Below are 72,089 nucleotides of genomic sequence, written 5' to 3'. Positions count from 1 at the left end.
GCGTTTTAGAGCCCATGTTTACGTGGAATTTTTTTTCTTGCTTTGGTCCTTACTAAATCCTTTCAAACTATGTTACACTTCCTTAACACACAGTATAAAGGACAGCAAGAATGATTACAGATATCTGTCACTGAAGGGAGGCCGTCACAGTGTTTGGCGCTGAAAAACCTCAACTGGCATACGCTTGAAGACAGGCACCTGCTATCCTATAAGAGTCTTCTTATATAATTTTAAAAAACAGTGTTGTGTGATGAATATAAGAGTATCGGTCAACCAGCCACCCCTCACACTTTCTACGTATTCTTCTGTGAAAACCTGGAAGAGAGGATTATGGTGAGTGCAACGTGTACCGTCATTTAAGTATTCATTCTTTTCACTGACATGCAACAATGGAACAGGAAGAAATTCCAGCCGGCCGGAGTGGCCGAACGGTTAAAGGCGCTACAGTCTGGAACCGCACGACCGCTACGGTCGCAGGTTCGAATCCTGCCTCGGGCATGGATGTGTGTGATGTCCTTAGGTTAGTTAGGTTTAAGTAGTTCTAAGTTCTAGGGGACTTATGACCACAGCAGTTGAGTCCCATAGTGCTCAGAGCCATTTTTGAAGAAATTCTAATACGTGGTCTTCAGACTGTATCACGCGTTCACATCGTGATATGTAATTAAAATCTCTGTTTACACAGTTCAGAGTGTATCACACATTGTGGTATATAATTAAAATCTCTGTTTATTAAATGACTAACCTTTTTCTCATGCTTTGCCCATGTATGTGTTTGACACTTATATTGAACATACTTTCTCCCTCCCCTCCCTGTGTCCACTTCCTTCTACACCTGTCTACCACGTCATTCTCCCACCTCTTTATGAATATTTTCTCCTCCCCACTCTGTCTGTCTATTCATCTCCTAGTCCCCAGATCTTATTCCATCTGCTCCACCCCCTCTGTCTGATCATATCTCCCCCCCCCCCCCTCCCTCTGACCATGTCCTCCTCCCCCTGTATTTTTCTGTCTACCACTCCCCCTTTTCCTTTTTCACCTGCCCACTGCCCCTCTACAGCTTTCACCTACCTCATAGATTTTCTTCTCCACCCCTCTCTCTGTCCATTTCCCCCTTCCCATCACCTTGTCCATCCCCTCCTCTATTCATCTCAACCTGTCCGCAGCCAAGCTTATTGGCACATGTAGCCCTTACAGTACAGTTCAGTAAACCAGTGGCAGTGCAATACTGCTCCCACAATGCCGGACTGGCTACACATCGGGGGCCTGAAAAGCATTTCTTTATCCCCAATGTACAGGCTGCCATGCAAAGCAGGTCAATAAAGCAGGCACCGTTTCTTGCCTTTGGTATGCACGCTAACCTGCAAAGCAGATTGATTTGGCAGGCTGATACTGTTCCCTCAGAACATACCTGCTATGCAGGACAGCCTACACAAGAGGGGCTGGAAAAAACACGTTTTTGCCTAATCTCCACTCCTATTGGAGCTAGGAGGTTATAAAACCCCCAGTGCTGAGACTCACAAGGCCTGCTGGTTCTGTGCTAAATTTGGTTGAAATCGGTCAATGGGTTTGGGAGAAGACCCCAGACATATATACTTTCACATATACACTCTGGTTTACATATGTAACAGATTAATTTACGTGCCTTCCATCAGAAACAGGGGAGAACGGTGCTCATACCACCTGGCGCTACTTCTCAGCAATCTGCCTCCTGCAGCTATCTTTTACTCAGTCAGTCAACAATGTACATGAGAGACCCTGTAAACAAATTATGCCCACACTAATACTTACTTTGTACATTAGTCTACAGCCCAAGTGTATGTATTGTATGTGGCTGCCAGTCAATAGTTTTGTTTGCCAACCAACTGCACTGAGCAAGAATACTGGAACGAACATTGAAGAAAAGATTTCAGTTTGCTAAACACTTTGATGCAACTGGAAATTAAACATTTATTTTAATTATAACATGAACTGAAGTGATACACTCGTAATGCAGTATTAAACCCAAGATGTAATTAGTTTTGTTTTCCTTAACTTTTGCTAATTACGCCTCATGAAACTTCTTGTGTGTGAAGTATTTACTGTCCGCATATCAAAGCTGCGTTTTGTCGGCAAGTATTGCAACTGTCGACCTATTTCATAATTATCAGAGTTCACAGATCTTGCTCCATGTCAGGTTGCCCGTATTAGTGAAAAAAATATTTTTACAGCTGCACACTGGCATACATCCGTCACTTCTTTCCAGAGCAAAAGGAAAGGAAACGAAAATTTTTATGTGGTTGTTACGTACGTCAGGACAAGGTATGACCTGACATGTGGTTTGTAGATTATAGATGAAGATGTAGATGAATGCATTGCAATTTTCATGTACATTTGTGCTTCCGTAATTCTGTTTTTACCGCACCTTGCAGATGAGATACCGCGACCTGAACTTCTCCTAGCGCGCGTACTGCGGCCTGCGGTTCCTCGTTAAGTAAGTGTGACGTGTGTTCGGCGTCGGCCGCCTCCTCCCACGGCAGGCTGCAGCCCGTGGCGCTGGCTTTCTTGTGTGAGCCAGGTCAGGATCTCGCCGCACGCCACTGCGCTGTGGCCGTGGGACCGCCGCTGCTCTCTTCTCTTCTCTGCCCCTGGGCTGTTGTGAGCCTAACTCACCACATCTGTCACGTGGTTTCTCGTACTGATTTCTTTGATTTGGTTGCAGCCGGAAAGTAAGTTCCGGTCGCCTCCAGAGACAGCATGAGCAGTCGGAAAGGAATGCGCGTGCCCAAAAGTACAGAGGTGGTAACTGGGAATAATGCAGTGCAGTTTCAGTCGCTTGACGTCAGTGGTTACCGCACCGTGCTGTCATTAAAGGTTTGCTGTCATATCGTCTGAGGCGTGTTATCACGGTTCGCGCGACTCCTCCCGTCGGAGGCTCGAGTCTCCCTCGGGCATGGGTGTGTGTGTCGTCCTTAGCGTAAGTTAGTTTAAGTTAGGTTAAGTAGTGTCTATGCTTAGAGACCGATGATCTCAAAAGTTTGGTGCCATAAGATCTTACCACAAATTTCCATATTTCATATCGTCTCCCGTCAACTGCGAGCTTCGTGCAGTTATCAGATTCTTGCACGCTCAGAAGTAATCTCCAGCAGAGATCCATCGCCAGTTGTACCACGTGTGTGGACACTAAATTATGAGCGGCGGTATGGTCGGACGGTGGTGCTGGCAATTTTTTCAAGGACGAACCAATATTCACGACGAATACCGCAGTTGGCCGACAATCCTTGGATGCACCAGAACTGTTGCACGAAACTGTCTAGTGTGGCTTGGTTTTCCCAAAGTGTATTCTAGGTGGGTGCCAAGGCAGTTGACAGAGGAACGCAGAAGTAAACGTCTGGCCGCAGCATTGACATTCCTATAGCAGTACGCAGAGAAAGGTGACGAGTTTCTTAACCATGTTGTCACTGGAGATGTAACGTGGGTGTCGCATGCCACACCAGAAACAACAGTCCATGAAATGGCAGTAGCAGTCTATCTGTCAAGATCAAATTCAAGCAGACATTCTGTTACAAAAAATCATGTGCACTATCTTCTGGGATCGACTTTATGTCCTTCTACGGAGTTTTGACTGTGAGGATAGACGATAAGTGCTCATTGCTATTGTCAGACAATGAAAAATCTGGAAAGGGAGATCAAGACCGAAAGGCATTACGCTGGTTCATGACAATTCAAACCTCATGCTGCCATCGCCACCAAATGTGTTGAATCAGTTTGGACGGAAGATCTTCGACTATCCATCCTACAGTCTTGACCTTGCCACAAGTGGCTTCCACCACTTTTGTCTCATGTAGCGGCTCTGGACTTTGGTAGCATACTCTTACGACATGATTACGATAAATGCCTGAACGAAGATGGTTCCTAAGCTGAGAAGTAGCCTGTGAATCTATCAAATATTGCAATAAATATTTCTTACTTAATGATGTTTCTGTTCTTTTTTTTATCGTTCAGAGAAAAATATTTCTTGGATACCATTATATTGTGACTTGCAGGATTGGCTGGTTGGACAAATTACCGTACATGGTCCAGTATTCTGACTTCTTTATGACGTAAATCATGTAAGAAGTTCAGTGAGTAATTGATCTGTATGTATCAAAAACCCACTTAAGAACAACACTTACGTACTGATTTATTGCAATACGTGATCACACTGAGTTTTCATTAACTTTTAAGATCACTCGCTACAAACAGCGCCTAAGCGACATAACGAAACTGCGATAAAACGTCTTTAAAATACCTGTAATACAAACAGATTCTAAATACACTGCTGAGGCAACATGACGACTGCTTTCCACCCCGAGATCGAATGTCGACTGGTGGATGCGGGCACGTCACGCGCCGAGGAAAGTACAAAAACGGAGCAGACAACCATCCTAGTGACGATACGGGACGCAGTTGGGGAATCCGCTGACATAGGCGACTGTGACGAAGGTGAGATAGTTCTGCTCCGGCACCTGGGAACGAGCATTTCGGCCACGGCGAAGCTCGTTGGCTGTATGGATGCTACTGTCGTAAGCATCAGTGGGCACTGACTGAAGTACTGTGAAAGCACGACTGTCGACATGGTGTTGGACGTCCATGCCTCACGATAGCACGTGGAGGTCGGAGGCTTGCCCTGTCTGTAAAGCAGGACAGGCGACCATCTGTGACACGTCTGACGACGGAGTACAGTGCCGGTGGAGGCCAAGTGTTTCGGAGTACACCGTTAAGACGACATTGTTGAGCACGAGGCACCACAGAACAGGAACTACATTCATGCTCATAAATTAAGGATAATGTTGACACGTGGTGAAACAGCGCTCTGCTGGGCGGTTTTCGGGTTTAAATTACCTCGGGTTATGACCGTGCGGTGCATTTGACCTGTGGTCGTCGCACGGTTGCGCTGGCAGCAATTCACATACGCAGAGGTATGTTGGTGCCTGTCAGAGTACGGTGGAACGAGTAAGTGTGCAGACGTTTTCAGACGTACTAATGGTGACTGAGAGTTGAAAACGGCCCAAAGGACACATATTGATGACGTAATGATGGGTAGAATACTAGGACTTCTGGAGGCTGGTCAAACAATGCAGCTGGCCCTCCGTGTGCCATGAAGTGCGATCTCAAGATTATGGGAACGATTCCAGCAGACAGGAAACGTTTCCAGGCGCTACTGTACGGGACGTCCACAATGTACAATACCACAAGAAACCGATATCTCACCATCACTGCCCGCAGACGGCCACAGAGTACTGAAGGTAGCCTTGCTCGGGACCTTACCGCAGCCACTGGAAAAGTTGTCTCTAGACACACAGTCTACAGACTACTGAACAGACATGGTTTATTCGCCCGGAGACCTGCAAAGTTTATTCCACTGACCCCGGCCACAGGAGAGCCCGTAAAGCCTGGTGTCAAGAACACAGTACATGGTCATTGGAAAAGTGGTCCCAGGTTATGTTCACGGACAGGTCCAGGTATAGTCTGAACCGTGATTCTCGCCGGGTTTTCATCTGGCGTGAACCAGGAACCAGATACCAACCCCTTAATGTCCTTGAAAGGGACCTGTATGGAGGTCGTGGTTTGATGGTGTGGGGTGGGATTATGATTGGTCTTGCATGTCTTTGGGAGTGGAACTGTAACAGGTCAGGTGTATCGGGACGTCATTTTGCACCAGGATGTCCGCTTTTTCAGGAGCGCAATGGGTCCTACCTTCCTCCTGATGGATGATAACGCACGGCCCCACCGAGCTGCCATCGTGGAGGAGTACCTTGAAACAGAAGATATCAGGCGAATGTAGTGGCCTGCCTGTTCTCCAAACCTAAACCCCATCGAGCACGTCTGGGATGCTCTCGATCGACGTATCGCTGAACGTCTTCAAACCCCTACGACACTTCAGGAACTCCGACAGGCGCTGGTGCAAGAATGGGAGGCTATACCCCAGCAGGTGCTCAACCACCTGATCCAGAGTATGCCAACCCGTTGTGTGGCCTGTGTACGTGTGCATGGTGATCATATCCCATATTGATGTCGGGGTACATGCGCAGGAAACAGTGACGTTTTGTAGTACATGTGTTTCGGGACGGTTTTCTCAACTTATCACCAATACCGTGGACTTACAGATCTGTGTCGTGTGTGTTCTCTATGTGCCTATGCTATTAGCGCCAGTTTTGTGTAGTGCCACGTTGTGTGGCACCACTTTCTACAGTTATCCTTAATTTTTCAGCATGAGTGTATATCTGTTCGCAGGTGGACCCAAAGATACTAACGATTGCCAATGCAATGGCAAAGGAATCAAGGAGACTGGAGCCGTTGATTATTGGATGCGTGTTGCCTGAACAGATGAATCGCGTTTCTTGTTACATCACGTCGATGGCCGTGTCCGAATACGCTGTCTTCAAGGCGTACGACTGCTCGAAACAGGCCGGGCACGGATGCAGGTCGGCTCGGAAGTAGTATCATATGAGGGACGTTCACCTGGCCTTCCGTGATATCTGTAGCAGTAATCGAAACACCGTGACAGCTGTGGACTGCGTTAACGTTTTTGCAAACCGCCGGCTTCCCTTCATGCTTGACATCTTCCCTGACAACCGCACTACAGTGGTTTGATAAGCGTCATAGTGGTCCGACGCTGAGGTCTTGGTTATCTAATCTGCGTGATCTGAGCGCGATGGGACGCGTCTGGAACTCTATGGGCCAATAGGTCCTAACTCACAAACGAACGGCCGTAATTCTTGGGAACTGCGCTACCTGTCCGTAGATATCTGGTGCCACGTATCACAGGAAACCTATCAAGGACTTGAAACTTCCTGACACATTAAAACAGTTTTAATCTGTCAGGAAGTTTCATATCAGCACATACTCCGCTGCAGAGCGAAAATCTCATTCTGGAAACATCCCCTAGGTTGTGGCTAAGCCGTGTCTCCGCAATATCCTTTCCTCCAGGAGTGCTAGTTCTGCAAGGTTCGCAGAAGAGCTTCTGTGAAGTTTGTAAGGTAGGAGACGAGGTACTGGCAGAATTGGAGCTGTGAGGACTGGTCGTGAGTCATGCTTGGGTAGTTCAGTTGGTAGCGCACTTCCCACGAAAGGCAAAGGTCCCTAGTTCGAGTCTAGGTCCGGCACACAGTTTCAATCTGTCAGAAAGTTTCATATCAGCGCACACTCCACTGCAGAGTGAAAATCTCATTCTGGTGTCAAGGACTTGCCGAGTCCATTCCACGCAAAATCGCTTGTGTGTTGCGGTCCAAAGGTGGACCAACATGCTTTCTTGTCCAGTCAGTGTATTCGAAGGTGTGCTAATTAGTAATGTCTCCGAATTTTTTATGTGAAAACTCTTAAAATTTTTAAAATAAAACAATATCTAATAACATTCTACAACTTTATTCTTCATGCGTACATATTTATTCTTCATGCTTACATATTTATTTCTGAACATAGTCACCTGTCGACGAACTCTTTCTCCCAACGAGATATGACTTTGTTGTTACGGTCATGTAGAAAATTTGACTTTGTTGACGGAGCCACGACCTCACCTCTAGTTACACGGCTTCATCACTGTCATAGTGAAGTCCTCGAAGGTGTTCTTCCTGTTTTGGAAACAGCTGAAAATCGGAATGTGCCAAGTCGGGACTGTATGGAGTATGATCGATGACAGTGAACCAAAGCCGTCGGATTGTTGCATATGTCGCAGCGCCCTTGTGTGGTTCAAAAATGGCTCTGAGCACTATGGGACTCAACATCTTAGGTCATAAGTCCCCTAGAACTTAGAACTACTTCAACCTAACTAACCTAAGGACATCACACACACCCATGCCCGAGGCAGGATTCGAACCTGCGACCGTAGCAGTCCCGCGGTTCCGGACTGCAGCGCCCAAACCGCTAGACCACCGCGGCCGGCCCTTGTGTGGTCCTGTATTGTCATGCTGAAACTGTGGGTGCTCCACGTGTAAATGAACTCTTCGAATTCGTGCTTTGAGTTTTCTGAGGATCTCGCAGTACCTTGCAGAGTTTATGATGGTGCCTTTATGCATGAATTCCAAATACACAACACCTTGAGCATCGCAGAACACCGTGAGCATGACTTTGCCTGCTGATGGCATGGTCTTGTACTTTTTAGGAGTAGGTGATCCTTTTTGGCAGAACTCCATTGATGCCCCTTGTTTTTGGGGTCAAAATGGTGAACCAGCTCTCATCGCCTGTCGCCTACTGATGTCGATACAGTCTCCACTGTACGCACATTTTATACTTCTATGGATTTCGATTGGAAGCATGTTTTTCTGCAGTTCAAAAATGGTTCAAATGGCTCTGAGCACTATGGGACTTAACATCTATGGTCATCAGTCCCCTAGAACTTAGAACTACTTAAACCTAACTAACCTAAGGACAGCACACAACACCCAGTCATCACGAGGCAGAGAAAATCCCTGACCCCGCCGGGAATCGAACCCGGGAACCCGGGCGCGGGAAGCGAGAACGCTACCGCACGACCACGAGCAGCGGACATTTCTGCAGTTAGAAACTCGATTACAGCACAGTGTTTCTTACACACCAACACAGTTTCGTTACACACGACCATGTTGCACGCTACAATTCGGAGCTCTCTTGCGGCAGAAGATTACAACTTGCGTCAGTGAAGCGGGAAAGTCGACCTAGTAATATGCATGACATGTAGTACCTCAATCCATATTGAGAACAGAATTAAAAATTTAGAGGCATTACTTTTTAGCACGCCCTGGTATGTAGGTGCACTAGTAGCTATCCGAAAAACCTATACTGCGTTAATTAGATCAAACATTACAAATGTATTTTAATGACGTATTCGATTTTCCACTGATTAAATATGGCCTTCACTTACTACACCCATTTTAACGATGTAAGCCTATATCCGGTTTTGTTACACTGATAATTCGTAACATGGTCTCTGTGTAGCACAAGTTCCCTTCTGTTTTTCTAAATTTAGATGTTCTACCACGGGGCACATCGGTGTACAATACGTTTATATTAGCATTATAAAAGGTTATGCCCACGAATGACACTTCTTTGTAGGCGTATAGACTACCATCTTTGCATCTACATCCTATTGTCTGACCACGATATTATTACACTTGGCTTCCCGTGGCCGTTATCACAAACACATAGTGACGTTATAGGAAACAAGTACAGTTTTGACTGAAAAAGCGCATCGCAATGTGAATGATTTCCAGTAGTATCAAGTGGTTCAGCGTATCCTCGTGAAGTAACACAATAAAAACTCACGAAGAGCCGACCGATGTGCCCTCACTCCCTGGTGTAATAATATTGTGGTCGTCTTATACGTCATAGCGCTTTGGAGTCAGAGAGCAGTTGTTTTAAGCGCCACTGTGGTTTACGAATGTGACTTTGACTTCAACCGAGAGATTCGACGGATTTAGCATCGTAAGCTATTATATACCTTTGTGGCATGTTCAGAAGAATTTCGCGAATATTTCATTTATTCTTCTGGTAGATAAGATAACCTGTTTTGAGACATATGCCACAGACAGAGAGTTACGCGTCAAGTAAAGGGCCGGCACGGCAGTCGGGAACGACAGGGAAGAGAAGGCTGTGAGAAGAAGTGAGCCAATCGCACGCTGACCTGACCTCCCTCCAGCACTACAACGCGACAGCAGCGGCCCCTGTGTGAAGAGAAGATAAGCGCCGCGACCGACTGGTGACGGCCCAGTTCAATACCAGCTTCAAGATTAGCCACTTGGATAGCAGCGTCAGCGATAGCGACTTCGGTAGCAGTTCAGGACAGACTTCTGTCAGCTAGAGATCAAAGACAGCGACTTCGACAGCACTTCATGACAGACTTTTGTGAGTTAGAGATCAGCAGTCACTGCAAAGACAGATTGTTTCGTATGTCAAAAATGGTTCAAATGGATCTGAGCTCTGTGGGACTTCTGAGGTCATCAGTCCCCTAGAACTTAGAACTACTTAAACCTAACTAACCTAATGACATCACACACATCCATGCCCGAGGCAGGATTCGAACCTGCGACCGTAGCGGTCGTGCATTTCCAGACTGTAGCGCCTAGAATCGCTCGGCCACCCCGGCCGGCGTTTCGTATGTCGCCCTTTGATTGCGACACATCTGTGTAATTGCCAAAGTTAAGTATTGTATTTGCTTAATTGGAAGAAAACTCAATAATACGAGTTGTTTGGTTATTTGTCTAGCGAACCGAGTATGCAGACTTCCTAGACACAATAAGATTGACGGCGAGGCTGGGCGAAACACAGACCATCTCACGAAATATTGTGTGTTCTTTACATTTTTTTCTGATTTTAGATTCGAGTTATTTGACAATGACAGTTTTTTTGGATATGACACTACAAGGAACGCACTTGGAGGTTTGTAAACTAATAATCCGTTACTATGTGAATAATTTGGAAAATTTGTTGTGTTTCTCATCCAGTAACTAAAAAGTATTTCTATTTTCATGTAAGGTATCCAGTTACATTAATGTGAAAAACCACTTCATACACTGCGGACCGCTGCTAGACGCGCAGGAAGAGTGCGACGTTCTGGAAGGTACTGACAGAAATGAGTTGCTATGCCGACTCCAGCGTCGCTGTCAGCTGCGCTAGGTTCTCGTTTTTGCATTCATGGTGCGAACAGCCCCATCGAGATGGCCCCACAGATATTAGATTGGGTTTACATCCAGGGAGTTTGGTGGTCAAAAAAGTGCTGTAAACTCATCCCGGTGTTTTTTATTTATTTATTTACACGTAAAGTTCGGTAGGACCAAATTGAGGAGCAAGTCTCCAAGGTCATGGAGCGTGTCAGTACGTGAAATTACGACATTAAAGTAATAACTGATAAAAATAAGTGTTTATGAACCTGAAAAAAGCCAGACTATAAGTAAAAGCAATCAACAATACAATAAGAATCGGCTTGATTTTTGAAGTAACTCCTCGACAGAATAGAAGGAGTGACCCATGAGGAAACTCCTCAGTTTCGATTCGAAAGCACTTGGATTACTGCTAAGATTTTTGAATTTGAGTCGTAGCTTAATGAAAATGGATGCAGCAGTATACTGCACACATTTTTGCGCAGGGGTTAAGGAAGTCGGATCCAAATGCAGGTTTGATTTCTGCCAACTATTAACCGAGTGAAAGCTGCATATTCTTGGGAATAAGCTGATGTTGTTAACAAGAAATGACAGTAAGGAATATATATATTGAGAGACCAATGTCATAATACCTAGACTCGTGAACAGGGGTCGACAAGAAGTTCGTGAACTCACACCACTTATTGCCCGATCCGCCCGTTTCTGAACAAAATATATCCTTTTGGAATGGGAAGAGTTACCCCAAAATATAATGCCATACGACATAAGCGAATGAAAATAAGCAAAGTAGACTAATTTTCGTGTCGAACGATCACTCACTTCTGATACCGCTCGAATAGTAAAAATGGCGGTATTACGTCTTTGAACAAGATCCTGAACGTGGGCTTTTCACGACATCTTACTGTCTGTCTGAACACCTAGAAATTTGAACAGTTCTGTTTCACTAATCATATGCCCGTTCTGTGAAATTAAAACGTCAGGTTTTGTTGAATTGTGTGTTAGAAACTGTAAAAATTGAATCTTACTGTGATGTAGCGTTAGTTTATTTTCTACAAGCCATGAACTTAGGTCATGTAATGCACTATTTGGAACCGAGCCAGTGTTGCACGCAGCATCCTTTACTACGAATCTAGTGCCATCAGCGAACAGAAATATTTTAGAGTTACCTGTAATACTACAGGGCATATCATTTATATAAATAAGGAACAGGAGTGGCCCCAACACTGACCCCTGGGGCACCCTCCACTAGACAGTACCCCACTCAGACCCCACATCACAGCCGTTATCAACATTGTGAATAATGACCTTTTGCTGCCTGTTGTTAAAGTAAGGGGTGAACCAATTGTGAGCTACTCCCCGTATTCCGTAGTGGTCCAACTTCTGGAGCAATATTTTGTGATCAAAACAATCAAATGCCTTAGTTAAATCAAAAAATGTGCTCGTCGAACCGTGGACATATACTTCGAGCCGTATGGTACGTTGCATTTTCGTGCTGGTAGATGACACTGTGCAGAGGAAAAACAAAAACTGCATGTAGGGCTGGATATGGTTCCCCTCGAGAATAGGTATATGCTTGTGACGATCCATTGTACCTTCCAGAATGACGGTGTCACACCTGGAATGCCACGAAAACGTTACCCAGACCATAATCCTCCTTCCTCCGGCACGGACCCTCCCGACGATTGTTGCAGGATGTTTTTTCCCTCCAGACGTTTCACGCCGTACGCGGCAATAGCCGTCTGTCCAATGGAGTATAAAACGCGATTCCTCTGAAAAAGACCACCTACTGCAACTCAGTGGCCGTCCAGCTGCGATATTAGAGTACAAATTCCAGCTTTCGTCGCCGATGAGCAGCGTTAAACATGGCTGCATGAAGCATGAGCCTGGTGCGGAGGGCAAAACGCAGCAACGGTCGTTGAGAGGACCCTGTTGGTAGCCTGTTTGTTCATGTGGTCGGTCAGTTGCACGTCTATTCGCCCGTAGACATCCCCGCGGCCGTCGTTCACCCCTGTCGGCTATGTCTCGTGCTGCACCATAGTTGCCTCGGCGCGGGTTTCGGATAGCGCCATTTTGCCGGCACGGCATACTTTAACCACGGCGGGACGCGACCAGTTTACAGACTTAGCCGTTCCGGAAATGCATCCACCGCTGGCCAGAAAGCCAATGATCAAGGCCTTTGGACGTCAGATAAATCACTCCGTTTCTGCATTATGACACCTACTGCATTGTATCCTCGTCCCTCCCGACATGCTTTATATGCCGTTCTCTGCTAGTGCTGTTAACTGCCGTCTGTGAGTGGTTATTGTACGTTGACATCGAACATAGACAGTGGTCACATTAGACTGGCAGGGCCTTGTTTATTTTCTGAATTCAGCCTTTTGATGGTGATCAGTTGTGCTCCAATCAAGTAACGGTGTTTAATGTTTACAGTAAAATATCTTTCATTAAATTCAAAATTCAAATTGCTCAAATGGCTATAAGCACTATGGGACTTAACATCTGAGGTCATCAGTCCCCTAGAACTTAGAACTACTTAAACCTAACTAACCTAAGGACATGACACACATCCATGTCCGAGGCAGGATTCGAACCTGCGACGGTAGCAGCAGCGCGGTCCCGGACTGAAGCGCCAAAACCGCTCGGGCACAGCGGCCGGCTCATTAAATTCATTAGCACCATCAACAACTGGTATCATTTAACCTCCAGTGATTAAACTAAACTCTCCTGTTTCAGCGGTAACAATGCTGTAGACAGCGGACTTCGTTGTGTAAACCATTATCCTGAGACTTCTATCGCCAAAGATTAAATGATGGTTGTAAAAGTAGGGGGCTAAGTGAAAAGAAGGAACCAAGATTAGGGTCTGACGTCCCGTCGACGATGATGTCACTACAGAGGGAATACGAGCTCCGTCCGAGCCTTAAGCGATATAAGGAAACCACGCGATACTTGAACCCAGATGTCGATGTGGAGACTTGAACCGCCGTTCTCCCGAATACGAATCGTGTGTCACTACTGCGCCGCCTCGCTCTGTGTGGCTAAGTGTAAGCAGCAGGCGATGTTGGACATTCCGATTAAACTGTCGAACCCCACCGGTTTCGTAAACGCAGTCAGCGACCAGTAAGACCCACATCAGTGATGTAATCTTTATAGTCAGTCATCGGTCAGGATGAGGATGACGGGTGATTACTTCAGCGAACGCGACAATGGTCCTCGGGACGTGCCTAATTAACATGTTTCCTTTTTTGACAGTCGCGAACTTTTCGTCGTTAATTAGACGGAAGAAAGTAAATTCTAAAAGGTCAGGAAAAAGCAAGAGCTGTAGCTTTGTTAAAATGATGTTTCCCGTATTTAGAGAGCCAAACTGGTATAATCCTATGGGAATCGGAGCCACGCTCTTTCAGAAAACACGTCCTTTGGCATAGACCTGAGAAAATTCACTCGTTTACGCAACAGATGCGAAGGCAAGAGGCATAAGTTCTGCGCTCGATGTTAGTTTGAACCTACTTCTTTTACGCGTCAAATTTCTATTTCTGTACTTACACCAACATCTACATATGTGCTTCGCTAGCCACATTCCTCCAGAAAACACATCCAGTGGCTTAAGCCTGACAAAATTCACTCGTATATGCAACAAATGCGAAGGGTGTAGCATACGTTCTGCGCTCGGTACTAGATTGAATTAACTCACTCTTTTGACTTATCACATTTTTATTTCGATACCTGCGCCTACATCTACATCTACACTGATGAGGTGAAAAATTAGACCATTTGCTTAATAGCTTTTGTTCCGTCTTTGGAGCGAAGTACATTACTCATTCTGCGTATCAGTGATTCGAACGTTTGTTGGTAGATTCGTGGAGCTATCCAGCATTAGACGTCTACGCACAGGTCACGTAATTCGCGTAAATAACGGACCTCTCATCTGCACACGTTGTGATGGTGCCCGATAGCGACCCAGATGGGTTCCATAAGGTCTACATCAGCCGAACGGGGTCGCCGAGATATCAACTTGAGTTCGCTGTAATGCTCTTTAAACCACTGTAGCACGGTACTGGGTCCGAGACACGGACAATGTATTACTGGAACATATATTGCCGTCGGGGAAGGCATCAAGCATGAAGGGATGTAGGTGGTTTGCAGCTGTCGGCGTGTCTTCGATTACTACCGCAGGTCCCACGCAATCGCAGGAAAATGTATTCCCAAGCATAATGCTGCTCCCACCGGCCTGTGTCCGTGGCTTGCTGCACGTTTCGAGCTCTTCACCTCGATGACGGCCTTTGTGGTGTCGACCATCGACCTAGTGTAGCAAAATTGTGATTCATCCGAAGAGCCGACACATTCCCATTGATCGGCCGTCGAATCTCGTTGGTCCCGTGCGCGCTGCAGTCGTAACTGACGATGTCGTTGGGTCAACATGTAAACACTTAGGAGTGGTCTGCTGCGGAGCTCCGTGTTCAACAATGTACGGTGAACGGTGTGCTCCGAAACATTTGAGCGTGCACCAGCATTGTGCTCTTTCGGCAGAAATGCCACAGATCACCATCTATCTTACTTTTCACAGCACCAAAGCCTCCGAAGCCCACGTTCTATGAAGAGTCGTGAACGTCCAACCATTTAGCGCCTAGTTGTAGTTTCACTGTCCTTCTACCTCTTTCCGTAGATGCTCACGACAGCAGCACGTGAACATTCGATCAGCTTTGCCGTTGTCGTGACACCCGTGCACAGCCTCTGCGCAGTAATGATCTGCCCTTTGTCAGAGTCGCTTACCTCAGTGGGTTTCCCCGTTTTCATCCATTATCATCGCTAGGATGATCCCCCGTTCGTGTCTACTCCGCTTACACACTTGTTACCGTGTCACGTGCCCGCTACGACACCAGGCGGCATCCAAAGTCGCGGTGGACAGTGATAATAATATTTTGGCTTATGAGTGTATGCAACGCAAACCAACTTACGCTATGCGGCTGAGGTTACTTTGTGTATCAGTGTCACTTTCCCCATTTCCTTTTGCAGCCGCAAATCGTCCGCGAGAAGAATGGTAATTTTAAGCCTCCGTGTGAGCTCGAATTTCTCTAATTTTACCTTCGTCGTCCTCTCGCGAGATAGACGCAGGAGGAAGTAGAATACTGATTGACCCTTCTAACAACGTACGTTTTCACAGTGTTAACAGTGAACTACAAGGCTGTGGACGACGCCTCTCTTGTAGTATATCACTATTTGTTTATGGTTCATCTAAATTTTTTGTAGTGTTTTGCTTTTAAATTTTCGCATATTGGTATTATATTTTCTGTATTCAGGGTGGTCCATTGGTCGTGATCGGGCCAAATATCTCACGAAATTAGCGTCAAACGAAAAAACTACAAAGAACGAAACTTGTCTAGCTTGAAGGGGGAAACCAGATGGCGCTATGGTTGGCCCACTAGATGGCGCTGCCATAGGTTACACGGATATCAACTGCGTTTTTTTAAAATAGGAACCCCTATTTTTTATTACATATTCGTGTAGTATGTAAAGATATATGAATGTTGTAGTTGGACCACTTTTTTCGCTTTGTGATAGATGGCGCTGTAATAGTCGCAAACATATGGCTTACAATTTTAGACGAACAGTTGGTAACAGGTAGGTTTTTAAAATTAAAATACAGAACGCAGGTGCGATTGAACATTGTTCCAATGTGATACATGTACCTTTGTGAACTTATCATTTCTGAGAACGCATGCTGTTACAGCGTGATTACCTGTAAATACCACATTAATGCAATAAATGCTCAAAATGATGTCCGTCAACCTCAACGCATTTGGCATACGTGTAACGACATTCCTCTCAACAACGAGTAGTTCGCCTTCCGTAATGTTCGCACATGCATTGACAATGCGCTGACGCATGTTGTCAGGCGTTGTCGGTGAATCACGATAGCAAATATCCTTCAACTTTACCCACAGGCCGGCCGCGGTGGCCGTGCGGTTCTAGGCGCTTCAGTCCGGAACCGCGAGAGTGCTACGGTCGCAGGTTCGAATCCTGCCTCGGGCATGGACGTGTGTGATGTCCTTAGGTTAGTTAGGTTTAAGTAGTTCTAAATTCTAGGGGACTAATGACCTCAGATGTTAAGTCCCATAGTGCGTAGAGCCATTTGAACCATTTTTTTCCCCACGGAAAGAAAGCCAGGAACGTCAGATCCGGTGAACGTGCAGGCCATGGTATGGTGCTTCCACGACGAATCCACCTGTTATGAAATATGTTATTCAATACCGCTTCAACCGCACGCGCCCTATGTGCCGGACATCCATCATGTTGGAAGTACATCGCCATTCTATCATGCAGTGAAACATCTTGTAGTAACATCGGTAGAACATTACGTAGAAAATCAGCATACATTACACCATTTAGATTGCCATCGACAAAATGGGGCCAGTTATCCTTCCTCCCATAATGCCACACCATACATGAACTCGCCAAGGTCACTGATGTTCCACTTGTCGCAGCGATTGTGAATTTTCCGTTGCCCAATAGTGCATATTATGCCGGTTTACGTTACCGCTATTGGTGAATGACGCTTCGTCGCTAAATAGAATGCGTGCAAAAAATCTGTCATCGTCCCGTAATTTCTCTTGTGCCCAGTGGCAGAACTGTACACTACCTTGAAAATCGTCGCCATGCGATTCCTGGTGTATAGAAATATGGTACGGGTGTAATCGATGTTGATGTAGCATTCTCAACAACGACGTTTTTGAGATTCCCGATTCTCGCGCAATTTGTCTGCTACTGATGTGCGGATTAGCCGCGACAGCAGCTAAAACACCTACTTGGGCATCATCGTTTGTTGCAGGTCGTGGTTGACGTTTCACATGTGGCTGAAGACTTCCTGTTTCCTGAAATAACGCAACTATCCGGCGAACGGATACGTACATAGCATACATAGCACACGCCCATTGAGCATTTTGATCACAATAGCCATTCATCAACACGATATCGACCTTTTCCGCAACAAGATACTTGCAGGTCGTACTGTGGGTAGTGTAACTGCTACAATTGTTCGCCAACCCAAGCCTGCAGCCACCAGATAAGATTTTTTTGGTATTTTACTTTTGAACAGCGTGAACCATTATTTAAACTTCGTTTTATTAGTGAATAATAATTCTTGAACCTCAAAGAAACTGGTTCATACTGTTATTTCATCCTAGTCCTACACCTATATAGGGTTCCTTCTTGGTGTTTGATTAATCCGACTATCCTGTTTTACAGACCAATGAAGTGCCAAGTTAATATTAAGAGGCAGCATTTAAATTTTTTTGTGTAAATAAGGATAAATATTTGTGAGGGACTAAATACTGTAGTAATGAATTGAATAGAATGAATTTATATGTAATTTTGTATCATAAAGTTAAAGAGTTCATAAATATTTTCATCTTGAGCAATAGTAAAAGAAAAGTTGTCTCAGTTGTTTCACTGAAAGGCATGAAAATTTCAGTTAAGAGTAATAACACGTCAATGCTTTAGTACATTACAGAGAAATATAGTGAAACTGTTCTTGCTTTAACAGTTTTCTTAACTATTGCAAAGCGTTACAGTAAAAGTTTGCTTACGTAAAATTCTGTCAGAGTGAAGTAAAGTTACTAGAATCTGTCAAATGACTCTATAGAGTTAGTTCAAAGAGTAAAAGTTTTTGAAAGGAAAATGCAGTAAGAAAGAGGCTTTCTTGATCTGAAGTGTTCAGTATAAAAGTGTGTGCTTTAGTATCTAAGTATTTTAGTATTTAAGTTTGTTGGGTATGGAAAGTGCTTTTCTAAAGGTCCCCCGTGGCCAAATTTTTTTTAGCTTCCTTGAAGTTATCTGCTGGGCTTTTTCTCTTTTAAAAACGTAATGTATAAGGGTGTAGTAGTCAAATAATTCCACTATCTGCACCAACATGTTTGCGTGGAGTAATATTTATTTGATGAAGGAACTTCAACAGTTGCAAGAAAGTAGTCAAAATTTATACTTCTGCTTTTCCAATAATTCACTGCTTCATTGCTTGGATGGCTGGCGACCGTTAGTTCATATTTTAAACCATTAAATTAACTTGCAACTGAATTGTCCTAGCTTCAATATAACACTATTCATACCGCGTTTCTTTCTAAACGTTGGATAAGAACTTAGAAAAAGAATTGAATAGTCTGATTTACTTATCCATTAGACACAATACACGGTCAAATCCTGTAAAAAGGGTAACTGTACTGATGAGCTTTTCCTGTTAACAGGATTATCCTCCTATAGTCTACTTTCTTTTGAAACTAAACTAAGCTGGCCGCTGTGACCTGAGGGGTTCTAGGCGCTTCAGTCCGGAACCGCGCTGCTGCTACGGTCGCAGGTACGAATCCTGCCTCAGGCATGGATGTGTGTGATGTCCTTAGGTTAGTTAGGTTTAAGTAGTTCTAAGTCTAGGGGACTGATGACCTCAGATGTTAAGTCCCATAGTGCTCAGAGCCATTAAACTAAACTAAATTTACTAAGAGGGTTGGTTATACGTGGCAACATAGAGACAGGCCAAGTGCAATGATATCGTGCTCGGGTAATACGTTACATTTGTTTATGTTGATGGTTGGTTGCCGTTCGCTTAGCAAAGAGCCGACCTTCCACAGGTGTTCCTCAATTTTGCTGCAGTTTTCTAGCGTTGCGACTTCTTTAGATACAAGAGCATCATTCATGAAAAGCATCATGGAACTTTCGACGTAACCATATAGTGAAAAGTAATAATAGTTACGACGTTAAACATATAGTGAAAAGTAATAATAGTTCTATAACAATCCGTTGGTTACGCTCATAGCTACTTTTACTCCTGAAGATCTTTTACGATAAGAATTTTTAAGTATGTTAAAGATCGAGCACATCCTCAAACCACTCTTATAAAATCGCTGCTACTGGAGGAGTGTTAAAGACAGCAGAATTGATGTCCCTCTCCTACAAATGTGTCGAAGTATTACCATGAGTTCTGTAAGGCACTTCTGATGACTGTGGAGGTGATTCTACAACATAAACCGAACCGAATTCTCGTGCAACTGAGGATCTCCTGCGTCTCGAAGAACGTCGATAAAACGGAAGTGTCACGTTCATTAGCATACTTTCTCATGGTTTTCAAATTTGCCACCCAAAATCAGCTCTTCCTACAGGGCCACTCGAACAGGAGGAACAGATTTCAAACGTTTATATATATTCCAAATTACAAGAGGTAGCGCCATAATTCTAGCGTTCCTGAAGAGACAACAGTTTAAAATGTGAACCCCCCCGGGTAGACGTTCCAATAACGGCCGCATTGGCGCTGTTCTTCTTCATGGGGAAAACCGTGACAGGACTGACTTATCTAGACATGCTTTAAAACCAGTTATTTCCTCAACCTGAAGATGATTCAGATGACTTCATCTTCATGTAAAATGGCGCCCCGCGTCATTTTGTAAGCGCGTCCGACGTTACCTGAAGGACACCATTCCAGGAAATTGGATGGGAAGAGGAGGAACACAAGATGGGCTTCATCGCCGGTGGCCTCCCAGGTCTCGAGACCTCAGGCCTCGTGGGGTTTCGTAAAAGACCGCGTTCTTATCCCCCGTACGCTTGACACTCTTGAAAGTCTGCTACATCGCATTGTTGAAGCTGTGAATTCAATAACGAGAGACCAGCTACTTCGTGTGTGGCAGGAAATGTGCCACGGTTTTTGTATTTATAGTGTAACACATTCTGCTCACATTGAGTGCATAAAAGTTTCAACTTTTCTGTTTCAAGGAACGTTGGAATTGTTTTTGTATCTTTTGCAATAAATGTTGGCAATCTGTTTCTTCTTTTTGAATAGCCCTTTACTATTTGTAGCATGTGTACCAGTCCCTTCACAATACTAAAATCAGCATAAGAAGTTCCGATTGTGAGCAGTAACTTTACGAACGGATTTCAAAAAGTAAGCTGGATAGTATTATGGCAGGCCAAGTAACTTCCATTGAATGCTGCACTACACAATCGTTCAAATCCTCGACAACAGAAATCCGCGCTTGGTCACGGGGCCATTTGACAATCATAGTGTAAACGTCCTCATCGTTGGAAAATCTCTTGAGTGTTCTTCTAGTTTCCCTAAAGAATGGAAATTGCATGAACCGAGATCTGGATTGTATGGCGGATCAGTATCACCCACGTATGTGCGACCTTGGTAAAATACACGGAAGCGCCAAAGAGACAAGTATAGGCATGCTTATTCAAATACAGAGATATGTAATCAGCCCGAATGCGGCGCTGCTGTCGTTGACACCTATATAAGACAAGTGTCTGGCGCAGTTGTTAGATCGATTACTCCTGCCACAATGGCAGGTTATCAAGATTTAAGTAAGTTTGAACGTCGTGTTATAGTCGGCGCACGAGCGATGGGACACAGCAACGCCGAGGTAGCGATGAAGTGGGGATTTTCCCGTACGACCATTTCACGAGTTTACCGTGTATATCAGGAATCTGGTAAAACATCAAATCCCCGACATCGCTGCGGTCGAGAAATGATCCTGCAAGAACGGGACCAACAACGACTGAAAAGAATCGTTCAACGTGACAGATGTGCAACCCTTTCGCAAATTGCTGCAGATTCCAGTGCTGGGCATCACCAAGTGTCAGCCTGCGAACCATTCAACGAAACATCACCTATATGGGCTTTTGGAGCCGAAGGCCCACTCATGTACCCTTGAGGACTGCACGACACAAAGCTTTACGCCTCGCATGGGCTCGTCAACACCGACGTTGGACTATTGATGACTGGAAACATGTTGGCTGGTCGGACGAGTCTCGTTTCAAATTGTGTCGAGCAGGTGGAAGTGTATGGATATGGAGACAACCTCATGAATACATGGACACTGCATGTCAGCAAGAGACTGTTCAAGCTGGTGGAGGCTAGTGTATTGGTGTGGGGCGTGTGCAGTTGGTGTGACATGGGACCCCTGATACATCTAAATACGACTCTGACAGGTGACACATACGTAACTATCCTGTCTGATCACTTGCATCGATTCATTTTCATTGTGAAATCCGACGGACTTGGACAATTCCAGCAGGACAACGCGACACCCCACACGTCCAGAATCGCTACAGAGTGGCTCTAGGAACACTCTTCTGAGTGTGAACACTTCCGCTGGTCACGAAACGCCGCATACCTGAATATTATTGAGCATACCTCGGATGCCATGGAACATGCTGTTCAGAAGAGATCTCCACCCTCACGTACTCTTACGAATTTATGGACAGCCCTGCAGGATTCATGGTGTCAGTTCCCTCCAGCAATACTTCAGACATAAGTCGAGTCCATGCCGCGTCGTGTTGCGGCACTTGTGCGTGCTCGCGAGGGCCGTACACGATATTAGGCAGGTGTACCAGTTTCTTTGGCTGTTCAATGTAGTATGCACCATTCATTACCGCTGGACAAGACGTTTCATTTGGTCCACATGAGTCACCAGCAGAATTTCATTGTGAATCGTTTGCAGTTTTGACATTTTGCTCACAAGAATCGTAGTGTCCCGCGTACTTCGACGTTAGAGTGCATTACCAGTTTTCGCGCTATTTCACTCTTAACATTGTGGTGCATCTGTTATCCGCACCGCGTCTTCTCTTTTCTGACACTGTCTCCACTCTTGTTGCGTGAAGATCTTAGCGTTGGACGACGAGTGTACCTTACTTTTTGAGATCCCTACGTAATTCCGCACCCAAGACAGCTAAAATACTCGATTTCGATTGTGCAGGGTGTTCAGTAAGTAATTATGCAGTTCATAACTTGTCGTATTAAAGTCATGGAAGTTATAAGAGATGCTGGAAGAAATCCCCTTGAATTTGAAGATACGGTTGCTCACGTTTCTGCATGTTCTTAAAGACGTTGTCAGAAAGTCGAGAGTGATGTTCCGAATGTTACCTATCATTGCTGCTTGGAGTTCTTGTATCGTGTTCGGTTGCCTTCATTGGCCTTTCCTTCAACGTACCCCATAGAAAGTAATCCGGTGAAGCCAAGTTGGGTGAACACGGAGGCCAGAATCCTCGAGACATTATGCGGTCACCGAAGATGTCCTTCAAAAAGTTCATTAACTTTTGGGGCGCTATGTGCAGTCGCCCCATCCTGTTGGAACCAGGCATTCTCAATTTCGTCCTCATTCAGTTAGGAAGGGCTCCAGAATGCAGTTCGGTACCGTTCTGCATTTATGGTATCCTGAAAGAAGATCGGCCCAATGATGCCTTTACGAGCCACAGCGCACCAAACAGCAACCTTTTGATAATGCAGTGGGGACACCTTAAATTTATTCGGATTCTCTGTAGTCCAAACACGACTAATCCGGCTATTCGCGTAACCGGAGAGGTGAAACTATGCCTCACCTGTGAAAAACGTTGTGTCAAGAATCCCTCCAGGACAGAAACCAGGTGTAAAAGTTCACACGCGTCGGGCGATTGGTGTCTTTCAGTTCATGCACGTCCGACATTTTGTACGGATTCATGGACAGTGACTTGTGGAGAATTTTGTGAGCGGAACCCACGGACACGTGGGCGTGCTGAGCTAGTTGTCTAACCGATTTCTTTGGGCTTTGCAGCACCGCGTCTTGCACCCCCGCCACTTTCTCTTCGGATGTGGATGTGGACGGCCTGCCTGATTTTGGAGCATTGTCAACGCTTCCGGTCTTTCGAAACTACTTGATGATTTTCCGTACAGCATTGCCGTTAGGCATCGTCATTCCTGGGAACTTTGCTGCAAATTCAGCTTCTACTGCTGAGCTAAACTTCTCTGCATTGTTCCACAAGAAACACTCTTATATTCAGTCGTCAACATGATGACCCGGATTACGATGATGTCACACAAGACGTTGTCTTCAATCAGACCGGACCTGCGAACAAATACAAATGCCTGTCAAATATGGTTTAAACATGTTAAGCATTGGAAAATGTTCTATTAATAACTGACAATCATGTCGGTCATTACTTAGCACGCCACAACATGGCACTGTATAGTCACTGTCTGAACACCCAGTATTTCAACTGGAGATAGTTGCTTCAAATCGTGGTGCTGGAGAAGAAATTTTCCTTGCCAGGGTGTGTCTAGCAAGAGCAGACGTCACGGTAGAGAAGTTCACTGTCATAGCACTAACGTCTTGAGCTTGATCTTAAGATCCTCAGAGAAAGCAACAGTCTCTATCAAAAACTCACAATAGAGGAGAACTACCACATGCAAAAAGCGATAATACAGGGAATGAGAGTCCTGAATGAAAATACAACACTGTGCAACAAAACACTGTTTGGAACACTCAATGAACTATACAAATGTGACTCCCTACAAAAAACATAACAGGAAAAAAAAATTCTGTTTTCTTGGTTCACTCCCCACCCTTCTTTCAATCTCCTCCGCCCCCCCCCTCTCTCTCTCTCTCTCTCTCTCTCTCTCTCTCTCTCTCTCTCTCTCTCTCACACACACACACACACACACACACACACACACACACATTCAAAATCAGCGCCGTAACACACACATGACCAACGATGAACAAGTGAGCAACGAAATAACATGACACATCTCACTGAGTGTATTGTTAGAAGTGTCTGCTCAGATCACATTTCGCCACATTTTGAGTAAGTACACGTGAGGTGAAGTAGTGAGCGGAAATTTATGAAGAACTGAGCGAAAGCAATGCACTAAATAGTAGCTGATTGAGACACCAACCAGGGCCACGAAACAGGACGGAAAATGTAAGTACTGAAACGTACATAACCTCTAATCTCGAAACAGTTCTCGACAGATACGCAATAATTTCTCCATGGATAGTTTGCAGATGCATGCCGTCAAAAAAAAAAAAAAAAAAATTACAGTTCAATTAGCGATGTAATTTTAAGGTGAGTGTCCAAACAAAACGAAGTAAATTGCAAATATTGTATTTCTTAGGCCTATAGTAGTTAAATTATTCAAATGTGATATTGTACTTTACAGAAAATAAAAATTTAACCCACAGAAGATGACACATTGGTGTCGAAACATGTCGGGGGAAATATAAAAATAAACTAATTGTGTTTGCATAAGGGTGATTTCCAAAACAATCCAGTTTTTCATAGCACCTTATGGAATGGGCTCAACGGACGGTGTTAGTAGATGAGAGGAAGACCACTTTGCCAATAGCATCACCCCGCAAAAAGATTAGAATTACTAACAGTATTCTATACATGCAACCAACAGTCATTTATACCAGTTTGCACTTGAGGAGGAAACTTTCCAGTGGATGGAAGGAAATAAAGTTATTCTCCTTCATCTCCTGAACTTACGCCTTGGTGTCTGCCGGTCAATAGTGCCATACGATCTTACTTCACTTTACTTTCACTTCGCGACGAGCCTATTCTTTGCAGGGATGTGGAACGTTACGTGGCGTGAAATCGCGAAGTAACAGGGTGGAGAATGCCTTTAAAAATGTAATAATGTCGGAGAAATTATTTGTGGTTTATGACTAAGTACAACGTTTGACTAGTTACGGCTGTCGGAAACAGTGTTTTAAACTGCATCCACAGTCTGTGTGCTCCACCTCGACAGTGGATAAAATTAAGTTGGTACTAACGTTAGCGCTGTGTTATTTTACTTACACACTTATTTTATAGGGTTAATCTGTTAGAGATGCTACCCAATAATCATTAATAAATTGTACTGGACACTGCCGTGAACACTTTCAGAAAAACTGTAAGAAGGTTTGTTAACGAAATCACTTAATATTACCTCGGTATTAAATTCTGTGTTAGGAACTAAATAAGATTAAGAACATGGCATACTTACGCGCAATTTTTTTCAATTTTCAGCGTTATTTACAAAATTTAGCTGTGGATAAACTCTGAACATGTAACATACTATCTAGAAATGTCATGCTCACTCCATTAACTTAGACTTAGTGGCCTGATTACAAGAGTCGTTGGCGGTAATCTGGTGGAGTACGATCTAATTACAGAGCATGAGATGTGTTGTAGATCCCTAACGGCCACCGACAGAAATGAGCCGGCACCACGCAATTAAAAGCACTTAGCTGACCTAGTTGAATATTTATTTCCGGCATTAACGTAAGCGAATTTAGTCAGATTCTGGTGGCTGTCTGTTAATCACTTCAGTAGACTTTTTCGTTGTTGGCAGTGCCTGTCTTCGAACAGATGACTTATAAAATGCGAAATTTAATGCATGAGCAGAATGCCTTTGATAGCTTTGAAATCGGCTGTAATAGCCTTTTTTTATTTTAGTCGTACGTTTTGCCGAGTTCCCTCGAAACCTCGGCCAGAACAGCGAAATGAATTTCTAATTCTTAGTTTAATCGTAATATAAGTCACGAGCACAACGTTCTTAGGTCGAGATTTATGCTGATACAATGACTTTTAATTCTGTAGCATATTGCGTTACATTCGATTCGTAGGTGTTGACAACTTCTACCACTCCTATTGTTATACGTATCCTACGTTGGTAAAAATGACGTATTGTTAATGGAGATTATGTAATTGACTAGTAATTTTATTTTATTTCCTTTCGAGTATTATCACAGAAACACTTCCAAATGCATTGATTACCTTAAGCCGGCCGCTGTGGCCGAGCGATTCTAGGCACTTCAGTCCGGAAGCGCGCTGCTGCTATGGTTGCAGGTTCGAATCCTGTCTCGGGCATGGATGTGTGTGATGTCCTTATGTTAGTTAGGTTTAAGTAGTTCTAAGTCTTAGGGAACTGATGACCTCAGATGTTAAGTCCCATAGTGCTTAGAGCCATTTGAACCATTTTTGATTACCTTACGCTGACATCTCAGCAGGATCCTTACGTAATTGTATCGAACGTGTGCTTGAGGACACAGTAAGGATAACCAATGGCTGATCGAAACCAGTAACTGCATTTTGAAATACTTTTGTGATTGTTGTCACAAGAAAATAAGAGAACGTAATCTACTTACTAGCAACCTTGTCACAGTATGTTGTTTGACATATGTCCTTATTTTAGCTGTGGGAAAGAGTATCCTCCGATATCGTTTCTTAACTACTGTCTTTCGAGTAAGTTGGTGTTCTCCAGCTGGTGTGAGACATGTGAATCTCATAGAAAGAGCTATATGTTTTATCTCAAACCATTAAAATAGATATCGAATATTTTCGTAACTTTGTTTCAAATGAACGATAGCGTTTAAAAACTAATAATAATATTGGTAATTAAAATACTGGCCGAAAAACTGAGTTCTGTTTCTTCTTCTTCTTCTTATTATTATTATTAAAAGTGACTTCAGTACAAACACAGGTTAGCAAATTTGTGCTAGAAAGTTTTGAAATGAACTGAGTGACACATATTGATGTTATCTTTTCAGTCGTTCTGGAAATTACTTTTGTTGAGGAACTTGTAGGATATACAGGGTAGTCAGAAACAGTCTAGAAAGCTCTTAAGAATAGGTTGTGCTGAGAAATAATTGTTAAGAAAAAAAGTCGATACATTGCGCCGTTTCCGAGTTAATTATTATTGGAGATTGTCGTACATCCGACTTTTGTGTCTGCACAGTGAGTGTTCTAATGTGTGGAAACTTAGCTTACCACGTAGCGCGCAAATGGACAAAACCTCTTAACTGTCTTCTCAAGCCCAAGGTGTCAATCATATATTCTAAATAAATATGACTCTGGCACTGTAAGGTGGCTAATATCAGATGCGGATCGTAACAAAAATCATTAGAAATGCTGCTGTCAGGTACCTAGTATGCGTGAATTAATAAAATTGGAAGTTTGGGGTCTATTCTAACAAGACAAAACAGCTATTCCCTTTTTTATTCTGCATATAATTTATCAACTATTGCTTTCAGGGCTCAAGTGATAAACAACAATCATGTTCAATTACTTTTCATAATCAGTAACAAAATATTTAATACTTGGACATCCTGAAATGACGATTATTAAAATCGTTATCTCTACACATGAAAATGTTTTATCACAAGAAAGAATGAATATTCAAAATCCTCATCAGCTCATTTAAATCTACATAGTCGTAGCTGGTCAATGCTCCGAGTTGGTGGAGAATAAATTTACTTTTTGAAGCAATGAAAAACTCTCATATACTCAATGTGAGGGTAGGTTACTATCCTAGCTTTTGATATTCAATGGTCAAATCGTACACAAGTTGGAGTGAGGAAAATCTAGACTCAACATTTACTGTCTCTAAATGCGCGATGGTACTTTATCAAGCGGCATCTGCAACGGCGTTGTCTCCGTGCTGGATCTGAAACGGTAATTCCCTACTCTGGCCTTGACTGAATTGACTCAGTCGCAACTTTCCTGCATTCCGTAGAACGTTAATCATACCCCAGTCGAAATAATGGCTATTGCACACTTGCTATGGGTTCAGCGATGTGCACAATTCATTGCCCGCAAAAATTCCCACATGAATATTTAACTACCGCTTTGCTCTCTGTCGCCACGATAGATGAAGCGTATCGCAGAAAGCGAACTGTCAACACCTTCGCTTATTTCCACACACTTGTGCGGTCCGCCGCGAGACGAGAGAGAGAGAGAGAGAGAGAGAGAGCGCTAGTTCCTTAATTTTAGGTCTCAAAATGCTTTTATATAATGGGGATTTCCCCACTGAGTCGTGTCTGTGTTGCCATTATGTCTTCAGCCAATCACTGTCTCGTTAGAGGTAATCACTGTCTCGTTAGAGGTGATTAAACATTATTATTTTTCTTTCTAGGTCACAACCTTATTCACGCTGGCCTTATCCCTTTCTGCATTTGTCTCCAAAATGCGTTTCGCTTTAACCTGTTTGTTTCATGCCACTGTCCATATATTGGTAGAGACTGTTTTGTTAGTTTTTGAGCACATGGGATAAACTGCAATGTGGTGAGCCGCTTGAATTTGCGTGCGCAACGGCCTGACTATATTTGCAGCGTAATTTAACTCGGAAACGGTGCAACGCATCGAATAACAGTTATTTCTCAGCACAGCCTACCCTGTGGCACCCGTACAAGCTTTCAGACTGTTGCTAACCACCTTGTATAGAGAAGTGTACCTATCACTATTTTGCGAACTAAAGTTCTGTTGACTGTAGAATAATATCTGTAAATGGGAAATGTGCGGCTCATAAATAAAAGTCAGTTCCGGTAAAAAGTCTGCAAAATTGAAGAAAATGACCTTTTGTCTCGCAGATACCGATTTAATATTTTTATTGTACACCTAATATACTGTGTGACATAATCACAGAAAATGTTTCATGTGGTTAGCTGGTATGAACCACCACTGGCCAACATCAGAACAATTGAAAGAAGCATCAGCTGTGAGTCTAACAAATATCCCCTGATGACCATATGGTGCGCGGCTTTCAATCGTTCTGATAAAGGCCAGTGGTAGCTGACACTGGCGAGAGATGTATCACCATGGCTGTTATTGCGTCAAAGAAAATATAAAATGTAGAAGAATGTTATGTTGAAACTCTCCCATTGGTCCGTGTTTGCATACAAAACAACTATATAGGGTTGTGGGTCCACCTTGATGCAAAACACTTTTGTTGTTTATTTATTTATTCCCAGATTAGTTTCAGCGACAAATGTCGCCATCATCCGTGGATTCTTTGATTATAAAACAAACTTATGAAGCATGTCCCTTCATCTCTGGTAATCAAGCGGTCTTCATTCTTGCTTATTGTCGACAGTATCCTATTTTTGCATGTCTTAGAACAAAGAACCCACTGATGTTGGCGATAATTGTCGCTGAAACTAGTTCGGTTATAAATAAATAATAAAAGTGTTTTGCATGAAGGCGGACGCACAATCTCATATTGTTGTTATTAAATGTACAGTATGTAAATTGATTGGTTTGACATAATTAATTATGGTATGTAATGTAAGTGACGTTTGGAAAATGATACTAACTAAATATGTAGTTGCTGGAGGTACACTTTCAGGCTTGTAGGAAATGCCACACGTCGAGTTTCATCATTGAATAAATACTTCAATCATTTACGTATTTTTCCTTTCTTTCTTTCAGGTAAGAAACCGCTTCACCGTGTCACTGACGTACCCTTCTTGCAGTATAAAAGGTAATACTATATCATTTTCGATTTTATTCTAAGAATACTTTAGACATCTTAACCACAAGCTACTGCTGCGGTAGCAGAACAAAAACTGTCATCTTGGTCGGTATTCCAGAGACGCTCGTGTTAGGCATAGCGCGTGCGCCATCTCGGTATGGGCCGTGTGTTATTGTGGAGAGATGCAGCACACTAGTGGAGTACTTGAAACCGCTAATCGTAAAGCAAGTTAGCGCCAGACCAGAGAACCCTCTAGAGACAGCTGGCTGCGACAGTGAGTCACACTGCCAAATTAAGTGTGGCTAGCACGTGCGAGCAAGACGGGTGGCGGGGGGGGGGGGGGGGGGGGGGGGGGCGAGGTGCCGTCGTCCTGCACGCCGCTTGCAGAACAATTAAAGTAAACAGTTTAAACTCACGAATACAGTTTTGCTCTCCCTTCCCTGTAAAATAAAGACATTGCCAATACAAGTCATGTACTGCTACCTGGAAAAATATTGACTCTCAGTTTAAGAGTGCTTTCAAAAAATTGGTAATGCTAAACTAATACTTTTTCCTACTCGGTGATTCGCAGATTACGACTATGGTTCTGCTTCAGCCGTATTTCAGAACCAATAAAAATTTGCGCCGGACCGGGACTCGAACTCGATTTCCCGCTTGTCGCGAGCGGTCGCTTTAATTGCTTCGGCTATCCGAGCGCACTTCCAGGAGAGACCCAAACTTTCGTTTGTCCTGGTGTCTCCATTCTCTACTGCTCGCACTGTGCTACAATGATTTCCGCACGGGTGGAGACACTGTTTCTCTATCGCCACATTGTCCTACTCTGGCGTGAAATACTGTACTGAAAAGCAGGGTATATGTTTTAGTATACAGTCCGAAGCACTGTTCCTGGGAATGTGGACATCAGGACAAATGGAAGCTGGGGCCGCTCTTGCAAGCGCGCTCGGATAGCCTACGTCATTAAGGCGACCGCTCGCAACGAGTGGGGAAAAACGGGTTTGAGTTCCGGTCCTGCACAAATTTTCATTGCTCTGAAATATTCTACACCTGACACGAAATCATAATCACAATTTGCGAATTATTTCGTAATCGAAATCGGCTGTTGATCGCCAAAACAGTGCTGTTCCTTCGGACGTGCCCCAATTTATCAACATCTGTGTATGTTCCCCGATCCAGTTCTGTTTCGGTCGTCCTTAGGCTGCAGTTGCAGTGTCATAGCCATCTGTCGCTTCCGCCGACAACAGACATCGCCCCATCTTTTTAATTCAGTTCGCCAGTGCAGTCGCAATGCATCCGATCTCAACACTCGGAACGTACAGACTTCGACCGACAATCAGTGAAATTCAAATCAGTTTGTTTTCTTCGGTCGAATCGGCCGACGTTTTCATACACGAAACATGGACGGTGAGAAACTGTTATGTTTAGTCCAAAAATGAAGGAGTCTGTGGCATCCTGAGGATGCAAAGTACCATAACCGGAAAACAGCTCGGACTTTGTGGACTGAAAACACAGCTTTATTTGCAAACTACAAGTAGTCAAATTCTTTATGAATGGTGGCGTATCTATTTCCTAAACTTAGTGGAGTGGGTCGCTTTAGGGTCGTGATAGATGGGCATTAGTTGTCCACCAGTTATTACTGTTGCTCAGTTTTGTTTTTAAGTCAGCAGTGTTGTGATTCTATTATAAGAGGTCGCTTGAACTAAACGGCTGAAGTTTCACATTAAGTTTCGTAACTTGATTTACTGTATTGCAACCATTCATTCACAATTGCTCAGTTGTCCTCGTGAAACTTATATGTAAAAGGGTGTAGATATATTCGTCCAGTCAATCTCGATTACATTTTGCATGGTTACCATAGATCATTTAGGACAAGTACCTTTAATATGTGTAACGCACTACATTTCCTTGTCATAGTCTGGTAATAAAAAGTAACAAGCATTATCTTCAGCTTTATTATTTTTCTGACAGATGGAAATCTGAATATGGTACATGTGCAAGATATGATATCTGGCATTATGTAATCAGCAACTGTGATTATTTCAGCATCATTGATGTGCATGTTATAGTTAATAAGGAGGAAGAATCTTCCCTTTATTTTGGATAATTGCTTTCATAAACTTAATACTTCATAACGTAAATAAACCGAAATGGTGGTTCAGTTTTTCGGGATTTCCATGCCTCGCTTGGAAAAAAGACTGTATTTCCTAGTCCTTCTTTCCGGACTCCTCGTCTGTGCTCCGTCTCCATTGACCTCGTTGTCGACTGCATGATGAACCCTAACATATGTAGCTTTCACTATGGCTGTAATAGGCGGATGTTTCAGCGTCAATATACTGGCTGTCCAGGCTAGCGGTATACGTAAACAAATCCGTATAGTCAAAGAAAAAAAATGCTTCAAATGGCTCTGAGCACTATGGGACTTAACATCTGAGGTCATCAGTCCCCTAGAACTTAGAACTACTTAAACCTAACTAACCTAAGGACATCACACACATCCATGCCCGAGGCAGGATTCGAACCTGCGACCGTAGCGGTGGCGCGGTTCCAGACTGTAGCGCCTAGAACCGCACGGCCACTCCGGCCGGCTGTATAGTGAAAGAACTCGACATTTTATGTCGTTGCGTAAATACACAATCGATAGATACACTCTCGAAGTGTCGTCACGCCTCGTTCAGTCGTCACACGGTGCATGCGTGCCAGGGACAGGGCATAACTGCATCGGCATTTTGGCGAACTATGCAGTTACACAGATGCCTCCCAATGGCATTTTCCAGCAGGATGGTGTCTCACCACTCTATCGTTCTCATTTCTCCATGAGAAGCTTGTTGCTCGTTGGATCGGAAATGGCTCCCATTGCCTGGCCGCCTCGGTCTCCCGATCTGACTCCGCTGAATTTCGGGTGGATGAGGGTTTGTCAAGGACATTGTTTATAGAACAAGGGTTCGAGATGTGGTAGATTTGAGAAAACGGATGTACGCCGCAGTCGAGGCCGTAAAACCTCCATGCTTGTGAACGTGTGGCGAGAAGTGGAGTACCTTTTCGATATCTGTCGAGCTGCAAACGGTGCCCAGTGTGAACTGTACCAACATGCATAATAATGTTTGAGCTCCTTGTGTACAATGTTGGATAATTAAAGTTATAAAGCTTCATAGGTACCGAAACATAAACAAATATTTTTCTATGCATCTAGCCCGGACGATATTTTTTTAATGAATACTAAAGACAGGGCATATTCACAGAAATAATCACGATAGAAATCAGCTCTGAATAATTTTGGAAGCTTTAGGAACAGGGCATCTGGAGAAACTTGTAAAAGTGAGAACAATTTTCCAGGAATTTCAGGCGCCACTAGAAGATGCTTGAAAAGCCGTTGACTCACGTACATTACGTGGAAACGACATCCCGTCCGATCCTTTTGGCTTGTATTGCAGCAACATTTGCAGAGGAGAACGGAGTTACGACTACATCTGAAACCCCTATTACAATGCAGATAACGGGCGTGTCGTCGTAAAATGTGAGAAGGGGAAAAAAGTGGAATAAGGTTCCGGAGTATTACAGCTGCATTTCTGCCCGCGTTATTTTCTAGTGCCGTCACTAGCAAATGTTCTTGGCAAGACCTAATATTCATTACGCCATATATGGAGTGTACAGTGACGTTAACCGCAAGCGTGCATCAGATCCTTTTTTCCTTCGCGCAAATCGACTTTATTCGGTAGTTAATCGAAGTAGGTTGTCTGCCCTGGATGCGCTCCAACGGTTCGTAGCAAAGTGCTTGCTAGCAGACTGAAATATATCTTAAAATAGTGGCTCCCGCTTATGTTCTCGGAACGAGATGCGTCTGCCGTCTCAACTGTATGCGACTCTTTCCGGTTCCGGCACAGACGTCTTTTATGCAGATTCGTTTTTTTTTTTGCTTTATCTTACCGTCTCGTTTAGATTACAAACACGCTACTATGCATGTACGTTATCCAGTACTATGGAGTGAGCCTTTTTTTTCACCACTTGGTGGGTCTCCATAAATTTCTTTGACGATGATAATGATGAAGTCCCATACTCCGTGACAGAGCGTAGGGGAACGATGCAGGAGACCCGCACCGCCGTACTAGGCAAGGTCCTAATGGAGGTGGTTTGCCATTGCTTTCCTCCGACCGGAATGGGGATGAATGATGATGATGACGACGACACAACAACATCCAGTCATCTCGAGGCAGGGAAAAATCCCTGACCCCGCCGGGAATCGAACCCGGGACCCCGTGCTCGGGAAGCGAGAACGCTACCGCGAGACCACGAGCAGCGGTACAGCAAGTGAATGGTTAACAGTATTCCTCGATTGCCCTGTGGAATTATTTTGACTATCGTTTTGATAAGTTGATATGTTTCCTTTGTCTGAATATGTCGTGCGTTGAAGCATATTTCTCGTCAGATAAAACACAGCGCTGAAGGATAACAGATACCATTTTGTAGCGATAACAGTAGTAAGAAGGAATATACTATATTTCGTGACCGGCCAAGGTGGCCAAGAGGTAAAACTTGAATTTGGGCTGATCAGCGGTCATCTCCCCGTATGACATCCAAATTTAGTATTACCACGATTTCCCTATATCATCTGAGGTGATTACTGGGACGATTCACTAAACTTGTCTCCAACATTGTCCGTTCGGATCTTACTCTACGAATCCGCAAAATTACAGACCAATATCCTTAATATTGGTTTGCTGCAGAATTCTTGAACGTATTCTGAGATCGAATATAATGAACTTCCTTGCACAGAAAAACTTCTTTCAACAAATCAGCTTGGATTGAGAAAGTATCACACTTGCGAAACTCGGCTTACCCTTTTCTCGCACGATATTCTGCTATCCGTGAATGAACGTCAACATGCACATCCCACATTCCCAGCTTTCCGGAAAGTGTTTGACACGATGTCCCACTGCAGACTGTGAGAAATGTACAAGCATACGGAATAGATTCCCAGATATGTGAGTGGCTTGAAGATTTTTTTAGGTAACGGAACACAGTACGTTGTCCTCGACGGCGAGTGCTCATCAGAGACAAGGGTATCGTCAGGATCACCTCAGGATATAGGACCTCTCTTGTTCTCTGTATTCATAAATGATCTGATGGACAGGATGAACAGCTATCTTCGGCTGTTTGCTGGTGTATTGGAAGGAGTCGTCACGACGTGACTGTAGGAGGATGTCAGATGACTTGGACAAAATCCCTAGTTGGTGTGATGAGTAGTAGCTTGCTGTAAATAGAGAAAAATGTAACTTAATACAGACGTGTAGGAAAAACAGTCGTGTAATTTTCGAACGCAGTATTAGTCGTGTGCTGCCTGACGCAGTCACGTTGATTAAATATCTTGGCGTAACGTTGCAAAGAGATATGTAATGGAACCAGCACGTAAGGACGGTAGTACGGAAGGCGAATAGACGACTCATATTTACTGGGAGAAGTCTAGCAAGGTGTAGCTCATATGTAAAAGAGACCGCGTACCGAACAGAAGTGCGACCCATTCTCGAGTACTTCTTGCGATCCGCACCAGGTCGGATTAAAGGGAGGCATCGAAGCAATTTCGCGCTGCCGCCTAACGAGGCACACTAATCCCTCATAAGTGAGGATTTCTATGTTGTTCATGGCTCTCCAGCCGACCACTGCACTAACATTTGCGACTGCACAAATTGTTTTGTGCATTCGACCTTTTTTGGCCTCCATTGACTGGCCTCATTACGCCACCGCCTTAGTAGAGTATTTACAAATTGTAAAATTGACGTTTGTGTAAATTTTACCTAACAGTTCTGTGAATTTTAACACCATAAAACAAACAATTACGTCACTGTATTCGTCAGGCCTTCTCACTACGAAACTTCTGTGCTTGTAAAGATTAAGCCTGGATCGAACTGTGAATGTAATTAGTTTTAGCGTAACGTTTACAAAAGTCGTTTTTCTTTCATTGCGATGTTTAAATTAATAATCCTAACAAAATAGCCGACTATGCTGGTGGCGTAATAGCCCAATGACAAGAGTTCGCATGTACCAAGCGAGAGAATATGAAAATCTCACACGTGGTTTATGAACGCCAGTTGTACGTAGAACTGCGGGTTGCATAAACCGATTTCGTCAGTGGCAGCTCTATCACCCTGTACATTCGCATATTCTGGAACTGCTTAAGCATGAAATAAAGCATATTGTTTTCCAGAGAAAGAAATGTTGTGCGGCTGATCCCGACGGAGGTTCAAGTCCTCCCTCTGTCATGGGTGTGTGTGATTTTGTCCTTAGGATAATTTAGGTTAAGTAGTGTGTAAGCTTAGGGACTGATGACCTTAGCAGTTAAGTCCCATAATATTTCACACACATTTGAACAAAGAAATGTTAAGTGGTCATGACGTTATCGTAATGTAGTTTTCCAGGGATGGTGATTTTTGATTTCTATGCAGAAGATAACTTGAACAGGAATTTTGTGTAGTGGTAATACTCTCCGGTAGTACGAATTCTAAGTGTCAGAGCTAACCTAGTGGCCCCATAGTACAGCGTTTCTGTATTTTCCTTCACTGTTAGGTGTCCAGTATAGTAGAGAGAGACGAGCAACAATATGGACATCATGTGTTGGAACTTATGTCAGGTTTACCCTTTGAAAAGATATGAGGAAAACCATCGCTACAGATTCTTAGGGCTGTCTAAGACGCAAGCCCAAAGTAAATAACGACGTAGACTCTGCAAACGAGGCCCTTATCCTGCTGCCCTCAGGGAGTGAAACTTTCACGATGGGTGATCAGCTCACACCCTTTGGGGAACATACAGTGTGGTTATGATTAAACGTCCGCTACTTGAGCGGGAAACTATTTACGTATGAGCATCCAACTGTGTAGGAATAATGTTGAGACTGCGCGCTGAATGTTTTGCGTTGTTAGTAGTGTTAGTGTCATGATTTGCCGTTAGTTGCCGGCACTGATGCGAGAAGTAGTGTTGAAACACAAGCATCAGTGTGCAATACAGTCGCAGACACTCCAAAAAGATACAGGGTAACAATGATTGAACTATATGAAATAAAATCGTCATAACCTCTGAACGGTTTGCGTTAGGACGTTCAAACTGCACGGTTGGCCGCGGGGCGTGATGGGAATTAGTATGCGCATTCACTGTTTCGTTTAGCGACGCAGCCCACTTTCATTTGGATGGGTTCGTCAATAAGCAAAATTGGCACATTTAAGGGTTTGAGAATCCGCATTTCGCGATCAAGAAGTCTCTTCACCCGCAACGGGTGACTGTATGGTGTTAAATGTCCAGTCACGGAATAATCGATGGGATATTCCTTGATGGCGCGATGACTACCGAACGGTACGTGAAGGTTTTGGAAGATGATTTCACCCCCATTATCCAAAGCAACCCTGATTTCGACAAGATGTGGTGCATGCAAGACGAAGCTCGATCCCACCGAAGCAGGAGAGTGTTTCATGTCCTGGAGGAGCACTTTGAGGACCGCATTCTGCCTCTGGGGTACACAGAGGCTACTGGCATGAGTTTCGATTGGCCACCATATTCTCCGTATCTCAACACATGCGACTCCTTTTTGTGGGGATTTAGTAAACACAAAGTGTACGGCAAAACCCCAAAACAATTGCTGAACTGAAAACATTCATTCAGGAGGTCATCGACAGCATCGATATTCCGCCACTTCAGCGGGTCGTGCAGATTTTCTACATTCTTCAGCGCCACATCATCGCCAATGATGGCAGGCATATCGAAGTTGCCATAACCTAAATCTGAATATCTATAGTGACTTTAGATGTTGAATAAAGTGTATGCAAGCCGTAGTTTGCAACTAATTTAAGTTTTTTTTCATAAAGTTCAATAATTGTCACCCTGTACGTCTGGGAAAGGTTGTCAGCGCTCTACCCGCCGGCCGCTGTGGCCGAGCGGTTCTAGACACTACAGTCCGAAACCGCACTGCTGCTACGGTCCTGGTTCGAATCCTGCCTGGGACATGGATGTGTGTGGTGTCCGTAGATTAGTTAGGTTTAAGTAGTTCTAAGTCTAGGGGACTGATGACCTCAGAAGTTACGTCCCATAGTGCTCAGAGCCATTTGCAACCAATCTACGATCTGTGTCACGACAGCTGAACATTCCATGGTCCGTTGTTCGAAACGTGCTGCGAACGATTGTGAAACGTTATCTCTAGTGCGGTTGTAGGCTGTCTTGGATGCAAAATAGTTTAAATGGCTCTAAGCACTATGGGACCTAACATCTGAGGTCATAAGTCCCCTAGACGTAGAACTACTTAAACCTAACTAACCTAAGGACATCACACACATCCATGCCCGAGGCAGGATTCGAACCTATGACAGTAGCAGTCGCGTGGTTCCGGACTCAAGTGCCTAGAACCGCTCGACCACAGCATCCGGCTGTCGTATATGCAGATGTTCGTCAAATTGGGCAATGTTCCTGACGTGGAACTTAAACATGGTACACAATTAACAAATTTTATCCTCTCCTGTGTAAATTGTGCTTTTTTTTTTTTGAATAGTTTGTTCGTTATTTGTCTTCCGCAGGTCTTTACAAATGTTCCCACAAAGTTTCATTGCCCAACGATCACTAGCTTTTTAAGGTGGCCCTCTCAAGTATCGGAAGTCTAATTATGACAACCCTGCATTTCCGAAAAGTTAAAAACCTTCGCAGCATGTGTATCGAGTCTCATGACAGAAATGTGAGTAGGATCGGAAACCGAAAATCTCATGTCTGGTATTTCTTCCTTAGCTTTCAGCTAGGCCTTGTATGTTGCAGGTCCATAAAGACAGAAACTGCTTCCCTCTGGGATTCAGAAATTTCAACTTTAAACGCGTCCGGCTCAGCCAGCGATTTGAATTCATCAGAGCAACTACAAAATGTCCAGACGCTTCAAATTTTTTGTAATGTTTCAGTGTACGAATTCCCCATGTGAGTCTTCTGTATCCATGATATACGAGATTGAGAGACTTTGCAAGCATGTTGCTTTGATGATTGTTAGTTTTTTTTTTCTTAATATAAAGTTTTCTCATATTTAGAATTCATCTTTATGATTACATTTTTTATAAGAGGAGCAAGATACACTTAATTACATACTCTTGACCTGCTCGTTGTAAATTTTAAGAATGTACTAAGTGTCTCCTTCCTCATAGTAATATTGGTGGTCGTCATACTGCCTTCAGAAGCCACATTTACGCTACAGTTTCGCTGGTGCACATCACCAGGACACCTAGCTGGCTTAGATAAAGAAATCCTCTGCGCATTGGACGACCTCACAGGTGCATTTGACTCGCGACACCAGCTTGATCACTAGATTCTATGTCTTTAGCATATATCGCAAGACATTTAACAGTTTATGTTAAAGACATAAATCAAATATTTGAAAATGGCATAAAAGGCCGAAACATGGGCTGTACTTAACTAAACAATAAAAGAGTCAAATGGTGGTGAGTTTCTTTAAAAAATACTGTAAGACTGTTGCTCAGAAACATAAAAAAAATTGGTCATTAGCGTAGCATGCAGCTACGCGCTTGTGTCTACTTACGAGTGGGGCAAGCACAGGCGCACAGCGGCTAGGCGCAAGGAGCACAGGTGTTCAAACGGCTCTGAGCACTATGGGACTTAACATCTGTGGTCATCAGTCCCCTAGAACTTAGAACTACCTAAATCTAACTAACCTAAGGACACCACACACATCCATGCCCGAGGCAGGATTCGAACCTGCGACCGTAGCGGTTTCGCGGTTCCAGACTGAAGCGCCTAGAACCGCACGGCCACACCGGCCGGCGGAGCACAGGTGTAAAACGCACCGCAAGACGTTCTCAGACAGCTCAGCTTGCCGTCGTAGGTCAACGATCCTGATCGCAGTGTGCTGAAGTGTGAATGGGAATTTGGATTGAGGACGGAGGCATGCAAGGGACGTCCGTGCAGTTGTGCAAAGCACATGGCGTAGTGATTAACGCATCTGCGTAGTGAGCAGCAAACCTGGGTCCGGATCCCGACCTTGGCACAAATTTGCATTCGTCGCTTCAGTCTGCATAAGCACATCACAGATGTTTGTGACTTGAAAAGGTCTCCGAAACCATATAGTTTAATTTGATTAAGCACATTTGTCTCTGTTTCAGGCAGGATCCCCCGTATCGTTCGATGCTGAGGTGCTATTCCAGTACAGTTGGAGGTCGTCTACAGTGCTATTAGTGTTTATGGGGAATACGAAATGGACTGAGGCGTGACTGGGAATTTGGATTGAGGAGAGAGTCGTGATAGGAAAGTTCGTACAGTTGTGCAAAGCCAGGGTGGTGTAGTGGTTAGCGCATTTGCCCAGTGAGCAGGGAACCCAGGTTCGAATCTCGCACATAAACGAATTTTCATTCTAAATAACCCGAGCCAGGAAGAGAGCCAGTGAACGTGTAAGCTGCAACGATGTTCACCTGAGGGCCTAATAGCTGTCAGAGAGACTAGGACACGAGAAAAAATGGCAAATGCAGCGAGGAAGATGAGTGAGCGCTTCACTGTGAAGAAGCCTGTGCAACAGTGTATTGCTGAAAACTACTAGCAACGCACCCATGACTGCGCTGTAAAAGAGCTTAAACTGCATCTGCATTCGTTGGTGTCTAATTGTGTTCTGCGAAGTATACTTAAAACCGCGGATGCATGCAAAGCCCGTGCGTAAAGAAGGCCGTCTGAAAGTGCGGATATAATTAGCTACAGTCGTTAAGTAACTGCTCCCAGCGAACTAATTGCGGAAGTGAACGTGCAGTTTTCGCACTTGCAAAAAGGAAAAAATGGCTTGTATAATATTTATACGTGTGCAACCGACGAAGACGTGCAGGAAGCGCCATTTTAGCGCAACCTGCCGCGCGTGGAAGTCTTTGCAGCGTAGCGGTGTACTCTTGAGCGGCACTAAGCAGCTCACGGAATCCTCTTTCTGTCGTTCCGCCACGGTAAACGCTTGGTGCCGGCGTTGTTGTACTAAACTACAGCAAGTAACAAACGATTTTGTAATTCTACTGTTTTTTTTTTTTTTTAATTTTCTGTCTTAGGTGCGTTCACATTTATGTTAATTGATTTTATTTTCGAACGTTTTTTCTTCGTTTTCGAACCATTACCTTAGCACAGCCCCCCAAATAGTAAATATAAATGAAATTAATATCCCCTTCAACACTCAGAGGAATAACAACAGTAAGCCTTAATATTACTAACTGAAATTTGATTGTAATTATAAATGTAAAAAATTATTTGGTATTTTACAATCACATTCGCGTGAAGAAGATTTGTCAGAGATATGGGTACTGAATCGTTTTAGTGAAAACGCTGTTATCGCTGCTAAGTTAACCAGTTGAGATTCACGGCCAGCTCATCGAAATGTCTGCCGACAAAATGCTACAACTTCAATTTACATCTGAAGATTTAAATTCGTGTTGGCTTGCTGTTCGAAATGAATATCGAAACATAGTCATAGGAGTATTGAAAATGTTAATCTCTTTCGTCACGGCCCATGTCGGGGAAAAGGGTTTGTCGTCTGTAGTTGCGGCAAAAAATAAGTACAGGAATCGTTTTTTATCATGCGAAAACAATTTGCTTTTGTATGTTTCTGACGTATCCACGTATGGAGAAACTTTTAAATGAAAAACAAATGCAACAATCACATTAATTTTTTTCTTTACATTTGTATTTATAGTAAGTAAAATGTTTATAATAAATGATTTTTTCTCATAAAGTGATTTCATTATTATTTAGGCTGTTTCGCGCCCCCATCCTGCCGGCCGCGGTGGTCTCGCGGTTCTAGGCGCTCGGTCAGGAACCGCGCGGCTGCTACGGTCGCAGGTTCGAATCCTGCCTCGGGCATGGATGTGTGTGATGTCCTTAGGTTAGTTTGGTTTAATTAGTTCTAAGTTCTAGGGGACTGATGACCACAGATGTTAAGTCCCATAGTGCTCAGAGCCATTTGAGCCCCCATCCTTTAATATCACAAACTTGAGAAACGATGCCGAGAAGCGATGTCGAAGCATGCGTCAGCGTAGTTGCGCACAGCAAGCACTTTCGGTTGAATTGGATCGTGGCACAATTCTTAGTCAGATGTATCCTTTTCTTCACGGAGGCACGAGCAACCTGTATTGTCTCACATGACACGTATTTATTGCCGGCCGAAGTGGCCGTGCGGTTAAAGGCGCTGCAGTCTGGAACCGCAAGACCGCTACGGTCGCAGGTTCGAATCCTGCCTCGGGCATGGATGTTTGTGATGTCCTTAGGTTAGTTAGGTTTAACTAGTTCTAAGTTCTAGGGGACTAATGACCTCAGCAGTTGAGTCCCATAGTGCTCAGAACCATTTTGTTTTTGACACGTATTTATTGAATTCCAACAGCGCATTGGCCAAAGGACCAGAAGCTTTATTCAATCTTACTATTTCTTTGACTTTCTATCTTAGTTGCTTTCACGTGTGAATATTTTTTTTTTAGACGTAGTTCGTCTTGCTTTCCTGGCTGTCATTGGACAAGGACTGTGCTGACACGCTCATAACAAAAATATCACATACTGACAGCACTGAAGTTTTGGGTGCGAAACTTTTTATAATAAATACATGGTACACCACAGACGTGCACAAGTAACTTCATACAGCATTCATTTACCGGAAACCCCGATATGAGTAATCATTCCCTGATGTTAAGGCCAAACGTCAAAATACAGGACTTAGTAGAAATGGAACAAGATTATTTTCTACATAAAATTATTTCGAAATATTTCGACGCAGCTGCGAAGAATGAGATTATAAGTTGTGTGACGTTCTTAAATCAAAGGAAATTTGCAAAACGGAGACCTGTTTGTGTATGATAGAGTTTCTCTTGGAGGCGTACTTAAATGTTGCGTGTTCAAGCGCAGATTTTCTTGTTTTGCCCTCACAGGATGACAGAGGCTGTTTGAAATATTACACGATAAAATGCCAGGCTACAGAATTCTTTTATTATACACGCAAATAGCTGCATTCCTGTAAATAGTCTTCACGAGTTGACGTTGTGCAAATTCCACAATATTTTCTTGGAGCCACTGTCCGACATCTTCAGGTGGTTGAAACTTGCTGGTGGCTAGGTACGACAGACGGTATCGGCACGACGACGCCCGTGTCTATAGAACACGCGCGCGAAGAATGAGCAGGCGCGGAAATCACGCACGCGCAATGATTTGCAGATATGTGGCGCCAAACTGAAACACCCTCTGCCGAAAATGTCAGAGCGGCTCTCCTGCGCGTGCGCTGTACATTACGTTTACTAACAGTCACTCACTGAAAGACGACATTAGACCAATGTTATGACGGGTCTGTTATCGAAAAAATCTTGATTTTCTCGTCGTTATTTAATAGCAGCCAATGCAGGGTGCAGCGTGTGCTCTGTCGAAGTCCCGCATCCCTGATGACGAGATCAGCTATACAGATATGTGTTGCTTCCGTAATGACGCAATCCCAGAAAGATAATACCGGGGATGAAACTTCCGCCTTTTCATAATTCATGCGATGTCCTGTACTCAGTGTTCTGCAATTTCCGACTTTTCCGGTTTGTGTAGGCGTGTATGAAAAAAATTGTTCAAATGGCTCTGAACACTCTGGGGCTTAACTTCTGAGGTCATCAGTCCCCTAGAACTTAGAACTACTTAAACCTAATTAACCTAATGACACCACACACATCCATGCCCAAGGCAGGATTCGAACCTGCGACCGTAACGGTCACGCGGTTCCAGACTGTAGCGCCTAGAACCGCTCGGTCACTCCGGCCGGCGGCGTGTATGACCCTGATGTTCATCGCAGCGTTATTGTACTGTGCGACATGTCTGGCCTATATATGCCTCTCCACGCTGACAAGGAATCTTGTACACACCGCGACTCCTCAGGCCAAGATCGTCCTTAATCGAACCCAACAGGTTCAAATGGTTCACATGGCTCCGAGCACTATCTACATCTACATCTACATCTACATCTATACTCCGCGAGCCACCTTACGGTGTGTGGCGGAGGGTACTTATTGTACCACTATCTGATCCCCCCTTCCCTGTTCCATTCACGAATTGTGCGTGGGAAGAACGACTGCTTGTAAGTCTCCGTATTTGCTCTAATTTCTCGGATCTTTTCGTTGTGATCATTACGCGAGATATATGTGGGCGGTAGTAATATGTTGCCCATCTCTTCCCGGAATGTGCTCTCTCGTAATTTCGATAATAAACCTCTCCGTATTGCGTAACGCCTTTCTTGAAGTGTCCGCCACTGGAGCTTGTTCAGCATCTCCGTAACGCTCTCGCGCTGACTAAATGTCCCCATGACGAATCGCGCTGCTTTTCGTTGGATCATGTCTATCTCTTCTATTAATCCAACCTGGTAAGGGTCCCATACTGATGAGCAATACTCAAGAATCGGACGAACAAGCGTTTTGTAAGCTACTTCTTTCGTCGATGAGTCACATTTTCTTAGAATTCTTCCTATGAATCTCAACCTGGCGCCTGCTTTTCCCACTATTTGTTTTATGTGATCATTCCACTTCAGATCGCTCCGGATAGTAACTCCTAAGTATTTTACGGTCGTTACCGCTTCCAATGATTTACCACCTATGGCATAATCGTACTGGAATGGATTTCTGCCCCTATGTATGCGCATTATATTACATTTATCTACGTTTAGGGAAAGCTGCCAGCTGTCGCACCATGCATTAATCCTCTGCAGGTCCTCCTGGAGTACGTACGTGATGTTGCTACTTTCTTGTAGACAACCGTGTCATCTGCAAATAGCCTCACGGAGCTACCGATGTTGTCAACTAAGTCATTTATGTATATTGTAAACAATAAAGGTCCTATCACGCTTCCCTGCGGTACTCCCGAAATTACCTCTACATCTGCAGATTTTGAACCGTTAAGAATGACATGTTGTGTTCTTTCTTCTAGGAAATCCTGAATCCAATCACAAACCTGGTCCAATATTCCGTAAGCTCGTATTTTTTTCACTAAACGTAAGTGCGGAACCGTATCAAATGCCTTCCTGAAGTCCAGGAATACGGCATCAATCTGCTCGCCAGTGTCTACGGCACTGTGAATTTCTTGGGCAAATAGGGCGAGCTGAGTTTCACATGATCTCTGTTTGCGGAATCCATGTTGGTTATGATGAAGGAGATTTGTATTATCTAAGAACGTCATAATACGAGAACACAAAACATGTTCCATTATTCTACAACAGATTGACGTAAGCGAAATAGGCCTATAATTATTCGCATCTGATTTATGACCCTTGTTGAAAATGGGAACGACCTGCGCTTTCTTCCAGTCGCTAGGTACTTTACGTTCTTCCAGCGATCTACGATAAATTGCTGATAGAAAGGGGGCAAGTTCTTTAGCATAATCACTGTAGAATCTTAAGGGTATCTCGTCTGGTCCGGATTCTTTTCCGCTACTAAGTGATAGCAGTTGTTTTTCAATTCCGATATCGTTTATTTCAATATTTTCCATTTTGGCGTCCGTGCGACGGCTGAAGTCAGGGACCGTGTTACGATTTTCCGCAGTGAAACAGTTTCGGAACACTGAATTCAGTATTTCTGCCTTTCTTCGGTCGTCCTCTGTTTCGGTGCCATCGTGGTCAACGAGTGACTGAATAGGGGATTTAGATCCGCTTACCGATTTTACATATGACCAAAACTTTTTAGGGTTCTTGTTTAGATTGTTTGCCAATGTTTTATGTTCGAATTCGTTGAATGCTTCTCTCATTGCTCTCTTTACGCTCTTTTTCGCTTCGTTCAGCTTTTCCTTATCAGCTATGATTCGACTACTCTTAAACCTATGATGAAGCTTTCTTTGTTTCCGTAGTACCTTTCGTACATGATTGTTATACCACGGTGGATCTTTCCCCTCGCTTTGGACCTTAGTCGGTACGAACTTATCTAAGGCGTACTGGACGATGTTTCTGAATTTTTTCCATTTTTGTTCCACATCCTCTTCCTCAGAAATGAACGTTTGATGGTGGTCACTCAGATATTCTGCGATTTGTGCCCTATCACTCTTGTTAAGCAAATATATTTTCCTTCCTTTCTTGGCATTTCTTATTACACTTGTAGTCATTGATGCAACCACTGACTTATGATCACTGATACCCTCTTCTACATTCACGGAGTCGAAAAGTTCCGGTCTATTTGTTGCTATGAGGTCTAAAACGTTAGCTTCACGAGTTGGTTCTCTAACTATCTGCTCGAAGTAATTCTCGGACAAGGCAGTCAGGATAATGTCACAAGAGTCTCTGTCCCTGGCTCCAGTTCTGATTGTGTGACTATCCCATTCTATACCTGGTAGATTGAAGTCTCCCCCTATTACAATAGTATGATCACGAAACTTCTTCACGACGTTCTGCAGGTTCTCTCTGAGGCGCTCAACTACTACGGTTGCTGATGCAGGTGGTCTATAGAAGCATCCGACTATCATATCTGACCCACCTTTGATACTTAACCCAGATTATTTCACATTCGCATTCGCTAATAACTTCACTGGATATTATTGAATTCTTTACTGCTATAAATACTCCTCCACCATTGGCGTTTATCCTATCCTTGCGGTATATATTCCATTCTGTGTCTAGGATTTCGTTACTGTTCACTTCCGGTTTTAACCAACTTTCCGTTCCTAATACTATATGCGCACTATTTCCTTCAATAAGAGATACTAATTCAGGAACCTTGCCCTGGATACTCCTGCAGTTTACCAATATTACGTTAACTTTTCCTGTTTTTGGTCTCTGAGGACGGACGTTCTTTATCAACGATGATAATGTCCTCTCTGGTAAGCCGTCAGGTATTTTATCGTTTCGCCCAAGGGGGGGTCCCTCTAACCTAAAAAAACCCCCGTGTGCACGCCACACGTACTCTGCTACCCTAGTAGCTGCTTCCGGTGTGTAGTGCACGGCTGGCCTGTCTAGGGGGGCCCTACAGTTCTCCACCCAATAACGGAGGTCGATGAATTTGCAACCATTATAGTCGCAGAGTCGTCTGAGCCTCTGGTTTAGACCCTCCACACGGCTCCAAACCAGAGGACTTCTTTCTGTGCGGATGCACACATTTTCCTCTAACTCTTACAGGACTTGGTAAGAATGTCTTCCACGAGTGATGAGTGTGTTGGGGTGGGACACTACGAATGTAGTGTGCGGACGTACAAGAGGAGAGTATGGGTCTCGCGGGAGGCGTGCGCGAGACAGTCCCTGCAGTAGCGCTATCCTTTGTGCCCTCGGTGGCTCAATGGATAGAGCGTCTGCCATATAACCAGGAGATCCCGGATTCGAGTCCCGGTCGGGGCACACATTTTCACCTGCCCCAGTTGATATATATCAATGCCCGTCAGCAGCTGAAGGTATTAATATAATTCTAATTTCGTTCTAGACGGCTGCAGGTAATCAATATCATATCCATATAAGTACACTGAAGAGAATGGTTCAACGTGATAGAAGTGCAACTCTTTCGCAAATTGCTGCAGATTTCAAGGCTGGGCCATCAACAAGTGTCAGCGTGCGATCCATTCAACGAAACATCATCGATATGGGCTTTGGGAGCCAAAGGCTCACTCGTGTACCCTTGATGACTGCACGACACAAAGCTTTACGCCTCACCTGCGCCCGTCAACAACCGACATTGAACTATTGATGACTGGAAATATGAAACATGTTGCCTGGTCGAATGAGTCTCGTTTCAAATTGTATCGAGCGGATGGACGTGTACGGGTATGGAGACAACGTCATGAATCCATGAACCCTGATTTTGAGCAGGGGGCTGTTCAAGCTGGTGGAGGCTATGTGATGGTGTGGGGCGTGTGCAATTGGAGTGATATGGGACCCCTGATACGTCTGTATACGACTCTGACAGGTGGCACGTACGTAAGCATCCTGTCTGATCATGAGCATCCATTCATGTTCATTGTGGATTTCGACGGACTTGGACAATTCTAGCAGGAAAATGCGACACCCCACACGTCCAGAATTGCTACAGAGTGGCTCCAGGAACACTCCTTTTAGTTTAAAAACTTGTGCTGGCCACAAAATTTCGAGACATGAACATTATTGAGCTCTGGTTTGCCTTCAAATGAACAAATCTTTCGCCTTTTACTAAAGAATTCCGTGGAGGGGAACACTAAATGATCTTTTTATAAATTTTTCATAGTGCTGTGCTGTTGTGGAGCGTTAAAAAAAGATGAGTATGTGCTAAGCAAGATCGTAAGAGATGGAAAAGAGCCACCGTGGTACAGCAACCAAGTTAGAAAACTGCTGCGGAAGCAAAGGGAACTTCACAGCAAACATAAACATAGCCAAAGCCTTGCAGACAAGCAAAAATTACGCGAAGCGAAATGTAGTGTGAGGAGGGCTATGCGAGAGGTGTTCAATGGATTCGAAAGTAAAGTTCTATGTACTGACTTGGCAGAAAATCCTGTGGAATTTTGGTCTTATGTCAAAGCGGTAGGTGGATCAAAACAAAATGTCCAGACACTCTGTGACCAAAATGGTACTGAAACAGAGGATGACAGACTAAAGGCCAAAATACTAAATGTCTTTTTCCAAAGCTGTTGCACAGATGAAGATTGCACTGTAGTTCCTTCTCTAGATTGTCACACAGATGACAAAATGGTAGATATCGAAATAGACGACAGAGGGATAGAGAAACAATTAAAATCGCTCAAAAGAGGAAAGGCCAGTTCGATTTTACACAGAGTACGCGAAGGAACTTTCCCCCCTTCTCGCAGCGCTGTACCGTAGGTCTCTAGAAGAGCGTAGCTTTCCAAAGGATTGTAAAAGGGCACAGGTCATCCCCGTTTTCAAGAAGGGCGTTGAACAGATGTGCAGAACTATAGACCTATATCTCTAACGTCGATCAGTTGTAGAATTTTGGAATACGTATTATGTTCGAGTATAATGACGTTTCTGGAGACTAGAAATCTACTCTGTAGGAATGAGCATGGGTTTCGAAAAAGACGATCGTATGAAACCCAGCTCGCGCTATTCGTTCACGAGACTCAGAGGGCCATAGATACGGGTTCCCAGGTAGATGCCATGTTTCTTGACTTCAGCAAGGCGTTCGATACAGTTCCCCACAGTCGTTTAGTCGAAATAGAGAAGATCCAACGGAGAGCAGCGCGCTTCGTTACAGGATCATTTAGTAATCGCGAAAGCGTTACGGACATGACAGATAAACTCCAGTGGAAGACTCTGCAGGAGAGCCGCTCAGTAGCTCGGTACGGGCTTTTGTTGAAGTTTCGAGAACATACCTTCACCGATAAGTCAAGCATTATATTGCTCCCTCCTACGTATATCTCGCGAAGAGACCATGAGGATAAAATCAGAGATTAGAGCCCACACAGAAGCATACCGACAATCCTTCTTTCCACGAAAGATACGAGACTGGAATAGAAGGGAGAATCGATAGAGGTACTCAAAGTACCCTCCGCCACACACCGTCAGGTAGCTTGCGGAGTATGGATGTAGATGTAGATATCTGGGATGCCTTGCAACGTGCTGTTCAGAAGAGACATCCACCCCCTCGTACTCTTACAGATTTATGGACAGCCCTGCAGGATTCATGGTATCCATTTCATCCAGCACTACTTCAGACATTAGTCGAGTCCATGGCACATCGTTTTGCGGCACTTCTGCGTGCTCTTACACGGTATTAGAGGCAGGTCTAGCATTTTCTTTGGCTCTTCAGTGTATAATGCCCAAGCATCGGACAACAACTGCTGCTTCCGTGGGTGAGCAGAAAAATGAGAGAATTTGCTCTCAAGATTCCTACCGACGGTGCTGCACAGTGCTTACCATACGGGTAGAAAACTCGAGATGCTATACGTGACAGCGACGGGTCGGGCGATGGACCTTTCGTCCACACTCTTCCTCAGAGCAAGGTGGAATTCTGTCCGCGCTCTTCCGCGGATCCCAAACGAATATTTCGTCCGCACTATTGGGCGGACCATGACAGTGTTGTCCTCTTCCACACTCTATCTCCCAGGCCGCGGAAAGCTCCGAGTGGAGTTTTCGACAACCAATGAAAACCGCGAATCGAAAGCTCGGGAAACACTCGTACGCCAGTTGCGCGTCACTTCTCATATTGTTCTGCCTTAGTCCATAAGGCGGGAAAAATCTGTTCCTCCAATACTAGTACATCGACTGGCGTCCGCTGTGATGATTTCTTACGGCACGGTCGTTGGTCCAATCAACACACTATTATTTTTCGCAGGCAGCATCTACCTGACCTAGAAAAACCCCACAGCCTTCTCGGTCACCCAGTCTCCTGCCACCAGCAGTTTACCGAGAAATGTTCTCGCCAAGCAGCAGATACCAATCTTAGCGGGAACAGGAGACAATACGAGGCCCCTTGCTGAAACGTGGACTGCACCTCACTTTGCGTGGGAACAATCGCCGCTCTAGTATTCCTGCGCAACATCTGCGAAAGAGGTTGCGCGTTTCTCCTCTGGCTGCAGGAACAATACAGCCGAACCCCTGCTGTTGCTTTTCCACCTCTGTGTGTCCAGTGACTCCCTGTGTTTCTGGCTGCGTCCTCTTGTGACGGCCGCTGCTGTGTCAAATCGCCGGCCGGCATCCCTTTGCATACCTGCTGCCAGTTGTTCTCAGACCTTGCTCTATTCAGCCTCATCTGTCACAGCGGACTGGGCGTTAAATTCTGACTTTCTGGGGTCGCGGATTGTGACGTCACGCCAACCAACACTCAGGACTGCCACTAGATGGCACATTTAGCGAGTCGTTCTTTTCCATACTCTTGAAAATGACTGAAATGTATTTGAGTTATGGTCGGATTTCTTACGCGCTCTGTGTGTGTTTGTACCTTGGTCAAACAGTAGCTTTTATAGATTTTACAACTGCGAGCGTAAGTTTGAGCTTTCATCTGACAAGGGGGCCTTGTGGACAGGCCTTGTACGATTTCCTTTACGTACATTTATAGGATCTGAAAGTCTGTGTCCAGACATCAGTTTACTACAACTGTGCTACACAATTTTAAAAAAGAATAATCAGGTTGAAGTTTGCTCTAAAATGAGATAATTTGCGACCACTGTTAAATGCAAAACAACAGCTAAAAGCTAAGTTGATATTCTTAGCTGAATGAATGTTCAAATCTTCCTTTACAACAACTTTTTTTTGCTTCTGTTTAAATTCTAAATTTTTTGTCGCGTGGAATTATAATAAAGGAATATTGAATCATAATTTTCTAATCAAAATAACATCGTTCTATTTTCTGTTATGGGTAACGTGAAACAAATTAAAATTTGATAGGGATATGTGAAATTACTTGTATAAATCATTAATAATCCAGAAGGAATTTTCACCTTGCAGTTGGTGTGCAGTGAAATGAAACTTCCTCGCAGATTGAAGCCACATTAATCTGCTAGGACGTTTGACCTATAATACCGGTGCATTTCGTAAGTTTGTTTCTCCATGCTACAAAGAAATTAGTGGGCATTAACAGTAAATAGAAGAGATATAGAATACTAAGGATTTGCAGTTGACCAGCAGATCTTTCTGTATGTACAGTCCAGCCTTTTGAATTTTTACATACGGTGTTAGATTCTACTACATGACTTACGTGAGAGATGCCTGTCATTATGTTTGTTGGATTTCTTACTTTGCTCGCAATGTTTCTCAACGTTTTAGTGACTGTATTAGTTTGTTTGAGTAAACGTCATCTATTCCACGAATTATGGAAATGTACTGATTTTTTAATGGATTACAGCTCTTTAAAATTTCGTTCAAACGACTACCAGACTTTATGAAGGCTGTATCTCCCAGTCACTGCTGGTGACGAAAATTTCAATCTCAGTTTTATCAAGATTCAGATTACCAAGCTTTGCTTCGGTTCGGCTATTACCGCTACTGTTGACACTGGTAAATTGTGAGCACATATTCTTTTTTCTCGCGTTTGTGGTTGATTGCTGTAGTCCTGTTAACTGTGAATAAGAGTCCGCTTTGAGAAACATTGCTGAACAGATCGCCTCATCAATATTTTACGCTATAAAGTTTGTAGAGCCACGACGTAGCATAAATGCAGATTTAACGTCTAAATTAAGACATTAATATTTATTGTGCGGTTTTACCTATTATTCTCGCAAACTAAGTTACACCTGACATGGTGGCTGTTGGGAGCCACTATAAATGGAAAATGCATTTACGGTCGCATCCATCATCCACTGCACCAAGAATCAACTTAGTTAGTGCGACTAGATATGTGGCCTAACGTATGTTTCATGTTCAACTTCTTGCACTTGATGTGGAAAAGAAATCTTAAAATATCTAAATTTTTAGTCTATGTTGTCGTTAGCCATGCATTACTCTCCTGTGCCAACCTCTTCGTCTCAAAGTAACACTTGCAACCTAAGTCCTTCATTACTTGGTGGATGTAGTCCAATCTCTGTCTTCCTGTACAGTTTTTTCCCTCTACGGCTCCCTCTAGTACCATGGAAGTTATTCTCCGTTGTCCTAGGAGATGTCCTGTCATTCCGTCCCTGCTCCTCGTCAGAGTTTTCCACATATTACTTTCCTCTTCGATTCTGCGCAGAATCTCCTCATTCCTTACGTTATCAGTCCACCTAATTTTCAACATTCGTCTGTAGCACCACATCTCAAATGCTTCGATTCTCTTCTGTGCAGGTTTTCCAACAGTCCATGTTTCACATCCATTCAACGCTGTGCTCCAAACGTACGTTCTCAGAAATTTCTTACTCAAATCAATGCCTGTGTTTGATAGGAAACTTCTCTTGACCAGGAATGCCCTTTTTGTCAGTGCTAATCTTCTTTTTATATCCACCTTTCTCTGTCCATCGTTAGTTATTTTGCTGCCTAGGTAGCAGAATTCTTTAACTTCTTCTATTTTGTGATCATCAATCCTGATTTTAAGTTTCTCCCTGTTCTAATTTCTGCTACTTCTCATTACTTTCGTCTTGCTTCGCTTTGCTATCAATCCATATTCTGTACTCAATAGACTGTTTATTCCACTCAGCAGATCATGTAATTCTTCTTCACTTTCACTCAGGACAGCTATGCCATCAGCAAATCGTGTCATTGATATCCTTTCACCTTGGATTCTGATTCCGTTCCTGAACCTTTCTTTTATTTCTTTCATTGCTTCTTCGATGTACAGATTGAACAGTAGAGGAAAAGACTACATCCCTGTCTTACACCTCTTTTAATCCAAGTACTTCGTTCTTTGTCGCCCTCTCTTATTATTCCCTCATGGCTCTTGTACATCATGTATATTACCCGTCTCTCCCTATAGCTTACCCGTCAGGTTGTCTTATTTATCCTGCACACCCAAAATAAGGTTTATCTAATGCGTTATATGATCCATTGTGCCTGTCGCGCAGGGCCTGGCTCTACCTAGTCAAGTGTACAACGTAGTTCCCACTACTGCCAGAGTTACCACTTCGCCTTGTTTATGATTTGCGACCCATGCAAACTCCTGTATTCCACCACCCTCCGAGCATCCCATTTGTCGTTGCTTTGGCGTGCAGTACACCATTTTACATTGTCGAACACTTTTTCCAGATCGACAGATCCTATGAACATGTCTTGGTTTTTCTTTAGTCTTGCTTCCATTATCAACGGCAACGTCAGAATTGCTTCTCTGGCGCCTTTAACTTTTCTAAAGTCAATCTGTTCGACATCTAATACACTCTCAGTTTTCTATTCCATTCTTCTGTTTATTATTCTTGTAAGTAACTTGGACGCTTGAGCTGATAAGTGCGATAATGATTGTGGGATAATTCTCGCACTCTTCAGCTCTTGCAGTTTTCAAAATTGTGTGGATGATTTTTTTCCGGACGTCAGGTGGTATTTCGCCAGACCCATACATTCTACACACCAGCGTGAATAGTCGTTTTGTTGTCACTTCCCCCAATGATTTTAGAAATTCTGATGGAGTGTTACCTATCGCTTCTGCCTTATTTGCCTACCTGTATAAAAATATTTTAAACTCTCTTTTGTAATGTTGATGCATTAAGTTGTTCTGAAAGCGGTGCTGATATTCAATTCAAGGAAAGCGGGTTACAAGCTGTAAGCTATCTGGGGAAGTTAACCTTGCATTACTGAGCAACTGTTTGACCAGGTATCCAGTCGAGCTTACCAAATTCCCAACCAGACTAACATTAATTATAATCTTTTAATAGTGATCTTACGACAACCGGTGATGTATAAAGGAGAATTTAAATCATCATCATTTAAGACTGATTATGCCTTTCAGCGTTCAGTCTGGAGCATAGCCCCCTTATAAAATTCCTCCATGATCCCCTATTCAGAGCTAACATTGGTCCCTCTTCTGATGTTAAGCCTATTACTTCAAAATCGTTCTTAACCGAATCCAGGTACCTTCTCCTTGGTCTGCCCTGACTCCTCCTACCCTCTACTGCTGAACCCATGAGTCTCTTGGGTAACCTTGCTTCTCTCATGCGTGTAACATGACCCCACCATCTAAGCCTGTTCGCCCTGACTGCTACATCTATAGAGTTCATTCCCAGTTTTTCTTTGATTTCCTCATTGTGCACACCCTCCTGCTATTGTTCCCATCTACTAGTATTTGCAATCATCCTAGCTACTTTCATATCCGTAACCTCAACCTTATTGATAAGGCACCCTGAATCCACCCAGCTTTCGCTCCCATACAACAAAGTTGGTCGAAAGATCGAACGGTGCACAGATAACTTAGTCTTGGTACTGACTTCCTTCTTGCAGAAGAGATTAGATCGTAGCTGAGCGCTCACTGCATTAGCTTTGCTACATCTCGCTTCCAGTTCTTTCACTATGTTGCCATCCTGTGAGAATATGCATCCTAAGTACTTGAAACCGTCCACCTGTTCTAACTTTGTTCCTCCTATTTGGCACTCAATCCGTTTAGATCTCTTTTCTACTGACATTACTTTTGTTTTGGAGATGCTAATCTTCATATCATAGTCCTTACATTTCTGATCTAGCTCTGAAACATTACTTTGCAAACTTTCAGTAGAATCTGGCATCACAACTAAGTCATCCGCATATGCGAGACTGCTTATTTTGTGTTCACCCATCTTAATCTCACCCAGCCAGTCTATTGTTTTCAACATATGATCCATAAATAATATGAACAACAGTGGAGACAGGTTGCAGCCTTGTCTTACCCCTGAAACTACTCTGAACCATGGACTCAATTTACCATCAACTCTAACTGCTGCCTGACTATCCATGTAAAGACCATTAATTGCTTGCAAAAGTTTGCCTCTTATTCCATAATCTCGTAGAATAGACAATAACTTCCTCCTAGGAACCTGGTCATATCCCTTTTTTAGGTCTATAAAACATAGATACAATTCCCTGTTCCACTCGTAACACTTCTCCATTATTTGCCGTAAGCTAAAGATCTGGTCCTGACACCCTCTAAGAGGCCTAAACCAACACTGATTTTCATCCAATTTGTCCTCAAATAATACTCGCACTTTCCTTTCAACAATACCTGAGAAGATTTTACCCACAACGCTGATTGAAGAGATACCTCTGTAGTTGTTACAATCTTTTCTGTTTCTATGTTTAAAGATTGGTGTGATTACTGCTTTTGTCCAGTCTGATGGAACCTGTCCTGACTCCCACACCATTTCAGTTATCCTTTGTAGCCATTTAAGACATGACATTCCACTGGATTTGATGAGTTCCGACTTAATTTCATCCACCCCAGCTGCTTTATTGCACTGCAATCTATTGACCATTTTCTCCACTTCCTCAAATGTGATCCTATTTCCATCATCATTCCTGTCCCATTGTACATCGAAATCTGAAACATTACTGATCGTATTTTCACCTACATTGAGCAACTCTTCAAAATATTCCCTCCATTTGCCCAAGGCATCAACAGGATTCACCAGCAGTTTTCCTGACCTGTCCAAAATACTTGTCATTTCCTTCTTACCTCCCTTTCGAAGACTGCTAATTACACTCCAGAATGGTTTTCCAGCAGCTTGACCCAAGGTCTCCAACCTGTTTCCAAAGTCTTCCCAAGATTTATTCTTGGATGCTGTAATTATCTGTTTGGCTTTGTTTCTTTCTTCAACATAACTTTCTCTGTCTAGCTGACTTCTAGTATGTAGCCATTTTTGATATGCCTTCTTTTTCCTTTTACAGGCTGCCTTGACTGTGTCATTCCACCAAGCTGTTTGCTTCATCCTACCTTTACACACTACTGTTCCAAGACATTCTTTGGCCACTTCTAGTACTGTGTCCCTGTGCCTTGTCCATTCCTTTTCCAGTGACTGCAATTGACTACATTCAACTAACTGGTACCTTTCTGAGATCACTGTTATGTTCTTGTGTCTGACTTCCTTATCCTGAAGTTTCTCCACTCTTATCCTCCTACACATGGACCTGACCTCCTGCACTTTCGGCCTCACAATACCAATTTCACTGCAGATTAAATAGTGATCAGTGTCATCAAAGAATCCCCTGAATACACGTGTGTCCCTCACAGCATTCCTGAATTCCTGATCTGTTATTATATAGTCAATGACAGATCTGGTTCCCCTGCCTTCCCAAGTATACCGGTGAATGGTTCAAATGGCTCTGAGCACTATGGGACTTAACTACTGAGGTCATCAGTCCCCTAGAACTTAGAACTACTTAAACCTAACTAACCTAAGGATATCACACACATCCATGCCCGAGGCAGGATTCGAACCTGCGACCGTAGCGGTCACGCGGTTCCAAACTGACGCGCTTAGAACCGCACGGCCACACCGGCCGGCTACCGGTGAATGTTCTTATGTTTAAAAAAGGAGTTTGTGATTACTAAGCCCATACTGGCACGTAAATCCAAGAGCTGTTTCCCGTTCCTGTTGGCCTCCATATCCTCTCCACATTTACCCATAACCTTTTCATACCCTTCTGTTCGATTTCCAATCCTGGCATTAAAATCACCCATGAGCAGAACACTGTCCTTGTCCTTTACTCTAACAACTACATCGTTGAGTGCGTCATAAAAACTATCCATCTTATCTTGATCTGTCCCTTCACAATGCGAATATACTGACACAATCCTAATTTTCTTGCTAGACACTGTCAAATCTATCGACATCAGTCGTTCGTTTACATACCTTATTGCAACTACACTGGGTTCCATTTCTTTCCTGATGAAAAGCCCTACACCCCATTGTGCTATTCCTGCTTTGACTCCTGACAGGTAGACCTTGTATTCTCCCACTTCCTCTTCTTTCTCACCCCTTACCCGAATGTCACTAACAGCTAAAACGTCCAATCCCATCTTACTTGCAGCCTCTGCCAGCTCTACCTTCTTCCCAGAGTAGCCCCCATTGATATTAATAGCTCCCCATTTGGTTACCATTCTTTTTCTGAGTCGTATCTTAGGAGTCCCTGGTTTGTCAATTAGAGGTGGGACTCCGTCACCTCCAAAGGTCCGAGGCATTTTGCTCTGATTGTTGTCAGCATCATATTTATAGTACCAGGGAAGCAGGTTGCTAGCCGTACTTGCCCCCGGTCCCATTGAGTTTTACCCCTAACGGTTGAGGGACTAACCGGTGGATTTGGTAGTCTTTGCCGTCTGAGCACAAAGGTGGCCACGACTCGGAATATGTCCGATATGCCCAGCGTTATTCCAAAGTAACTGGTATCCCGACTGTCGGGACCACTTACTTGGCCACTCATACGTTGCCCGTGGTTCATGAACTAGGACATGATACCAGGAACCCACACCATGAACCATAAATCAGTTTACATTTGGACATTTATTTTAACATTGATCATTGTTCCGTTAAAATTTCAGCATATTAAACTTGATTCATAACTAAACTGGTGCCTTTTTTAGGATTGTGAAAATGTGAGTTTGTGATCTTACGGAACACATCAAATACGGAGCCAAGATTGGGAGACTGCATACAACACTGCATCCATAAAATAACACACGAAGAACGTTGAAACATATGCAAGAGGAAATTAACCACAACCAACCGATTCAATTTTCACCCAAAGAAGTTACGTTCGTAGCGCAATCCTGTCAGTCATGAAATTATCACACACTGGTATACTAAATTCATACTAACTCTCTGTGAAATATTCCCGAAAAGAATAGCTGAGGGCTACTTTGATGATTACACCACATGCTTCACGTGGTGAACTTGGTTTACACAAAGAGTGTAACTCCACAATAATTTTGATAACTAAAATAAATTGCATCGAAGCGCAATTTACAAAAGAAAAACCTCGAACTGGTTACTATCACCTTACTATTAACCTGGTGGGTCAAACATTCGTATAAGCACGCGGTACTGGTCTCACAAAGTAGACCCCACGTGGGTTGAACATAAAGAAAAGTTGCTATATGAAAAATATTGTCGCGACAAGACGTTATAATCTCACGTACGTTCGCATTTAAGATTGATGATCTTGGTTAGAGTTACGGATCATCCACACGTGGTTCCACTTTACTCACAAAGTAGTGGCAAAGCAACTACCGGAAGATATTCTGAACTTCACACTCGAATTACACTGCGTTGCAATTTAAGGTAACATTAGATTTTTAGATCTAAACCTGAAATAAAGGTGATTAAATTTTCAGTTAGGCTGAACTTAAGAAATCCATTTTCCTATGGACTTAGCAAACACGCGCTTAGCCGGAGATCTTACCACTTCAGACGCTTGCAGCGGACAGACTGCCCTGGACCCCTACCGAGGGTGCTTCACCGATACAAAACGGAAGTGACCAGAGAGGCAGCTTCCTATACCAACATGACAAGGGACGGACAGGACCATACCAAGAATAGAAACCTCTTTGCTTTTAGATAGCGTAGCTACCTGTTCCGACATTGGTCCTACTGTTCTCTAGCAGACAGGCTTGTCTGCTACCATCAAGCATGCAACTAGAAATACATTTGCTCATTCATCCTTTCACACAGAAGGGAAGGGGGATGACAGTATCTTATCATATGTTGTTGTTGTTGTGGTCTTCAGTCCTGAGACCGGTTTGATGCAGCTCTCCATGCTACTCTATCCTGTGCAAGCTTCGTCATCTCTCAGTAACTACTGCAATCTACATCCTTCTGAATCTGCTTAGTGTATTCATCTCTTGGTCTCCCTCTACAATTTTTACCCTCCACGCTGCCCTCCAATACTAAATTGGTGATCCCTTGATGCCTCAGAACATGTCCTACCAACCGATCCCTTCTTCAGGTCAAGTTGTGCCACAAATTTCTCTTCTCCCCAATCCTATTCAATACCTCCTCATTAGTTATGTGATCTACCCATCTAATCTTCAGCATTCTTCTGTAGCACCACATTTCAAAAGCTTCTATTCTCTTCTTGTCCAAACTATTTATCGTCCATGTTTGACTTCCATACATGGCTACACTTCATACAAATACTTTCAGAGACGACTTCCTGACACTTAAATCTATACTCGATGTTAACAAATTTCTCTTCTTTAGCAACGCTTTCCTTGCCATTGCCAGTCTACATTTTATATCCTCTCTAATCCGACCGTCATCAGTTGTTTTGCTCCCCAAATAGCAAAACTCCTTTACTGCTTTAAGTGTATCATTTCCTAATCTAATTCCCTCAGCATCACCCGACTTAATTCGACTACATTCCATGATCCTCGTTTTGCTTTTGTTGATGTTCATCTTATATCCTCCTTTCAAGACACTGTCCATTCCGTTCAACTGCTCTTCCAAGTCCTTTGCTGTCTCAGACAGAATTACAATGTCATCGGCGAACCTCAAAGATTTTTATTTCTTCTCCGTGGATTTTAATACCTACTCCGAATTTTTCTTTTGTTTCCTTCACTGCTTGCCCAATATACAGATTGAATAACATCGGGGAGAGGCTACAACCCTGTTTCACTCCCTTCCCAACCACTGCTTCCCTTTCATGTCCCTCGACTCTTATAACTGCCATTTGGTTTCTGTACAAATTGTAAATAGCCTTTCGCTCCCAGTATTTTACCCCTGCTACCTTCAGAATTTGAAAGAGAGTATTCCAGTCAACATTGTCAAAAGCTTTCTCTAAGTCTACAAATGCTAGAAACGTAGGTTTGCCTTTCCTTAATCTGTCTTCTAAGATAAGTCGTAAGGTCAGTATTGCCTCACGTGTTCCAGTGTTTCTACGGAATCCAAACTGATCTTCCCCGAGGTCGGCTTCTACCAGTTTTTCCATTCGTCTGTAAAGAATTCGCGTTGGTATTTTGCAGCCGTGACTTATTAAACTGATAGTTCGGTAATTTTCACATCTGTCAACACCTGCTTTCTTTGGGATTGGAATTATTATATTCGTCTTGAAGTCTGAGGGTATTTCGCCTGTTTCATATATCTTGCTCACCAGATGGTAGAGTTTTGTCAGGTCTTGCTCTCCCAAGGCTGTCAGTAGTTCTAACGGAATGTTGTCTACTCCTGGGGCCTTGTTTCGACTCAGGTCTTTCAGTTCTCTGTCAAACTCTTCACGCAGTATCATATCTCCCATTTCATCTTCATCTACATTCTATTCCATTTCCATAATATTGTCCTCAAGTGCATCGCCCTTGTATAGACCCTCTATATACTCCTTCCATCTTTCTGTTTTCCCTTCTTTGCTTAGAACTGGGTTTCCATCTGAGCTCTTGATATTCATACAAGTGGTTCTCTTTTCTCCAAAGGTCTCTTTAGTTTTCCTGTAGGCAGTATCTGTCTTACTCCTAGTGAGATGAGCCTCTACATCCTTAAATTTGTCCTCTAGTTATGCCTGCTTAGCCATTTTGCACTTCCTGTCGATCTCATTTTTGAGACGTTTGTATTCTTTTTTGCCTGCTTCATTTACTGCATTTTTGTATTTTCTCCCTTCATCAATTAAATTCATTATCTCTTCTGTTACCCAAGGATTTCTACCAGCCCTCGTCTTTTTACCTACTTTATCCTCTGCTGCCTTCACTACTTCATCCCTCAAAACTACCCATTCTTCTTCTAGTGTATTTATTTCCCCCATTCCTGTCAATTGTTCCCTTATGCTCTCCTTGAAACTCTGTACAACCTCTGGTTCTTTCAGTTTATCCAGGTCCCATCTCCTTAAATTCCAACCTTTTTGCAGTTTCTTCAGTTTTAATCTACAGTTCATAATCAATAGATTGTGGTCAGTGTCCACATCTGCCCCTGGAAATGTCTTACAGTTTAAAACCTGGTTCCTAATTCTCTGTCTTACCATTATATAATCTTTCTGAAACCTGTCAGTATCCCCAGGCTTCCTCCATTTATATAACCTTCTTTTATGATTCTTGAACCATCATATACAGTATATAAAAGAAAGCGGATGTAGGTTCCGTATGAGACTGTGTGACATGAATTACATATAAACTGTGTTTTAAAGTGTAGTAGTGTGACAGATCGTTCTTGATTATGTGTAAAAGTAACACGTTCCACTGCTGTCTCCTCCCAGACAGAGTCAGAAACACCACAGTAAATTTAGAAGTGAAATGTATGCCGTAAATGACAACATATTTCAGAAATTAACATGAAAGGAGTCCAACAGAGACCATTGAACTCTTTGTAATGTTAGTGTAAATAACGCTGGGGAGATGTATTGTTGGTCCAGTAAGCACACAATAGTCCCCCGATTAGTGTGGCCGAGTGGTTCTAGGCACTACAGTCTGGAACCGCGCGACCGCTACGGTCCAGGTTCGAATCCTGCCTCGGGCATGGATGTGTGTGACGTCCTTAGATTAGTTAGGTTTAAATAATTCTGATTACCTCAGATGTCAAGTCCCTTAGTGCTGAGAGCTATTTGAACCCTTTGAGCCACACAATAGTTCAAAACATGTTCACTAGCGTATTTTTCACAATTTGATATAACGTTTTAGCCTCAACGCCAGAGCTATAATAGGGGAGCTTGCTCTCGGCTTTCATCCGTTCGTACGTGCCACCACAGTTTAAAGACGACTCGTTCAGTGGCAGCGCAGGGTATCTGTTGGCGTGACGTCACGAGACGCGACCCCAGAAAGGACAGGTCCACAGGATTTAACGCCGAGTCACAGCGGTGGTTTTCCGTTGGGAAACAAGCGTTCGTCTCGTGGACCTCAGATGACTACAAGCATTAGCTACGACTGAATTCAGCGTACAACCACCGTCAGCCCTTTCTAATAACCTCAATGACCACAGTTATTATTGTGGTCTTCAGTCCGAAGACTGGATTGATGCAGCTCTCCGTGCTACTCTATCCTGTGCAGTTCGCAGTTATTGGTCTTGCGGTAGCACTCTCGCTTCCCCCGCGCGGGTTCCCGGGTTCGATTCCCGGCGAGTCAGGGATTTTCTCTGCCTCGAAATGACTGGGTGTTGTGTGTCCTTCATCATCATTTCATCATCATTGACTTGCAAGTCGCCGAAGTGGCGTCAACTAAAAGGACTTGAAATACGGCGGCCGAACTCCCCTGGATAGGGCCTCCCGGCCAAAAGTGCCGCACGATGATATCATTTCATTTCATATCCTGTGCAAGCCTCATCTCCGAATAACTGCTGCAACTTGCGTCTTTCTAAAGGTTCTTGGTGTATTCGTCTCTTCGTCTCCCTCTACGATTTTTACGACTACTAAACTGACGATGTCTTGATATGACCACAGAACATGAGCAAATAAAGTGGAAGATAGGCGGGTCTAAAGAACCTGTACCGTCTTCCAACTTTGTAGGTCGTTAACATGTACGATGGCGCTGACAAGGGAACCTCCCCATCGCACCCCCCTCAGATTTAGTTATAAGTTGGCACAGTGGGTAGACCTTGAAAAACTGAACACAGATCAATCGAGAAAACAGGAAGAAGTTGTGTGGTACTATGAAAAAAATAAGCAAAATATACAAACTGAGTAGTTCATGCGCAAGATAGGCAACATCAAGGATAGTGTGAGCTCAGGAGTGCCTTGGTCCCGTGGTTAGCGTGAGCAGCTGAGGAACGTGAGGTCCTTGGTTCAAATTTTCCCTCGAGTGAAAAATTTACTTTCTTTATTTTCGCAAAGTTATGATTTGTCCGTTCGTTCATTGACGTCTCTGTTCACTGTAATAAGTTTAGTGTCTGTGTTTTGCGACCGCACCGCAAAACCGTGCTATTAGTAGACGAAAGGACGTGCCTCTCCAATGAGAACCGAAAACATTTCCTCCACAGGCAAACACGTCTGATATATTCTATACGACACTGGTGACGGGATGGCCGTCACATGACAGGAATGTGTTGACGACCAACCTAAAATGGTTCAAATGGCTCTGAGCACTATGGGACTCAACTGCTGTGGTCATAAGTCCCCTAGAACTTAGAACTACTTAAACCTAACTAACCTAAGGACAGCACACAACACCCAGCCATCACGAGGCAGAGAAAATCCCTGACCCCGCCGGGAATCGAACCCGGGAACCCGGGCGTGGGAAGCGAGAACGCTACCGCACGCGACCAACCTAACTTGTACACTTAGCGAATGAGTAAAAAGATTCTTCTGCCTTGCCCGATTTAGGTTTTCTTGTAGATGTTTCGATGTTTCTTTAGGTGTAGCGTCCTCATACTACGGCGCAGTTACATCGCATCGGACGGACGGACGGACGGACAGATAAAAATTGTCTGAAAATAAAAAATGATAACTTTTTACTCGACGGAAGACTTGAACCATGGACCTTCCATTCCGCAGCTGCTCACGCTAACCACCGGACCACGGCGCTCCTGGCCTTGCACTATCCTTGATGTTGCCTATCTTGAACATGGACTACTCAGTTTGTACACGTTGCTTATTTTTTTCATAGTTCCACACAACTTCTTCGAGTTTTCTCGATTAATCTGTGTTCAGATTTTCGAGGCCTATCCACTGTGCCAACTTATAACTAAATCTGAGGGGGGTGCGATGGGGAGGTCGCCTTGTGAGAATCGCCCTCCGTTATCGTTAGTAAGACGACGGCGGATCTGCGCCACCTGGTGGACACCGTCCTGGGCGTGGATGTTGAGACATACACGGTCGCAGTGCAGAGCCGTCTCGCGGACGCGCCGTGAGCGCTGTCGGCCGGTGGCTGGTAGCGCCGCGCGCAGTGTCAACGTTCCCACGGAGAGCGCCGGGAAGTGCAAATAAACAAGCAGCGCTAATTACGAGCCGCTCGCTAATTGTCGCGCGCTCGTTTGTGCCACAATATTAATTAACGGGCCCGCTGCACCCGAGCCGGCAGCTGCCGGCGTGCAGCGGCGCCTCCAAACGCCAACAGCGCTGCTCATTGTCTTTCCTCCTGCTGTCAGATTCCGCTTTGGTCTGATTTCGTGCAGGATTGGTGCCGCCTGCACTTACATAAGGTGTCGTTGCTCTCATGTCCTGCCTGATACAACAATGTGAACATTAAATTGGAGAGGTTGAAAAAATCAACCAGTATAAGCGTCTTCTTCAAAAGGTGTGATGGACTATATTACTTCATATGCTAAATAAGTACCTTGACTTTTCAAAAATGGCTCTGAGCACTATGGGACTTAACTTCTAAGGTCATCATTCCCCTAGAACTTAGAACTACTTAAACCTAACTAACCTAAGGACATCACACACATCCATGCGCGAGGCAGGATTCGAACCTGCGACCGTAGCGGCCGCGCGGTTCCAAACTGTAGCGCCTTTAACCGCTTGGCCACCACGGCCGGCACCTTGACTTTTGCTATTTGTCATATGCACGCTTGTAATCCAGATGCCATCATTGTGTTTTAATGCATACAGAACGTCTCTAAAAACAACGCTTAGTATGTTTTGTGGGAAGACACACTGATCAGTTTTGAAGACACAACCCATATCCAAAAAGGCCCGGCTTGGGCGCTGGAGAACGTAGAAGTCTTGAAAGGGTGTGCGTTTCACATTATTTCAGTAAACTCAATATGAGTAGCACATCGCGCTGTGTGCATTACAAACGGTCTCCGAACTGCGAACCTCATGTCAATGCAGAGCCTACATCGGCGCTGCTGAGCCTCATGGGCATGACCAGATACGTGCGGTTGTGTTTGAAGTATTTCAGTCACTCCATGGACTAGAGCAATAAGGTCGACTACTGACGTTACAGATGTACCATACAGTATACTCTTCAGACTACCCCACTGAAAATAACTGAGAGGTGTCAGATCTGTCGACCTTATTGGCCATGGAACTGGTCCACCCCTACCAATTTATGCGACGCTCAAGTGATTCCGCACATCGACATCGAAGTGTGCTGGGACCTCCGTCTCGCTGCAGCCACATGTCCATCCGATCATCTAGTAGCACTGTATCCAAAAGGAAAGGCAAAACATCTCTGAGAAATGTGAAGGAGATCGGTCCTGTTAGTCTGTCTGGTAGTAGATATGACCCAGTGACGTTAATATCGACCCTGCGTTGATGATATTGAATCACCTGCGCACGCTGACTTTCGTCCGTCCAAACACGTATACCGTGCAAGTTTAATATGCCGTCTCTAGTAAACGTGCATTCAACTGTGAATAGCACCAAGCTCTGGAATTATGGCTGGAGTATGCGCTGTTGTAAATACCACTGCGCAAACAACAACTCGTCGTCGGTAGTCCTCCTTCCGTAATTCCTGGACTTCCTGCGGATGGTGTGCACGGCGTTGAAGAACAACGCGCCACACGGCACTTATACTCGTGTGCAGCAGGCGTGCCACCTGCCAAGTCCTAGTGGATGCGTCCTCTTCGAACATTGTCGGCACGTCCTCCTCCAACTGTGGTGTTCGAGTGAGCGTGGATGACCCCCATCACGATTCTGCAACTACTAGAGGACAAGCAATAAACTAGGGATAGTATCTACTAGTATCAAGTACAGACTGCTACTGCTTTGCTATACAATGGGCAACGCTCAGGCAGAAAATACCTATGTGCAACTTTCCGGCTTCTGTGAGGCGTCGACCGATAGCCGCAAACATAAAATGATGTTTGTTACGTCTGTTTGGTGGAAAGCGTTCCGCAGTCTTGCAACAGCTCTCCCATTGCAGTCTGCTCTACTGTAGGCAAGCACCATGCCGGTCATTTTCGCAGCTGTGTGCTGATACATGTCGCACTGCTGTCAACAACGTAACTGCATTGGCACACAGGGTCCGCAGTAGGATGCGCTGAAGAGCTGCGTGTAGGAATATAGCGCATGCGTACGATTGTTATCAGGCTCAGTTCGTCCGTCCACAGTATACAGATGGCCAAAGAATTGCATACCGTCCATACTCAGTCACCAAAACGAATCGGAACAAACCGTGACAACCGTTCGTTCTCTGACCTCGACGCTCTCCAGCGCCCAAACTGTCCGCTTTTGGGCTGGATATGGGTTAATTCTTAAAAACCGATCAGTTTGCCTTCCTTCACGACATACTAACCGTTGTCGGTGTTTTTTTTTGGGGGGGGGGGGGGGGGGGTGACACGCTTTATAAGTCAACTTTCACCGCAACAACAGCTTTACGTTAATGGCCGACTACGCTTGGCGTTTGATCTGCACATTTGTAATACTACAGTGCTCCAATCATAAGTCATGTTGTTTAGATGAACGTTTCATATGACAAGAGCCGTTTGGCTTTATTCAATGTATTTAATCACCATGGTGACAAGATCCATTACACCTTCGGAAGAAGATAATTTTAAAACTGTCGTAAACTGGGTGAAAGGTTCCAATAAAACTTTATTTGCAGCTGGTATGCCGATTTTTTTCAACCTCTCTAAGACATGCTTAAGACCTGAACATATATTCCTCATTACTTAAGTGCAGGTTTTGGTCGAAACGGAGGTAAAAATGGATTTTTTTACATAATTGCACCCCTGAAGTACATAGATTATGCCTGAAACAGGATTTTTTGATTGTGAAAATATTTTAAAAGTTACTGCTTGTTGAATGGAACCATGCACGAACCGAAATATAGGCAGCTGTAGGTGCTCGATGAGTTATTTCAAGAAAAGATTCGACCAGTTCACGAATTTCTGTCAAATGAAGATTTTCGTAGAAGATGCACCAGCGCCAGTATTCAAAATGACAAAAAGAGCTTCCATGCGTGCATTTGGGAACTGGCACCGAAACGTTTTCATTGTAGGGTAAAAACTGTTGGAATAGGGCCATATAGTAGCTGCAGGTACAGGGTGCAACAGAATAACAGGAATATTTGAAATGAGTAGTGGCAACCATGGGCAGGTGGCAGCACCGCGGGTTCACGACAGTTAGCGAGTGAACAGTCCGCCATTTCTGTACTCACGGATCTGTGGAACGGACAACAGCGCGTGTTAGCCATAAAAATGTTTTAAGAATACAATTATAGTTTGGTAGCGTCGCAGAAGGAGTTACGACGTTTTTATAATTTAGGACCTCATGATGCCGTTCCGTCGAAACACGCGATAAAATGTTGGATTAATAACTTCGAAGAGACTGGATCTGCCCTCAAGAAGAAACCAACAGGACGACCAAGAAGTGTGCGTTCTCCAGCGAACATTGATGTTGTACGCGAGTCTGTCTTACGGAGCCCACGGCGTTCAATTCGTAAGCAAGCAGCAGTGGTTGGGATGTCACGGGAGAGTGTTCGCAGAATTCTTCATCTTGGTTTAAAATTTCATCCGTACAAACTACAGATGGTGCAACAATTGAAGGACTACGATTACCGGTTGCGGTTAGGGTTCTGTCAACAAATGATAACAAAAATAAACAATGACGATGAATTTTTAAATAAGATGTGGATGTCAGATGAGGCACATTTTCATCTCACAGGTTATGTAAATAAACAGATCTACCGTTACTGGCCAAACACAAATTCTGATGACTTCATGAGCGCCATTTACACTCTAGTAAAGTGACAGTATGGTGTGGTGTTTCATCACATGGGATTACCGGATCGTATTTTTTCGCAGATGAACAGGGAACAGTATAACTGTCAGTGCCGACCGTTACGTGGAAATGTTACGAACTTTCGATACACCTGCATTGAACAACTTTCCAAACGTTCAAGGAGCCTGGATTCAACAGGGCGGAGCGACATCACGCACTGCACGATAATCAATGACATATGTGCGAGAATTTTTTGCAACCGTGTGATCTCACGATTCGGTAATATTCCCTGGCTCCCTAGATCGCCAAATTTATCTGTTTGTGATTTTTTTCTTGTGGGGCTATATCAAGAGCAAAGTCTACACGACTCGACCAAGAACCTGGGATGAGTTAAAACAGAGAATCCGGGATGCAGTTCACAGTAACCCAGCTGAGATGTTGCAGCGGTCAGTGAGGAATCTCAGCAGCAGATTTCACGAATGTGTTCGTCCAGGAGGACGCCATGCAAAGGAAGTAATTTGTAAAAAATGATAAATGCCACCAATGTTTCGTAAATGGCAAAGTTGTAAGGTCTCAATTACTATGAATGCAGTTTCTTTCCTTCATCACGTCTAGTTTTATTGGATTGTGGAAGAGTTCCTGTTTTTCAGTGTCACCCTGTATATTCAACAAAGGCTGTTCATCTGTTCTGAAGACAATGAACGTGTTATGAATCGTCATAGGGACGAAACAGCAAAAACGTCGCGTTTCTGAAGTAGAGCAATTTGTTAACATCGTGTATAGATTTAAGTGCCAGTAACTCCTTTCTGAAAGTATTTTTATGGAGTGTAGCTATGTATGGAAGTGAAACATGGACAATAAATAGTTTAGACAAGAAGAGTACGGAAGCTTTCGAAACATGGTGCTACAGAAGAATGCTGAAGATTAGGTAGGTAGGAGGGTATAAGATGAACATCAACAAAAGCAAAACGAGGATCATGGAATGAAGTCGAATTAAGTCGGGTGATGCTGAGGGAATTAGATTAGGAAATGAGACACTTAAAGTAGTAAAGGAGTTTTGCTATTTGGGGAGCAAAACAACTGATGACGGTCGGGGTAGAGAGGATATAAAATGTAGACTGGGAATGGCAAGGAAGCGTTGATAAAGAAGAGAAATTTGTTAACATCGAGTATAGATTTAAGTGTGAGGAAGTCGTTTCTGAAAGTACACTCCTGGAAATGGAAAAAAGAACACATTGACACCGGTGTGTCAGACCCACCATACTTGCTCCGGACACTGCGAGAGGGCTGTACAAGCAATGATCACACGCACGGCACAGCGGACACACCAGGAACCGCGGTGTTGGCCGTCGAATGGCGCTAGCTGCGCAGCATTTGTGCACCGCCGCCGTCAGTGTCAGCCAGTTTGCCGTGGCATACGGAGCTCCATCGCAGTCTTTAACACTGGTAGCATGCCGCGACAGCGTGGACATGAACCGTATGTGCAGTTGACGGACTTTGAGCGAGGGCGTATAGTGGGCATGCGGGAGGCCGGGTGGACGTACCGCCGAATTGCTCATCTCGTGGGGCGTGAGGTCTCCACAGTACATCGATGTTGTCGCCAGTGGTCGGCGGAAGGTGCATGTGCCCATCGACCTGGGACCGGACCGCAGCGACGCACGGATGCACGCCAAGACCGTAGGATCCTACGCAGTGCCGTAGGGGACCGCACCGCCACTTCCCAGCAAATTAGGGACACTGTTGCTCCTGGGGTATCGGCGAGGACCATTCGCAACCGTCTCCATGAAGCTGGGCTACGGTCCCGCACACCGTTAGGCCGTCTTCCGCTCACGCCCCAACATCGTGCAGCCCGCCTCCAGTGGTGTCGCGACAGGCGTGAATGGAGGGACGAATGGAGACGTGTCGTCTTCAGCGATGAGATTCGCTTCTGCCTTGGTGCCAACGATGGTCGTATGCGTGTTTGGCGCCGTGCAGGTGAGCGCCAGGTGGAAATGGCATGGCAAGCCGTTCCACAGGACTACATCCAGCATCTCTACGATCGTCTCCATGGGAGAATAGCAGCCTGCATTGCTGCGAAAGGTGGATATACACTGTACTAGTGCCGACGTTGTGCATGCTCTGTTGCCTGTGTCTATGTGCCTGTGGTTCTGTCAGTGTGATCATGTGATGTATCTGACCCCAGGAATGTGTCAATAAAGTTTCCCCTTCCTGGGACAATGAATTCACGGTGTTCTTATTTCAATTTCCAGGAGTGTATTTGTATGGAGTGTAGCCATGTATGGAAGTGAAACATGGACGATAAATAGTTTGGACAAGAAGAGAATAGAAGCTTTCGAAATGTGGTGCGACAGAAGAATTCTGAAGATTAGATGGGTAGATCACATAACTAATGAGGAGGTATTGAACAGAATTGGGGAGAAGAGGATGTAGTGACACAACGTGTCTAGAAGAAGGGATCGGTTTGTAGGACATGTTCTGAGAAATCGAGGGATCACCAATTTAGTATTGGAGGGCAGCAGGGAGGGTAAAAATCGTAGAGGGAGACCAAGAGATGAATACACCAAGCAGATTCAGGAGGATGTAGGCTGCAGTAGGCACTGGGAGATGAAGAAGTTTGCATAGGATAAAGTAGCATGGAGAGCTGCATCAAACCAGTCTCAGGACTGAAGACCACAACAACAACAACAACAACAACAACACGTAACTAATGAGGAGGTACTAAACAGAATTTAGGAGGAGTCTGTGACACAACCTGGCTAGAAGACGGGATCGGTAGGTAGGACACGTTCTGAGACATCAAGGGATCACCAACTTAGCATTGAAGGGAGGCGTGGAGAGTAAAAATCGTAGAGGGAGACCAAGAGATGAATACACTAAGCAGATTCAGAAGGCTGTCTGTTATAGTAGTTACTTGAAGAGTCTTACACCGGTTAGAGTATCATGGAGAGGTGCATGAAACCAGTCTCTGGACTGAAGACCACACCACCAACAACAACAACAACAACTGGAAGTAACGATCGGTGAGCGGCTTGAGTTGGAAACGGATTGCCGAAAGAAACTTGTGGAGTCTCGACTTCGCACTGTTGACCATTTTCAAGGTCAGAAGCATTAGTGTGATGTCTCCTGAGTTTGTACAGCTTTCGATCCGGTGTGCTTGTATGAATTTATTTGTTGGTGGGAGGTGTACGGGACGCGTCCCGTGGTGTCGCGCTGCCTGGCCAGCGCGACCTAAATCCGCGGCGTGCTCAGCTGGCTGCTTGCCGCTAGGGCGGCTTGGCGGGCGCAGCAGCCAGGAAGCGGGCGGCGCTGCTATTCTGCCGCGTGGTGTCGGCGCCGCGGAGCCTGATCCGGGCCTGCCTGCCCGCTGCCCGCGCGTGGGATGAAAAGGGCCGCCGCCGCCGCGTCTCGGCCCAATTCCCGCGGGACCGCGCCAGCCCGGCATTCCTCTGGGCCCGGCGCGGTGGAGCAGCAAGAGCACGAGGAAAGCCGCCTTGCCGTACTAGCGACCCGCGGCTGATCTCTGCATCCACATGCTACTTCATTAACAAGTAAATCAGCTACGTCACAGTACATTCATCCGATTTTACTAGGCCAGTCTGGTCAGGACAACCACAGCTCACAGACACTTTGAATAACAAAACAGCACTCCACACTCAATAACCATTCAAATTATCATAAAAATAAGGAGGAGAACTGCGTACCATCACGTTTCCGACTTTCATAAAGGTCGGATTGTAACCTATCGTGATTGCGGTTTATCGTATCGCGACATTGCTGCTCGCGTTAGTCGAGATCCAATGACTGTTAGCAGAATATGGAATCGATGGGTTCAGGAGGGTAATATGGAACGCCGTGCTCGATCCCAACTGCCTCGTATCACTAGCAGTCGAGACGACAGGCATCTTATCCTCATGACTGTAACGGATCGTGCAGCCACGTCTCGATCCCTGAGTCAACAGATGGGGACGTTTGCAAGACAGCAACCATCTGCACGAACAGTTCGACGACGTTTGCAGCACCATGGACTATCACCTCGGAGACCATGGCTGCGCTTACCCTTGACGCTGCATCACCGACAGGAGCACCTGCGATGGTGTACTCGACGACGAATCTGGGTGCACGAATGGAAAAACCTCATTTTTTCGGATGAATCCAGGTTGTGTTTACAGCACCATGATGGTCGCATCCGTGTTTGGCGACATCGCGGTGAACGCACATTGGAAGCGTGTATTCGTCATCGCCATACTGGCGTATCACCCGCCGTGATGGTATGGTGTGCCATTGGTTACGAGTCTCTGTCACCTCTTGTTCGCACTGACGGCGCTTTGAACAGTGTACGTTACATTTCAGATGTGTTACGACCCGTGGCTCTACCCTTCATTCGATCCCTGCGAAACCCTACATTTCAGGATAATGCACGACCGTACGTTGCAGGTCCTGTACGGGCGTTTCTGCATACAGAAAATGTTCGACTGCTGCCCTGGCCAGCACATTCTCCAGATCCCAAGTGCCCAGTATCACTAGCAGTCGAGATGACAGGCATCTTATCCGCATGGCTGTAACGGATCGTGCAGCCACGTCTCGATCCCTGAGTCAACAGATGGGGACGTTTGCAAGACAACAACCATCTGCACGAACAGTTCGAGCCATTTGCACGAAACGTTCGACCAATTGAAAACCTCTGGTCAATGGTGGCCGAGCAACTGGCTCG

At 44.3% G+C, this 72,089-nt stretch overlaps 1 non-coding gene across 1 annotated transcript; it reads left to right on the top strand.

Annotated features, from left to right (window-relative positions):
* Positions 1-47,682: 47,682 nt before the first annotated feature.
* Positions 47,683-47,800, top strand: LOC126476719 (U5 spliceosomal RNA). Its single transcript, XR_007587191.1, has one exon. It is a non-coding gene; the product is annotated as a U5 spliceosomal RNA (small nuclear RNA).
* The last annotated feature ends 24,289 nt before the right edge of the window (positions 47,801-72,089 follow it).

This window comes from Schistocerca serialis, chromosome 4, assembly GCF_023864345.2.
Source record: "Schistocerca serialis cubense isolate TAMUIC-IGC-003099 chromosome 4, iqSchSeri2.2, whole genome shotgun sequence".
In the NCBI taxonomy this organism is placed as follows: Eukaryota; Metazoa; Arthropoda; class Insecta; order Orthoptera; family Acrididae; genus Schistocerca; species Schistocerca serialis.
The sequence above is the reverse complement of the archived record's forward strand: the minus strand, read 5'-3'. Positions and strand labels throughout refer to the sequence as shown.